Genomic DNA, 72089 nt, shown 5'->3' on the forward strand with positions numbered 1-72089 from the left:
CCCCAGGAACCATGATTACCCAACGTCTGGCAACACACCCAGGTAAACAGGCCAATTAACAAGCTCACACCTTCACCGAGTCATTAACAGACCGCCCTTTGTGGTTATCTACATATAACCCAAGGGATAGTTGATTGGTCCTCAGGGGGGGAACAGTGAAACTAAGACAGTCTGTCATCTCTCCTCGGGGATCAATAGGCAGCATGAGAATTGAATGAAAACAGGGAGGTTGTCAACTACTAATCTGGGGGAAAGAAATTAATTTTTGTTTCAAATGGGTTTTCCTACTGCGATTTCTACTAAACACGACCCACCCATCAAAACCACCTGTCTGTTCACCTCATCTATCCATCCATCCATCCACTCGTCGCCAGTTGGCCAGCTACTTACGTGATGGAGTTGACGACCCGTGGGTGCCTGCTCATGCCCAGGTAGTCATTGGAGCACCACACAGACACATCTCTCCTGTTGCTAAGGGAATCGGTGTAGTCGTCACCCATGGGGAAGTCCGTGGCTCGCCGGTTTACCGTCTTAAAGACACGGTACGTGTGGTCACTCTTCTTCTCCTCAATCTTCCTCTCAAAGAACTCATCGTAGTGGAAGTTAGAGACTGAGAGGAAGGAAACAAGATTACAAGACAAGGTAAAAGATCATTTCCTGTTTCAGTAAAAAAAAGGGAACATTTCAAAACGACTTAAACATCCCATCAACTTCATATCTGCAAGGTGTTGTCGACGACAACGCCTCTACTTTAATTTGCGCCAACCAAACTAGCCATATGATGTGGTCATTTAAAAGTCCTGCCAACCCCTCAGTATAAAACGTCACCTTTTAACTTACCAGCTTTGGCGCTCTAATTAAATGATGAACATATCGTCATTATGAAAAAGTATAAACACAAAAATAGCTTGGTCCAAAATCAAAATGTTTGCACCAAAAATACAATCTGTTTAAAATGTATTTAGGATTTATGTCAATCTAGCAAGGCAGGCAACTAAAAGCAACTTTTCAGAGACAATGTGGTTTGTTAGCTAACTCATAATTACCAGAACTAATCTGACAACATTGTTCAACCATTGCAAACTTTTTTTTTTAAATCACCATAAATGGAAAACACATTAAAAAAAAGGTAATGATTACAATTATGGTGAGCTGCTGACTTTGTGAACGTGAAGAAATTAATGCAATGTCACGTCGCCATGACATCGATCACAACACGTTCAAAGTTTAACGTCACTTGGGACGTCACTTGTCCTAAGTGACGTTAAACTTTGAACGTGTTGCGATCGATGTCATGGCGACGTGACATTGCATTAATTTCTTCACGTTCACAAAAGTCCAGCCAAGACTAATGCTGACAAGAATGGTTAACATAGTTGTTTGAAAAGGAACCATAAACATTATCCAATTCTTTTTTCAGGACACATACTACAAATCCTATAAAAACAGCCTTATATGCTTCAGGCTGCACAATTTACTTCCCTACAGGGACAATAAAGTTTCGATTTGAACAATCTGGTCATGTGACTCACAGCTGGGCATGTTCTCCTGCAGCAGTTGGGACACTCTGATTGGACGTTGCTTCAGCAGCTTCTTCATCAGATTGGAGGTGTTGACCGGACCAGAGGAGCTGGCCAGCACCTGGGCTGGGGTCACATCTGGAGAGACACCGTGATTAGCGACGACTGAATAAGACAAAGTTTATTTTATTATTTCTATGGGCTGTTATCTGACAGACAGGTCATGGCTAGACCATAGATGTACTCTACATGACAAAAAGTATGTGGACAACATCCAAAAGTATATGCTCGTCAGACGTCTGAAAGTCATTGAGCTCTTCAGTACAGGCCATTCTGCTGACAATGTTTCTCTATGGAGATTGCATGGCTGTCTGCTTGATTTTATACATCGGTCACCAACGGGTGTGGCTGAAATAGCCAAATCCACTAATTTGAAGGGATGTCCACATACTTGTGAATATATAGTGTATATAAATTAACTCTGCTATGGGCTGAACAGTAATGTCAGTGTAATAGGCAGAATATCCCCGATGAGAAAGGGCATTCAAAAAGACAGGGAAAACATGTATAGTATTTATTTTGTATGGCTTTAATTTGCCTACATCTGTATTAGTCGAATAATATCAGCCTCCAGGTTATTAGGACTATTGTTATGTACCTCTGAATAATAAAGTAGAAGTTAAATTGTGAACCTGTAACAAAGCCTATGACGCCTCTGTATTAGTAGCAAAAGGAATCTAACTCCAGGTGGTTTAACCCCTTGTTTACCTTTCTGGACGGTGCGGACCTCCTGCACGTCCTCCTGCAGCTGGATGCTGGCCTGGCGCACCACACCACTGTTCTGGCCCATCTCAGCCGCCAGGAAGGGGCACTTTGAGGTCCCCGAGGCCTGGCCAGAGGGGGGCATGGGGTGGCTCTGAGGCAACTTGGTGGTAGTACCCCCATTGGCTCCTAAAAGGAACAGAAGATACTAGGGTTAGGAGATGAAGAGTAACACGCACACAGCTTTGAAACTACACCATACTCTGTCCTGGGGGATCTCCCTGGGTATACATTTTGTTTTTTTGCCCTAGAACTACAGTTGGTTTAAATAATTAGAGCTTGATGAGTTGGTTATTGGAATCAACAGTTTTCCCATGAGACATAGCTGTACTCCCGTTGACTGTTGTAAACGCCATAAACCCATGTCTCAGGGCGAGACTTTTTTCCCTGATCGTGTGATCTGACCACCATGAAAACTCCTGCCTCTACATAACCCAGCAAGGTGCAGTCTAAGATGGATATCCCGCCACTTACCTGGTGTCTGGGCTGAAGTCGCGGTGTCCTCAGTCTTCTGCAAGCTAGCTGAGGAGGAGCAGAGAGAGCGGGCCAGAGGCTTGGAGGCCAGGTTCATCATCACAGGACACTTCTGGGCATAGACCACCAGGGACTTCCGGGCCTGCTGGAGGAAGGACTGGGGCACGTGGGACAGGAACGGGCAGCGGCGAATTAAGGTCTCCATCCTTACGGTGATTGTCAAAGCCTGAGAGGAAACAAAAAGGTGACGATTCGGATAGACAACATGTCTCCTTTAGAGCCCAACCAGGAGAGACAACATGTCTCCTTTAGAGCCCAACCAGGAGAGACAACATGTGTCCTTTAGAGCCCAACCGATATAGCCAGTCACCCATGTTGTAGGCCGATATTGACCTTTTAACGCTATACAATGTACCGGTCGATAACGGATAATCAATAGGATGAAAGGGGAATGTCATGTGATCTGAAAACTAGCGACCATTCTCATAATGTCCTTCTTCTTGGTCACAATGTATGAAATCAACAATTGAAGACTACTTATTGGAGAGAGAAATTAACATACCTTTGGGGCTTTACATTTACATTTTACATTTTAGTCATTTAGCAGACGCTCTTATCCAGAGCGACTTACAGTAGACTTTAATCTCCTTTGAAATCAGACTTTTACAAGTGTAAGTAAAAAACGTAAATAAATGAGAAATTGTGCTACTAATGCATAAAGTAATGTTTGGTTAGCTTTTGGAAAATTTTTAATAAAACATTTTCCTTCTTTAGAAGTTTCAGCCAGGCTGGTTAACATTAGCTAATTAATTTGTTAGCTATCATACAGTAGGCGAATATTCATAATGATATATTTAATGTAAGTAGACATGCAATCATAATAGACTTTAGCGCATATAAAGCACCCACAATCTAGTGGCTGAAAACACAACCATCGCGGAACGAACGACTGACGAATTTCCAGACAAGGGCGGTCCATTTAAAAAGCATTCCTTCCTCCCTCGCCTTGCAAGTGTATACTCGTCAAATGTCATCAGAAGTGTCCATTTAATTTGAGGGTGTGTCTTTTAGGTGTTTGGAATGCAGCCCAGGTTTTCCTAGACAGCCTTGGAAACCTCCAAAAAGTCTCGTCTCGGACCGTATTGTTCCAGTAGGGACGGGAAACATTCAGGCAGCTCTAAGACACTAATGAAGCTCTGTATACAACCTCCAGTTAAATTGTGTTTGAGATATTTTAACCAGTTAATTACATCTTTACTCGTTTTTAAAATTGTGAGTGGGCAACATACCAGCATCCAAAATTGACATGTTGAATTATTTTGCGCTAATTTCTATAATGTAATCGGGACAGTTTGCGTTACTACTTTAGGACCAGTTCTCATTTTCGCATCATACAAGCGACTGAAATTACACAATTTGTACCCCCGATTGTCAATATCAAAGTAAGCTTAACATCTGTGATTTGGTACGTTTGATTTTATTTATACACGCCTGTCCGTCACAGGACTTAGTCTGAAATGGACAGCTGCGTTCTAAGGAAATTTATGGCGCCCTCTTTAAAAAAAATAGCCATTACCCTCAAACGAATACACGTATTTGACAGTCAAGCCAGCACTCAAATGAGATCCAATTCCTGTCTATGTAGAACGACCTGTGGAGATGAAGTTATCCAGTCAAGAATAAAATAAGTTTCATTGTTCGTTTTGTCCGTCTACCGTAAACACTGTCCAACAGGTAGCCTGAAGGTTCAGAGCGTTGAACCAGTACTAGTGACCGAAAAGTCGCTGGTTTTTGAATTCCTGAACTTGATTAGGTGTGGGGGGGAAATGATTGGTCATTGTGCCCTTGAGCAAGGCTCTTATCCAGAGCCACATACAGGTGCAATTGGGGTTTAGAGTCTGCTAGATGACTCACTACTGTGGTGGCTCTGGATCGGAGAGTCTGTTAAATATTTAGTATTTTACAAACTAATTAAATTACATTGCTGTGTAATCTGACAGGCCAAATTAAGTCAAGTGAGCCTAAAATACCAGCAGTTAGTTGTAAATCAATTCCAAACAAAAGTTCCATATCTACCTGTTTAAGTAACTACATTTACATTTTCGATGTCATAACTCGCATGCTGACCACACCGTTTTATTTTGCGTTGCAAAACACAGTTACATGTTATTCAATCATTTCACGCACGTCAAAGAGCGTCTGCGTAGCTAGCTAATTTACCATACATGTTAGATACTTTTCCACCTGTCCCCAAATGAATACAGATGGTTCAGAGTTGGTTTTGATACACCTGCGTGTCTTGATCGCGTCTGGTGTGGATGGACAAAATGAACATGAGCACGATGGTGGACGCACACGCCCAGACGTCAGCATGTTACCCAATGAATCACGTTAGTAATATTATTTTCATTTTAAGAGAAATTAAGATTTTCACGTTAGCTAAATGAACTAACAAGCTAAGTATGGTCCGTGCTAAACGGGTATCCTTAGGACGCCCATTGCTAGGGAAGGGTTATGGTCGTCCGCAGGATCTCGGATAGCACTGACAACCGAATCATTGGCCCCGGTTAGCCCTTACATGACGACTGGAACTGAATTCCTCCGCTGCTCTATACATTAATTCGCTACATACTTCATTGCGGATAAGAAACGAACATCCGTGGGCGTGATGTAACGTTAACATTTGACCGGAGCAAAGATTCTGTGTAGCCATGCAAGGTTAGCCCCACTAACTAGCATACCGGGCACGCTAGCTTACGAAACCGGATAAATTAAGGACGAATGGCTATATCTGGTTTGCTTACCTCGCTCGGTGTGTTTCGGGTCACCCTCTCACGAATGAATAAAGAAATTGAAAGATTGCTTGGCAAGATCTTAACGCTGTTTCAGTATAAATATAACTCTACTGCTTCGTTATCCTGCACTGAGGACGAACGAAAGGACAGAGATATGCAACCGGCTTATAAGAGCGACTGCGACTATTAAGTATCGCGAGAAGGTGAGTGTGTACGTCATAGCACCCGTCCCAGACAGTCCAGGCTACTGCCACTAGTTACCACAGCCACAAAGTCATAACCCCCCCGCCTGTTTCTTCAATGTCGCTTCTTACAATGTTTTTAAATGTAACCTTCATTTAACTAGGCAAGTCAGTTAAGAACAACTTCTTATTTACAATGACAGCCCACCGGGGAACAGTGGGTTAACTAACTGCCTTGTTCAGGGGCAGAACGACAGAGTTTTACCTTGTCAACACGGGGATTCGATCTGACAACCTTTCGGTTACTGGCCCAACGCTCTAACCTGCCCCAATGCTACCTGCCGTCCCAAATGTAATTGTAAACCAACCCTTAAGTTAAACCACATTGCTAACCTTAAATGATGACCAAAAAGCTCATTTTTAGTTTTCATTATTTTTTTTTAACAATATACCCAATTTAGATGTTGTGGCTGTGGTACTAGTGGAAACCGCAGTAACCCCTTGCCCCCAGATAATGTTCCATTATTTAAAATCAACATGTATGACTCACTCATATCATCTTTTTTTATAAACAATTAGCCTACGTGTAGCTAAACATACATTTAGGAAGTCTGCATTTAGAGTTTGTGGTCGATTACATGTTTTTGTAATTGTTGTCTTGGGAAATAAAATAACTTTATTGAAAGACAATGGTCCTATGTTGTATTTGGTAATACAGTTTAAATTGAATTGACTACACACAATTTTGACCTTCCGTTGTTGGTAAAAATTCAGAGACCGTCAAACGTGTTACTGAAGATGAGGAAGTGCTGAAACAAAAAGTTGACTATAATTTGTTGTGTGAGTGCTCCCTTTAGTGTCAGAGCTGCAATGTAGCAACACTGCATCGTGTCCTTATTTTGACTTGATCAAATCAATTAGCGGAATGATATTCTGGATATGTGAAACATCTTTCAACATTCAACAATTTTTCTGTAAATGATGTCTGTAAATTGAAGCTTGTAGAGAACTTGTGTGTTGAATGTTAAAAATGTTTAAATGCCTATCAAAACAATGGACAACCCTGCAGTCAGCAGAACTGTCTTTGTTTCCAGCCATTACATTTGTGTGTAATATTCAAAAGCAATACGCTCAGATCAACTACTTACAGATGGAATTAATGACAAGACCATCCACTTCTTCTGTGGAATTTTTTAATGGAAGTTGGCAACCAACTTTAAGGTGCATTACCGCCACCAACTGGCCTGGAGTGTGGACCAGAGACAGGGAAGGTATAAATCCTATCCAATAATCTCGTAACATCCCCTGAAGATTTCCCCAGCAGTTCACTTAATCCTGGCTCTTCAACCCCATTACTCCTCAAATCTAATAACAATCGCTCCTATTCTCTCACATATTTCTGGCACTGAAATAGAACATGTTCCACTGTCTTCATCTTCTCCTGACAATGATCACACCTCTCGGTCGGATGTTTTCCCCACCAATTTCAATGCACTGTTGAGTCTTGTGTGTCTCAGTCTCAGCCTTGTGATTACACTTTCCTCCATTCCCTCTCAGCCTGAGGACCTTCCTGCCTCCACATTTTCCTGGATCTTATACAGGTGTCTTCCTTTTCCCTTCCCTGTTTCACAACTCTTGCCGTTTGATTTTAACCACAGTTTTTTTTCAACAACTCCTTGGCTTCTGCTTAACTGATTGACAATTCTTTCTGAACATTAGGATCAAGATTGAATGGCGGGAACCCATTTACTGAGATAAATAACTGAGAGAAACCGGTAAATTATAATAAATTATTTATATGAACAGCATGGTGTGAAATGGAACTGTTACATTTTATGTGATGAATCACTAATGCTCAGGATGGAGGGACAGACAGCCCATCTCAGGATGGAGGGACAGACAGCCCATCTCAGGATGGAGGGACAGACAGCCCATCTCAGGATGGAGGGCCAGACAGCCCATCTCAGGATGGAGGGACAGACAGCCCATCTCAGGATGGAGGGACAGACAGCCCATCTCAGGATGGAGGGACAGACAGCCCATCTCAGGATGGAGGGCCAGACAGCCCATCTCAGGATGGAGGGACAGACAGCCCATCTCAGGATGGAGGGACAGACAGCCCATCTCAGGATGGAGGGACAGACAGCCCATCTCAGGATGGAGGGATAGACAGCCCATCTCAGGATGGAGGGACAGACAGCCCATCTTAGGATGGAGGGATAGACAGCCCATCTCAGGATGGAGGGACAGACAGCCCATCTCAGGATGGAGGGATAGACAGCCCATCTCAAGATGGAGGGACAGTCGGCCAATCTCAGAAAGGAGGGACAGACAGCCCATCTCAGGATGGAGGGACAGACAGCCCATCTCAGGATGGAGGGACAGACAGCCCATCTCAGGATGGAGGGACAGACAGCCCATCTCACGATGGAGGGACAGACAGCCTATCTGGGGATGGAGGGATAGACAGCCCATCTCAGGATGGAGGGACAGACAGCCCATCTCAGGATGGAGGGACAGACAGCCCATCTCAGGATGGAGGGATAGACAGCCCATCTCAGGATGGAGGGACAGACAGCCCATCTCAGGATTGAGGGACAGACAGCCCATCTCAGGATGGAGGGATAGACAGCCCATCTCAGGATAGAGGGACAGACAGCCCATCTCAGGATAGAGGGACAGACAGCCCATCTGGGGATGGAGGGACAGACAGCCCATCTCAGGATGGAGGGACAGACAGCCCATCTCAGGATGGAGGGATAGACAGCCCATCTCAGGATGGAGGGACAGACATCCCATCTCAGGATGGAGGGACAGTATGAGCCACGGTTTGAAAAACTACGTGGTCAAACGAAGCATCGGACGTCATTGATCACGTGATAATGTTACTTTGAAACAGAGGCTGCGTTTCAAACTCATAAAAGACACTCCCTCCTCCACTTACTCTTGCTTTACGCCCTTATCGTCGCCTTATGCCCTTGGGGGAATCCCCGCGGCCATATTTGTTGTTGGTCCAAATGATTAGCCAAGCAAGGGAAGTTAGCAAGGGAAGCCCCTCATCCCTCGTTTTTTAATGGAGTTTGCGAGTGTACAATTATGTTCACTTCAATTATGTTCACGCCTGAAATGCCCCATAATTCAATTCGCGATAATTGTACATCCGCTAACAAAAGTCCGCCAAAACGTCAATATGGAGTCAACATACAAGTGTAAGTAAAAACGAATGTAAATAAGTCATAAATTGTGCTACTAATGACGGCACAAACACGTCTCGTAAAAGTAAATATGTTTTTGTTTGGTGAGCTTTTGGAAACTGTAGAAATAAAAATGTTTCCTTCTTCATAAGTTCCAGCTAGGCAGGCTAACGTTAGTTAGCTAATTCATTTGCTAGCTATCATACAGTAGGCGTATATAAATAATTATATAGTTCATATAAGTAGACATGTAATCATCATTGACTTGTAAGGCGGTCAATGAGTGTCGAATTTGGTCAACAACGGAAATGTATGGCTTATTTGCTGGGTGAGGTTTATTTGATTGAATAGATGTTACGTAATGCTTAGGTTGTTATGAGCGTACTGTTATAAATATAAATAGGACACGTGACATCACCGACATCAACTTTTAGAAAAAAAAACATTATATCTGTCATGCGGGACTAGGTGGGTGAAAGAATCAGACGCAGAGAGAGAGCCGCTTGGAAAAAATATTCCTTTTTACTCTTTCACAAAAATGATAAGCCCGAACATCCAGGGCGCAGAACCCAAAACACACGTAACGAAAAACAATCCCGCACAAAACAAGGGCGGGTCAAACTCCTAAATATAGGGAAGCTCATTACGAAACCAAACACCACAGGTGCAACTAATAAGACAAAACAAACAGACAAACGAAAAAGGGATCGGTGGCGGCTAGTAGGACGGTGACGACGACCGCCGAGCACCGCCCGAACAGGCAGGGGAGTCAACTTCGGCGGAAGTCGTGACAATATCTGAGTTTTCTCGAGATGGTTATTCATGGTATCATGCTTGAACACAGGCGGTTGATGTCAACAACCCTCATCGAATATTCAAAAAAATAAAATAATAATAATTAGATGTATCTACCAATCCAAAGAGAGGATAGGTGGGGTCTCTATCTCAAACGGGCCCTTTGCTGCTGTTTGATGGCTGTAGGAAGAGTTTGACATACTGGTGTGAAGAAGAAGTGAGTAGGGGGATGTGACGATCCACGGCGAACGATCCACGGCATGCGCACGTAAATACATGAATGATTTCTTACTCCGAACGGGCGGTGGTTCATGTGCAAAGTATATGATTACTGTGAGAGTAGTTCCTAAAATGTATCAACGATAAGTGTCTCTTTTTCTCACTCCCTCCATGTCATTGTATAACAAGCCGCCTGTAACGGCTTTCTTCCTGGGGTGAAGGAGAGGACCAAAATGCAGCGCGGCTAGTGTTCAACATGATTTAATAAAGAAGAGACAATAACGTGAACACTAACAAAATACAAAATAACAAATGTGAAAACCGAGACAGTTCTATCTGGTGCAGAACACAAAGACAGAAGACAGGAAACAATCACCCACAAAATCCCAACACAAAACAAGCCTCCTATATATGATTCTCAATCAGGGACAACGATTGACAGCTGCCTCTGATTGAGAACCATATTAGGCTGGACACAGAAACAGACAAACTAGACACACAACATAGAATTCCCACCCAGCTCACGTCCTGACCAACACTAAACAAGCAAAACACATAAGAACTCTGGTCAGGACGTTACAGTACCCCCCTCCTGAGGTGGGGACTCCGAACGCACCCCTAAAACTCAAGAGGAGGGTCTGGGTGGGCATCTGTCCGCGGTGGCGGCTCCGGTGCAGGACGAGGACACCACTCTACCACTGTCTTTGTCCCCCTCCTTAGCGTCCTTTGAGTGGCGACCCTCGCCCCCGACCTTGGTCTAGGAACCTTCACCAAGGCCCCCCCCTAGATAGAGGAGATAGCTCAGGACAGAGAGGTACCTCAGGACAGAGAGGTAGCTCAGGACAGAGAGGTAGCTCAGGACAGAGAGGTAGCTCAAGACAGAGAGGTAGCTCAAGACAGAGAGGTAGCTCACGACAGAGAGGTAGCTCACGACAGAGGGGCAACTCCGGACTGAAAAGCAGCTCCGGACAGAGAGGCAGCTCCGGACTGAAGGGCAGCTCCGGACTAATGGCAGCTCCGGACTGAGTGGCAGCTCCGGACTGAGTGGCAGCTGCGGACTGAGTGGCAGCTCCGGACTGAGTGGCAGCTCCGGACTGAGTGGCAGCTCATGACTGGAGGGCAGCTCATGACTGGAGGGCAGCTCATGACTGGAGGGCAGCTCATGACTGGAGGGCAGCTCATGACTGGCAGGCGGCTCTGGCGGCTCATGACTGGCTGGCGGCTCTGGCGGCTCATGACTGGCTGGCGGCTCTGGCGGCTCCTGACTGGCTGGCGGCTCTGGAGGCTCCTGACTGGCTGGCGGCTCTGGCGGCTCCTGACTGGCTGGTGGCTCTGGCGGCTCCTGACTGGCTGGCGGCTCTGGCGGCTCCTGACTGACGGACGGCTCTAGCGGCTCCTGACTGACGGACGGCTCTGATGGCTCGGGACAGACGGATGGCTCAGATGGCGCTGGGCAGACGGATGGCTCAGATGGCGCTGGGCAGACGGATGGCTCAGATGGCGCTGGGCAGACGGATGGCTCAGATGGCGCTGGGCAGACGGATGGCTCAGATGGCGCTGGGCAGACGACCGACTCTGACCTGCTGAGGCGCACAGTAGGCCTGGTGCGTGGTGCCGGAACTGGTGGTACCGGACTGGAGACACGCACCTCAAAGCTAGTGCGGGGAGCAGGAACAGGGCACATTGGAATCTCAAGGCGCACTATAGGCCTGGTGCGTGGTACCGGAACTGGTGGTACCGGGCTGAGGGCACGCACCTCAGGGCGAGTGCGGGGAGAAGGAACAGTGCGTACAGGACTCCGGAGACGCACAGGAGGCTTGATGCGTGGTGCCGGAACTGGAGGTACTGGGCTGGAGACACGCACCACAGGGAGAGTGCATGGAGGAGGAACAGGGCTCTGGAAACGCACTGGAGGCTTGGTGCGTGGTGCCGGAACTGGAGGTACTGGGCTGGGGCGGGAAGGTGGCGCCGGATATACCGGACAGTGCAGGCGTACTGGCTCCCTTGAGCACCGAGCCTGTCCAACCTTACCTGGTTGTATGCTCCCCGTAGCCCGACCAGTGCGGGGAGGTGGAATAACCCGCACTGGGCTGTGTTGGCGAACCGGGGACAACATGCGTAAGGCTGGTGCCATGTATGCCGGCCCGAGGAGACGCACTGGAGACCAGACACGTTGAGCCGGCTTCATGGCACCTGGCTCAATGCCCAATCTAGCCCTACCAGTGCGGGGAGGTGGAATAACCCGCACCGGGCTAAGCACACGTACAGGAGACACCGTGCGCTCTTCCGCATAACACGGTGTCTGCCCGTACTCCCGCTCTCCACGGTAATCACACACCTCAGGGCGAGTACCGTGTATACTACGCCAAACCAACATCTCTCTCTCTTCGCTCTCCTCCAATATCACCAACAACTCATCAAATGTCTCATAATCTCCCATCCTTTCACTTTCCTCCAATCTGTCCAATAACTCCTCCACATTCTCCGACTCGTACCTCAATTTAGCCAACTCCTCCTTATGGTAAGCACGGGGAACTGGCTCAAGTCTCCCACTTGACCCAGCCACACTCCCCGTGTGCCTCCCCCCAATAAATTTTTGGGGGAGCCTCTCGGGCTTCCAGCCACTCTGCCTTGCTAGCTCCTGCTGCTGCTGCTGCTGCCGCTGCTTCCCGTAGCCACGCTGCTTGGTCCGGGTTTGGTGGGTGGTTCTGTAACGGCTTTCTTCCTGGGGTGAAGGAGAGGACCAAAATGCAGCGCGGCTAGTGTTCAACATGATTTAATAAAGAAGAGACAATAACTTGAACACTATACAGAATAACAAATGTGAAAACCGAGACAGTCCTATCTGGTGCAGAACACAAAGACAGAAGACAGGAAACAATCACCCACAAAATCCCAACACAAAACAAGCCTCCTATATATGATTCTCAATCAGGGACAACGATTGACAGCTGCCTCTGATTGAGAACCATATTAGGCTGGACACAGAAACAGACAAACTAGACACACAACATAGAATTCCCACCCAGCTCACGTCCTGACCAACACTAAACAAGCAAAACACATAAGAACTCTGGCCAGGACGTTACACCGCCCTATTGTACCAGTTTGCTAGGGACCTTTTTCTTATGTATTAAGTGTGTATGTTTATTCTGTGTTATTATTTAGTTAGCTATTAAATAAATAATTAAACCAATTTGGGTAGTACTGAATCATAAGTAAGGCTGGGGTGTCTGCAGATCCAAGAAGGTTACAACCATTCAGAATGATGTTTTGATAAGACGTTATGATTTAATACGTTGACTGTTTTATGGATGTGATAGGTAAAGACCTTTAGAGTTTAATTCAGGAGATGGTAACTCTCTAAAACAACCACTCTCGTGGTGCCCCAAATTCCTAATGAGTTCATTGTTACATGATTAATTTTTAAAAAATCAGTTAACAATTTAACATAGTTAGTTTCTTATTTAAATAACAGCCATCAGATTAATGAAAGTAAAGTCACGACAGATGTTATACCAGGTCTCCTACATGGAGGGTCAGGGCTATACCAGGTCTCCTACATGGAGGGTCAGGGCTATACCAGGTCTCCTACATGGAGGGTCAGGGCTATACCAGGTCTCCTACATGGAGGGTCAGGGCTATACCAGGTCTCCTACATGGAGGGTCAGGGCTATACCAGGTGTCCTACATGGAGGGTCAGGGCTATACCAGGTGTCCTACATGGAGGGTCAGGGCTATACCAGGTGTCCTACATGGAGGGTCAGGGCTATACCAGGTGTCCTACATGGAGGGTCAGGGCTATACCAGGTCTCCTACATGGAGGGTCAGGGCTATACCAGGTGTCCTACATGGAGGGTCAGGGCTATACCAGGTGTCCTACATGGAGGGTCAGGGTTATACCAGGTCTCCTACATGGAGGGTCAGGGCTATACCAGGTGTCCTACATGGAGGGTCAGGGCTATACCAGGTCTCCTACATGGAGGGTCAGGGCTATACCAGGTCTCCTACATGGAGGGTCAGGGCTATACCAGGTGTCCTACATGGAGGGTCAGGGCTATACCAGGTCTCCTACATGGAGGGTCAGGGCTATACCAGGTGTCCTACATGGAGGGTCAGGGCTATACCAGGTGTCCTACATGGAGGGTCAGGGCTATACCAGGTGTCCTACATGGAGGGTCAGGGCTATACCAGGTCTCCTACATGGAGGGTCAGGGCTATACCAGGTGTCCTACACAGAGGGTCAGGGCTATACCAGGTGTCCTACATGGAGGGTCAGGGCTATACCAGGTGTCCTACATGGAGGGTCAGGGCTATACCAGGTGTCCTACATGGAGGGTCAGGGCTATACCAGGTGTCCTACATGGAGGGTCAGGGCTATACCAGGTGTCCTACATGGAGGGTCAGGGCTATACCAGGTGTCCTACATGGAGGGTCAGGGCTATACCAGGTGTCCTACATGGAGGGTCAGGGCTATACCAGGTGTCCTACATGGAGGGTCAGGGCTATACCAGGTGTCCTACATGGAGGGTCAGGGCTATACCAGGTGTCCTACATGGAGGGTCAGGGCTATACCAGGTGTCCTACATGGAGGGTCAGGGCTATACCAGGTGTCCTACATGGAGGGTCAGGGCTATACCAGGTCTCCTACATGGAGGGTCAGGGTTATACCAGGTGTCCTACATGGAGGGTCAGGGCTATACCAGGTGTCCTACACAGAGGGTCAGGGCTATACCAGGTGTCCTACATGGAGGGTCAGGGCTATACCAGGTGTCCTACACAGAGGGTCAGGGCTATACCAGGTGTCCTACATGGAGGGTCAGGGCTATACCAGGTGTCCTACACAGAGGGTCAGGGCTATACCAGGTCTCCTACATGGAGGGTCAGGGTTATACCAGGTGTCCTACATGGAGGGTCAGGGCTATACCAGGTGTCCTACACAGAGGGTCAGGGCTATACCAGGTCTCCTACATGGAGGGTCAGGGTTATACCAGGTCTCCTACATGGAGGGTCAGGGCTATACCAGGTCTCCTACATGGAGGGTCAGGGCTATACCAGGTCTCCTACATGGAGGGTCAGGGCTATACCAGGTCTCCTACATGGAGGGTCAGGGCTATACCAGGTGTCCTACATGGAGGGTCAGGGCTATACCAGGTGTCCTAGATGGAGGGTCAGGGCTATACCAGGTCTCCTACATGGAGGGTCAGGGCTATACCAGGTGTCCTACACAGAGGGTCAGGGCTATACCAGGTCTCCTACATGGAGGGTCAGGGTTATACCAGGTGTCCTACATGGAGGGTCAGGGCTATACCAGGTGTCCTACACAGAGGGTCAGGGCTATACCAGGTCTCCTACATGGAGGGTCAGGGTTATACCAGGTGTCCTACATGGAGGGTCAGGGCTATACAGCAGGTGTCCTACACAGAGGGTCAGGGCTATACCAGGTGTCCTACATGGAGGGTCAGGGCTATACCAGGTGTCCTAGATGGAGGGTCAGGGCTATACCAGGTGTCCTACATGGAGGGTCATGGTTATACCAGGTGTCCTACATGGAGGGTCAGGGCTATACCAGGTCTCCTACATGGAGGGTCAGGGCTATACCAGGTCTCCTACATGGAGGGTCAGGGTTATACCAGGTGTCCTACATGGAGGGTCAGGGCTATACAGCAGGTGTCCTACACAGAGGGTCAGGGCTATACCAGGTGTCCTACATGGAGGGTCAGGGCTATACCAGGTGTCCTAGATGGAGGGTCAGGGCTATACCAGGTGTCCTACATGGAGGGTCATGGTTATACCAGGTGTCCTACATGGAGGGTCAGGGCTATACAGCAGGTGTCCTACACAGAGGGTCAGGGCTATACCAGGTGTCCTACATGGAGGGTCAGGGCTATACCAGGTGTCCTACATGGAGGGTCAGGGCTATACCAGGTGTCCTACACAGAGGGTCAGGGCTATACCAGGTGTCCTACATGGAGGGTCAGGGCTATACCAGGTGTCCTACATGGAGGGTCAGGGCTATACCAGGTCTCCTACATGGAGGGTCAGGGATATACCAGGTGTCCTACATGGAGGGTCAGGGCTATACCAGGTCTCCTACATGGAGGGTCAGGGATATACAGCAGGTCTCCTACATGGAGGGTCATGGTTATACCAGGTGTCCTACATGGAGGGTCAGGGCTATACAGCAGGTGTCCTACACAGAGGGTCAGGGCTATACCAGGTGTCCTACATGGAGGGTCAGGGCTATACCAGGTCTCCTACATGGAGGGTCAGGGTTATACAGCAGGTCTCCTACATGGAGGGTCAGGGATATACAGCAGGTCTCCTACATGGAGGGTCATGGTTATACCAGGTGTCCTACATGGAGGGTCAGGGCTCTACAGCAGGTGTCCTACACAGAGGGTCAGGGCTATACAGAAGGTCTCCTACATGGAGGGTCATGGTTATACCAGGTGTCCTACATGGAGGGTCAGGGTTATACCAGGTGTCCTACACGGAGGGTCAGGGTTATACCAGGTGTCCTACACGGAGGGTCAGGGTTATACCAGATGTCCTACATGGAGGGTCAGGGCTCTACAGCAGGTCTCCTACATGGAGGGTCATGGTTATACCAGGTGTTCTACATGGAGGGTCAGGGTTATACCAGGTGTCCTACATGGAGGGTCAGGGCTATACAGCAGGTGTCCTACATGGAGGGTCAGGGCTCTACAGCAGGTCTCCTACACGGAGGCACGTGAAAGAGTTAAAGGAGCGATGGGAGCAGAAGATATGGTTGTAGATGCTCTGTAGACTGTTGAGATGCAGTGTTGTTCAACAGTTGAGGGAAACTGAGATGTTGATGAATGAATGAAAGAAAGAAATGTTATTTTCGTGTCAAATCACCAATTAGCAGCCCATCCCTTATGGGATTAAACGACACATAAACAAACATGACAATAATTCACTGTGGTAATTCAATGATCATTCTTCTTCTGGTTTTCTCTGTATTGCGCATTACATTAAGAGTGAGACAAATGTAAGGTAAAAATCAATACATAATAGTAAATAAGGTTATCCAAACAATAATTATATCCCTAGAGCAGTAAAATAATATACAGTTGAAGCACGGAAGTTTACATCCACTTAGGTTGGAGTCATTAAAACTTGTTTTTCAACCACTCCACAAATGTCTTGTTAACAAACTATAGTTTTGGCAAGTCGGTTAGGACATCTACTTTGTGCATGACACAAGTCATTTTTCCAACAATTATTTACAGACAGATTATTTCACTTATAATTGTCACGCCCTGACCATAGATGTCAGTGATTGGGTGCAGAGATGTAGCGGAGTCAGGCGCAGGACACAGTTTAGAGTAAAACAACTGAGTTTACTCACATAAAACAAACAAGCAATATTCCAATAAGGAAAATACAAACTAACACCTACAACAATCACTACGACACCAACAATCACGGACAGAACAGAAAGGTATGCCAGACGGTTAAATAAGGAACATGATATGGGAATTGAAACCAGGTGTGTGTAATACAGACAATACAAAACGAAAATGAAACATGGATCGGTGGTGACTAGAAAGCCGGTGACGTCGACCGCCGAACACCACCCGAACAAGGAGAGGGGCCGACTTCGGCGGAAGTCGTGACAATAGAGAGCCTTTGTTTTTCTATGGTATAGTAGGTCAGGGTGTGACTGGGGGGTATTCTAGTTTTTTATTTCTATGTGGGGTTCTAGGTTATTATTTCTATGTTGGTGATTGGTATGATTCCCAATTAGAGGCAGCTGGTAATCGTTGTCTCTAATTGGGGATAATATTTAGGTAGCCTTTTTCCACCTGTGTTTTATGGGGTATTGTTTTAAGTTAGTGCACGTAGCATCTCTGTAGTCACTGTTCGTTTATTATTATTTATTTGTTTTTGTCTTTGCTTAGTTTCACTTTCTAATAAATAATGTGGAACTCAACATCCGCTGCGCCTTGGTCAGACATTTATTCCAGAGAACGTAACAATAATTCACTGTATCACAATTCCAGTGGGTCAGAAGTTTACATACACTAAGTTGGCTGTGTCTTTAAACAACTTGGCTTTAGAAGCTTCTGATAGGCTAATTGACATAATTTGAGTCAATTGGAGGTGTACCTGTGGATGTATTTCAAGGTGTACCTTCAAACTCAATGCCTCTTTGCTTGACATCATGGGAAAATCAAAATAAATCAGCCAAGACTTCAGAAAAAAAATTGTAGAACTCCACAAGTCTGGATCTTCCTTGGGAGCAATTTTCAAATGCCTGAAGGTACCACGTTCATCTGTACAAACCATAGTGCGCAAGTATAAACATCATGGGACCACGCAGCCATCATACTGCTCAGGAGGGAGATGCATTCTGTCGACTAGAGATGAACGTACTTTGGTGCGAAAAGTGCAAATCAATCCCAGAACAACAGCAAAGGACCTTGTGAAGATGCTGGAGGAAACAGGTACAAAAGTGTCTAGATCCACAGTAAAACAAGTCCTATATCAACATAACCTGAAAGGCCGCTCAGAAAGGAAGAAGCCACTGCTCCTAAACCACCATAAAAAAGCCAGACTATGGTTTGCAACTGCACATTGGGACAAAGATTATACTTTTTGTAGAAATGTCCTCTGGTCTGATGAAACAAAAATAGAACTGTTTGGCCGCAATGACAATCGTAATGGTTGGAGGAAAAAGGGGGAGGCTTGCAAGCCGAAGAACACCATCCCAACAGTGAAGCACGGGGGTGGCAGCATCATGTTGTGGGGGTGCTTTGCTGCAGGAGGGACTGGTGCACTTCACAAAATAGATGGCATCATGAGGTAGGAAGATTATGTGGATATATTGTACCAACATCTCAGATATCAGTCAGGAAGTTAAAGTTTGGTCACAATTGGGTCTTCCAAATGGACAATGACCCCAAGCATACTTCCAAAGTTGTGGAAAAATGGCTTAAGGACAACAAAGTCAAGGTATTGGAGTGGCCATCACAAAGCCATGACCTCAATCCTATAGAACATTTTTGGGCAAAACTGAAAAAGTGTGTGCGAGCAAGGAGGCCTACAAACCCGACTCAGTTACACCAGCTCTGTCAGGAGGAATGGGCCAAAATTCACTCAACTTATTGTGGGAAGCTTGTGGAAGGCTACCCAAAACGTTTGAACCAAGTTATACAATTGAAAGGCAATGTTACCAAATACTAATTGAGTGTATGTAAACTTCTGACCTACTGGGAATGTGATGAAAGAAATGAAAGCTGAAATAAATCATTCTCTCTGCTATTATTCTGACATTTCACATTCTTAAAATAAAGTGGTGATCCTAACTGACCTAAAACAGGGCATTTTTACTAGGATTAAATGTCAGGAATTGTCAGACAAACTGAGTTTAAATGTATTTGGCTAAGGTGTATGTAAACTTCCGACTTCAACTGTACACACGTACCATTAACCACATAGAATATACATATTTTTACAATTTAATTATAGGTTGCCCTTTTTCTTGTGTTCCTTGATCTAAATATTCAGAAATACCCAATGGACAAAACATTTCAGTTTCTCCTCATCGCTCAGCCACATAATGCCAGGGTCTGTCTCGTGTGCTTTCTGCAATAAGAGCAAGTGTATATTGTGGTAGAAAAGGCAGTAGAGGATAAAATTAGTTTCATTCTCTATTTATTCGAGGTCACAATAGTTACATAGTCTTTCCGCTTCCATTTCACCACAATACCGACCTGTTTCAATACACAGAGGAAATATCTCTGATCTGACTTGTTTCAATACGCAGAGGAAATATCCCTGATCTTACCTGTTTCAATATGCAGAGGCAATATCCCTGATCTTACCTGTTTCAATACGCAGAGGCAATATCCCTGATCTTACCTGTTTCAATATGCAGAGGCAATATCCCTGATCTTACCTGTTTCAATACGCAGAGGCAATATCTCTGATCTGACCTGTTTCAATACAGAGGCAATATCTCTGATCTGACCTGTTTCAATATGCAGAGACAATATCCCTGATCTGACCTGTTTCAATGTGCAGAAGCAATATCCCCGATCTAAAATGTTTCAATATGCAGAGGCAATATCTCTGATCTGACCTGTTTCAATATACCGAGGCAATATCCCTGATCTGACCTGTTTCAATACACAGAGGCAATATCTCTGATCTTCCCTGTGCACATAGCGATCTCTTGCTTTTAGTTAGGTTATACATAATATATCTCTCACACACGAATTCACCCTTAAACAAACAAAAGGTTCTCAATTTGGGTTTATGATTAATCTCCTCCACCCATTTCCCCCCCCCATTTTGCATCAACAGTTGTTTTAAATCATATGTATGTCTCCCTTCATTTTGGTTTTCGTACAGATGTTCACAGTCAGGCTGTTGAAAAAGGTCAGACATTTTAGTTGCCCAGACTCCCCTTATGGATAGATCCCATTGAAAAACTGTACTAGCTATTCTGGCAGTTGGCATATCCAACAGTCTGAGTGTGAAGAAGGTGGATTTTATGGTATTTATCACACATGTAATTCATTGTACTGCACAAACAAACAACAAGTCCAAGAAACTGGACATTATAGTATCTGTGGCTGAAATGTTTTGGGGTTTCCAGGAATTCACTATCAAAACATTGCAAAGAATACTGTCTGAAGATGCTCTTCATTCTCAGGCCCCGGAGCCTGTAGGGATGGGCGTTGGCAGTTGAATCTGAATAATGAGTACATTGAGTTTGGTTTTTGTTTATTGTGTTAAATGTTTGGGCTGATATACAGCCAAAACAGTAAATGGCGGCATGGACATATAGAATTAGTTTGCGGACCACAATAATATCAAAGAAGACCCTGTACACTAGGTGGCGGCAAAACACCAATAGCTGTAGTCTGACATAAAACTTTAAGGAAGAAGAAGGAAAGGGGGGGAGCTAGACAGCCTGCGGTGCCGCTTTGTGGACAACAACTCCCATTGTTGGGCGGAGAGACGAGTCTCTTGTTGGTATATCCATTATCTTCGTTTGAAAAACACCGTGTCGGATTGGTATGCGTTGAATACTGCATCAATCTCCCATCACTAGTTGGTTTAGCATTTTGGTAGGGACATAGAAAGTAGCTATCGTACCGGGGGTCGTGTTAGCATCGGAATTAACGGAGCCATGGCGAAAAGTCTGTCCCTTGTTACTGTCATTTTGTGTGGGTCTCTGATCCCTTTCGTGACAGGTGAGTTTGGCAATCTACAACAAACAAACATTTTTGTTTAACTTTATATCAGTCTGATATTTGTTCGTTTTTTTCTTCTCCAGAGCTAGCCTAGCTAAGTGAAATGACATCATCTGCCGTTTGCATTGCTCAATGTCTGAGGTGGGGCGAGTCTGTCTAACTAACATGCTCATGTCTGTTGCTAGCTACATACATTATGACTAGTTATGGCATGACTTTGCCTTTGTATTAAAGCGGGTTTCAGACGTCCAGTGGGATATCGCCGAGTACCCCGACAAGTGCAGCACTTGTCTCTAGTCAAAGCGGTTGGTGCCTTCACACACGACTCAAAGGCGCTGGTCAGTCTGAGGTCTGCTTTGGCCGTGCCGTATTTACGGTGATATGGCCTCTGCAGAAGTCAGGACATTCATACTTCCTGTGCTGCCCTGGGCATGGCAGAGTTGTTGCCTTGGAAGTGAGTTTGTTTTTATACAGGACCTCCAGCGTTCACCTACCGTCAACCAATCATGTGAATGCTCAGTCTTCCGCATTGTTAAAGAGGTGGAGAGGCGCAAAGCGTTGCGGTATAATTCATAGAGTCTGCGAGCGTACGGAGGCTCCGCGTTTCGCGTCACATTGTTTTTATTTATTTATTTCATATTTTTATTTAACCAGGTAGGCCAGTTGAGAACAAGTTCTCATTTACAACTGCCACCTGGCCAAGATAAAGCAAAGCAGTGCGACACAAACACAGAGTTACACATGGGATAAACAAACATAGTCAATAACACAATAGAAAAGTCTATATACAGAGTGCAAATGGAGTAAGGAGGTAAGGCAATAAATAGGCCATAGTTGCGAAGTAATTACAATTTAGCAATTTACACTGGAGTGATATATGTGCAGATGAGGATGTGCAAGTAGAAATACTGGTGTGCAGAAAAACACATTTTGTGATGAGGTAGGTAGAGTGTTGGAGTCTATTTTGTAAATGAAATCGTCAAAGTCAAGGATCGGTAGGGTAGTCAGTTTTACGAGGGTATGTTTGACAGCATGAGTGAAGGAGGCTTTGTTGCGAAATAGGAAGCCGATTCTAGATTTCATTTAGGATTGGAGATGCTTACTGTCATGCTTAACATGTTTCAATATTTATTTGAGACTAAATTGATTTTATTGATGTATTATATATATATATATATATTTGTAAACACTTATTTTAACTTAATATAATACATCAATAAAATCAATTTAGTCTCAAATAAATAATGAAACATGTTCAATTTGGTTTAAATAATGCAAAAACAAAGTGTTGGAGAAGAACGTAAAAGTGCAATATGTGCCATGTAAGAAAGCTAACGTTTAAGTTCCTTGCTCAGAACATGAGAACATATGAAAGCTGGTGGTTCCTTTTTAACATGAGTCTTCAATATTCCCAGATAAGAAGTTTTAGGTTGTAGTTATTATGGGACTATTTCTCTCTATACCATTTGTATTTCGTATACCTTTGTCTATTGGATGTTCTAATAGGTACTTTAGTATTGCCAGCCTAATCTCAGGAGTTGATAGGCTTGAAGTCATAAACCGCGCAATGCTTGAAGAATTGCGAAGAGCTGCTGGCAAACGCAGTAAAGTGCTGTTTGAATGAATGATTACGAGCCTGCTGCTGCCTACCACCGCTCAGTCAGACTGCTCTATCAAATCATAGACTTAATTATAATATAATAACACACAGAAATATGAGCCTTAGGTCATTAAAACTAACATTTGGAAAACAAAACGTTTATTCTTTCAGTGAAATACGGAACCGTTCCGTATTTTATCTAACGGGTGGCATCCATAAGTCTAAATATTGCTGTTACGTTGCACAACCTTCAATGTTATGGCATAATTACGTAACATTCTGGCAAATTAGTTTGCAACGAGCCAGGCGGCCCAAACTGTTGCATATACCCTGACTCTGCGTGCAATGAACGCAAGAAAAGTGACACAATTTCCCTAGTTTAATATTGCCTGCTAACATGAATTTATTTTAACAAAATATGCAGGTTTAAAAAAAATATACTTCTGTGTATTGATTTTAAGAAAGGCATATATGTTTATGGTTAGTTACATTCGTGCAACGATTGTGCATTTTTTCCGCAAATGCGCTTTTGTTAAATCATCCCCAGTTTGGCGAAGTTGGCCGTCTTTGTTAGGAAGAAAAAGTCTTCCAGGGGGCCCAAACTGCTGCATATACCCTGACACTGTTGCACAGAACAATAAGTGACACAATTTCCCAAGTTAACAGAAATTCATGTTAGCAGGCAATATTAACTAAATATGCAGGTTTAAAAATGTATACTTGTGTATTGATTTTAAGAAAGTCGTTGATGTTTATGGTTAGGTACATTGGTGCAACGACAGTGCTTTTTTCACGAATGCGCTTGTTAAATCACCCGTTTGGCGAAGTAGGCTATGATTCAATGATAAATTAACAGGCACCGCATCGATTATATGCAACGCAGGACAAGCTAGATAAACTAGTAATATCATCAACCATGTGTAGTTGACTAGTGATTATGTTAAGATTGATTGTTTTTTATAAGATACGTTTAATGCTAGCTAGCACCTTACCTTGGCTCCTTGCTGCACTCGCATAACAGGTAGTCAGCCTGCCACGCAGTCTCCTCATGCAGTGCAATGTAATCGGCCATGATCGGTGTCCAAAAGTGCCGATTACCGATTATGAAAACTTGAAATCGGCCCTAATTAATCGGCCATTCCGATTAATCGGTCATTGTCTAGTTTACAGTCTAGCCAGACACCTAGGTATTTATAGTTGTCCACATATTCTAAGTCCGAACCGTCCAGAGTAGTGATCAAATAATCACCTGCAGCAAGAGCGACATCATTGATGTATACAGAGAAAAGAGTCGGCCTGAGAATTGAACCCTGTGGCACCCCCATAGACTGCCAGAGGTCCGGACAGCAGGCACTCCGATTTGACACACTGAACTTTATCTGAGAACTAGTTAGTGAACCAGGCGAGGCAGTCATTTGAGAAACCAAGGCTGTTGAGTCTGTCAATCACCGTATAGTCGAAAGCCTTGGTCAGGTCGATGAATACGGCTGCACAGTACTGTCTTTTATCGATGGCGGTTATGATATCGTTTAGTACCTTGAGCGTGGCTGAGGTGCACCCGTGACCAGCTCGAAAACCGGATTGCACAGTGGAGAAGGTACGGTGGGATTCGAAATGGTCGGTGATCTGTTTATTAACTTGGCTTTCGAAGACTTTAGAGAGGCAGGGCAGGATGGATATAGGTCTATAACAGTTTGGGTCTAGAGTGTCACCCCCTTTGAAGAGGGGGATGACCGCGGCAGCTTTCCAATCTTTAGGGATCTCATACGATACGAGAGGTTGAACAGACTGGTAATAGGGGTTGCAACAATGGCGGCGGATAGTTTTAGAAAGAGAGGGTCCAGATTGTCTAGCCCAGCTGATTTGTACGGGTCCAGTTTATGCAGCTCTTTCAGAACATCTGCAATCTGGATTTGGGTGAAGGAGAAGCTGGGGAGGCTCGGGCAAGTTGCTCCGGTGGGGCGGAACTGTTGGCCAGGGTAGGGGTAGCCAGGAGGAAAGCATGGCCAGCCGTAGAGAAATGCTTATTGAAATTTTCGATTATCATGGATTTATCGGTGGTGACCGTGTTTCCTAGCCTCAGTGCAGTGGGGAGCTGGGAGGAGGTGCTCTTGTTCTCCATGGACTTTATAGTGTCCGTAAACTTTTTGGAGTTAGAGCTACAGGATGCAAATTTCTGTTGGAAAAAGCGAGCCTTTGCTTTCCTGACTGACTGTGTGTATTGGTTCCTGACTTCCCTGAACAGTTGCATATCGCGGGGACTATTCGATGCTATTGCAGTCCGCCACAGGATGTTTTTGTGCTTGTCAAGGGCAGTCAGGTCTGGAGTGAACCAAGGGCTGTATCTGTTCTTAGTTCTACATTTTTTGAAAGGGGCATGCTTATTTAAGATGGTGAGGAAATTACTTTTAAAGAACGACCAGGCATCTTCGACTGATGGGATGAGGTCAATATCCTTCCAGGATACCCGGGCCAGGTCGATTAGAAAGGCCTGCTCGCTGAAGTGTTTTAGGGAGCGTTTGACAGTGATGAAAGGTGGTCGTTTGACAGCGGACCCATTACAGAAGTAGGCAATGAGGCAGTGATCGCTGAGATCCTGATTGAAAACAGCAGAGGTGTATTTGGAGTGCAGGTTGGTCAAGATAATATCTATGAGGGTGCCCATGTTTATGGATTTAGGGTTGTACCTGGTGGGTTCCTTGATGATTTGTGTGAGATTGAGGGCATCTAGCTTAGATTGTAGGACTGCTGGGGTGTTAAGCAAATCCCAGTTTAGGTCACCTAACAGAACGAACTCTGAAGATAGATGGGGGGCAATCAATTCACATATGGTGTCCAGGGCACAGCTGGGGGCTGATGGGGTCTATAACAGGCAGCAACAGTGAGAGACTTATTTCTGGAGAGATTTGGGCATAGACCTGCCTGGGTTAACCTCCACATCACCCGAGGAACAGAGGAGGAGTAGGATGAGGGTACGGCTAAAGGCTATCAAAACTGGTCGCCTAGAGCGTTGGGGACAGAGAATAAAAGGAGCAGATTTCTGGGCGTGGTAGAATAGAATCATGGCATAATGTGCAGACAGGGGTATGGTGGGGTGCGGGTACAGCGGAGGCAAGCCCAGGCACTGGGTGATGATAAGAGAGGTTGCATCTCTGGACACGCTGGTTATACTGGGTGAGGTCACCGCATGTGTGGGAGGTGGGACAAAGGAGGAATCTAAGGCATGTACAGTGGGACTAGGGGCTCCACTGTAAACTAAAACAATGATAACTATCCTTAACAACAGTATACAAGGCATTGACATTTGAGAGAGACATAAAGCGAGGCATAAAGCAATCCCAGGTGTTGATTGATTGGGAGAGCTAGCTAAGACAACAACGGGTAAGACAACAACCGCTAATCAGCTAAGACAACAACAACAGGTAAAATGGCGATGAATGGGTAGAGAGGGTCGGTTAACTACACACAGGGCCTGATTGACAGAGTCGAAAGCCTTGATCAAGATCAAGCATAAGTTAGCTCTCACAAGGGGACAGCCCAGTCTATGCGATGGCCTGCCGGTGACCATAGCAACAAAATAAACAACGCGTAACGACATAAGCATGGGTAAATATTTATTAACATGCAACAGAAATTATTAATAAAAAAATGGATTAGAGTACAATTTTTCTGTTAAGCGTGACTGCTAGTGTTAGCCAGCTAGCTAGCTACGTAGAGTGGTCATGTTAGCTGGTCCTGTTGGAGGTATGTCTTGAGGTATCACCACACAGGCAACGTTTTCTACTGTGATTGTCAACAAAGACATCGCTGCTTGCTTCCATGGGCAGAGCACATTGGCCGAGCATCGGTGACCGCTCTGCCTGGATATAATTTAGTCCCCAACCCCCCCCCCCCCCCTCCCGCCTAGGCTTCATTGACCGCTGATGAGGCTGTGCCCTCTGTGTCAGGCAGTGCAGAAGCGGGAGGGGTTCACCAACACAGCTGATATAACCAGTGGTTCCCAAACTTGTTATAGTCCTGTACCCCTTCAAACATTCAACCTCCAGCTGTACACTAGCTAGCACCAGGGTCAGCTGTACCCCCTCTAGCACCAGGGTCAGCTGTACCCCCTCTAACACCAGGGTCAGCTGTACCCCCTCTAACACCAGGGTCAGCTGTACCCCCTCTAACACCAGGGTCAGCTGTACCCCCTCTAACACCAGGGTCAGCGTACTCTCAAATGTTGTTTTTTTCCATCATTGTAAGCCTGCCACACACACACACTATACGATACATTTATTAAAACATAAGAATGAGTGAGTTTGTCACAACCTGGCTCGTGAGAAGTGATAAAGAGCTCTTATAGGACCAGGGCACAAATAATAATATAATCAATCATTTCGCTCTTACATACAAAACCGTATTTGTTTCTTGAAAATTGTAAATAACTCACCACAGGTTAATGAGAAGGGTGTGCTTTAAATTGATGCACATAACTCTGCAATGTTGGGTTGTATTGGAGAGAGTCTCAGTCTTAAATCATTTTCCACACACAGTCTGTGCCTGTATTTAGTTTTCATGCTAGTGAGGGCCGAGAATCCACTCTCACATAGGTACGTGGTTGCAAAGGGCATCAGTGTCTTAACAGCGTGATTTGCCAATGCAGGATACTCTGAGCGCAGCCCTATCAGAAACCTGGCAGTGGCTTCTGATTTAAATTCATTTTTGTTATGAGAATTATGTTCTCCTGTTCATTAACCAATTCAATTTAATTACTCAGTCTGCGCTATCAGGATTTGTATGATACTGATAGAAATGAAACAGACAGAGGCCCAGTCTACAATAGTTAAATGTTTATTCACGGAACGTTCTGACGTGCACAGTACACAGACTTTCAATTTATAGTGACACACATACTTCCACACAAACCATCAAGTATCCGCCCGCCAATAGAGTTTAGGGGTGAGAATAGCGTCTTCCTGCCCTCCCCTAAGATAGGGAGAGACCTGGGACTGGGAAGTTCTCAGTGTCCCAGCCAAGGTCGGCCCTGAATCTGGCTCAGACAGACAGTCTGTTATCAAAATACTAGACACATTGTCCCCAAAACGTTGATTCTGACTAAGAACTATACTCCAGGATATATTATTATTCCCCTGACTAAAACCACACACAGTATTATAATAATCGAATGATTCTAATCAATTTCATACAATCACATGGTTTCAGACTTATGGTTTCAGGAGTGTAATATTCTAATCATTTATTAAGACACAATTAAAACATATTTCCTTATCAATTTTTCACAGAACCACTTGTTGCAATTTCAATTAGAATCTCTTGTGCAGTTATCAGTAAGTGGACTGGAGGCAGGGCATGAAAGAGATAACGAATCCAGTTGTTTGTGTCGTCCGTTTCGAACAAGTACCTGCGTAATTGCGCACCCAGCTCACTCAGGTGCTTCGCTATAAAATGTTAAATGGTCGCTGCCCTTATCATTGCGTAGTGCAGAAAATACACGATAGTTCAGGGGCCTTGCTTTAACAAAGTTAACCATTTTCACTGTAGTGTCCAAAACGTCTTTCAAGCTGTCAGGCATTCCCTTGGCAGCAAGAGCCTCTCAGTGGATGCTCCAGTGTGCCACGTAACCACTCCACTATGTCTCCCTGTCATGGCTTTTGCTCCATCAGTACAGATACCAACACATCTTGACTACCAAAGTCCATTTGATGTCACAAAGCTGTCCAGTACTTTAAAAATATCCTCTCCTGGTTTCCAGTAGTTTGCAGAAGAGGATGACTTCCTTAATTGACCCCCCCCCCCATAAACGTAAAGGACAAATACCAGGAGCTGTGCCAGGCCCGCCACGTGTGTTGACTCATCCAGCTGTAACTCATATAATTCACTGGCTTGTATGTGAAGCAGTAATTGTTTCAAAACATCTCCTGCCATGTCACTGAAGCGTCGTGAAACAGTGTTGTTTGATATCATTGTCTGTAAGTCATTGTCTGTATAGTTTTTTTGGCTTTTTCCCCAAGCATTGTCCCAGCCATATCTGCGGCAGCAGGAAGAATTAAGTCCTCCACAATAGTATGGGGTTTGCCTGTCCTAGCTACTAAATCAGACCAGAGTATCTTGGTTCTTATGGTCTGGAAGTCTTTAGGTGCCTTTTGGCAAACTCCAAGTGGGCTGTCATCTGGCTTTTACTGAGGAGTGGTTTCTGTCTGGCCACTCTACCATAAAGGCCTGATTGGTAGAGTGCTGCAGAGATGGTTGTCCTTCTTGAAGGTTCTCCCATCTCCACAGAGGAACTCTGGGGCTCTATCAGTAACCATTGGGTTCTTGGCCACCTCCCTGACCAAGGCCCTTCTCCCCCCCGATAGCTCAGTTTGGCCGGGCGGCCAGCTCTAGGAAGAGTCTTGGTGGTTCCAAACTTCTTCCATTTAAGAATAATGGAGGCCACTGTGTGTTCTTGGGGACCTTCAATGCTTCAGAATTTTTTCGGGGTCCCTTCTCCAGATCTGTGCCTCGACACAATCCTGTCTCGGAGCTTTACGGACAATTCCTTTGACCTCATGGCTTGGTTTTTGCTCTGACGTGCACTGTCAACTGTGGGACCTTATATAGACAGGTGTGTGCCTTTCCAAACCATGTCCAATCAATTGAATTTACCACAGGTGGATTCCAATCGAGTTGTAGAAACATCAAGGATGATCAATGGAAACAGGAAGCACCTGAGCTCAATTTTGAGTCTCATAGCAAAGGGTCTGAATACTTATATAAATAAGGTATTTTTTTATTTATGCATTTGCAAAAATGTCAACCTGTTTTTGATTTGTCATTATGGGGTTGTGTGTGGATGAGGAAATGTTTTTATTTATTCCATTTTAGAGTAAGGCTGTAACGTAACAACATTTTGAAAAAGTCGAGGGGTCTGAATACTTTCCGAATGCACTAATTTAGCTAAGTAAATGGAAGAATGCTTATTGCAATGTGGGTGGCTCGTTTTAAAAATAGTATTTTGGTTGTGCATAGTGTAGTCTATGACACAAGGTGTTGCCAGGTAACAGCATCCTCCTCGAAGAAGTAGGAGGTGCTGCCTTGTTGACCCCATCCTGGCAACATCCTGCAGAGCAGCAAACCTCTCCTCTAGCGCACGGCGGACAACTGCAGGTCCCATCCTGGTAACATCCTGCAGAGCAGCAAACCTCTCCTCTGGCGCACGGCGGACAACTGCAGGTCCCATCCTGGTAACATCCTGCAGAGCAGCAAACCTCTCCTCTGGCGCACGGCGGACAACTGCAGGTCCCCTCCTGATCCTCCTTTCCATCCTCATGAAGTTATGCAGGACACACGCCTGAATTCCCCTACGAGGCAGTCCCAAATGGCCCTGGTAACACTCGCAGCAATGCACCCAACCGTGCATTGCCCTACACGGTAACTGTAGGCAATCGTTTTGTCGGAATCTCCAGTTGCAAGGTATCTGTAGGAATATGTAAGATAATGTCATTATTTGACTTTTACATCACCAGGTCATTGTTGATTACTAAAGTATAGTATCCCTGATAACAAATCAGGATATAACGTTGGATAGATACATGCATGTGACAACAGAAAGATCATATCAAGGATAGCATCACAAATGAATACATAAATACCACTTGAAGCTTGATGATAAATTGATAATTTAAGTCAGCTGTGCAGTGCTAAGGCAGAAACAGAAATGTATACCCCAGGACTGAGAACCGCTGTTCTTCATTGGGACCTCATCTGCAGACATGCTTTCATAACTCTCTGTATCTGAGGACAGAAAACATCACATGTTACTCGTATCTTTTTCATTTCTTTCTAGGGACTAGAACTACACAAAAGTACCAGCCCTATCCAGAATAACCTGCTCTCCCTTATTTGACAGCTGGAGTTGCTATCTGTGGCTGTTTAGCTAGCAAATACATTTGGAGTTTTTGTTTTTGATTTACAATAATACATGCATCAAGTTAGGTGATATTTAATTCCCCTAGCTAGCTGTAAAGTTGCCTTTTTTTTAAAACATTTTCGAAATGTATTTACGAACTTGAATAGGTTATCCCAGCCATGTAAAGTTGCCTTTTTTTACATTTTCGAAATCTATTTACTTACTTGAATAGGTTCTCCCAGTGTACGATTGGAGACAGGGCAACAACTTTTTTCACCAGAGTGGTTTAGAGCACATTACTATTTACCTGTGAATCAATTCATGAATAGGCATTCCCCAGGGCAGCTGTCTAGGCCCCTTACTTTTTACAATCTTTACTAACGACATGCCTCTGGCTGTGTATCTATGTATGCGGATGACTCAGCACTATACACGTCAGCGACTAAAATGACTGCAACACTTAACAAAGAGCTGCAGTTTGTTTCAGAATGGGTGGCAAGGAATAAGTTAGTCCTAAATATTTCGAAAATGAAAAACATTGTATTTGGGACAAAACACCCACTGAACCCTAAACCTCAACTACATCTCATAATGAATAATGTGGAAATTGAGCAAGTTGAGGTGACTGAACTGCTTGGAGTAACCCTGGGTTCTAAGCTGTTATGGTCAAAATGTTGATACAACAGTAGATAAGATGGGGAGAAGTCTGTCCATAATAAAGCACAGCTCTGCCTTGACAACACTATCAACAAGGCAGGTCCTACAGGCCCCAGTTCTGTCGCACCTGGACTATTTCTCAGTCGTGTTGTCAGGTGCTACAAAGAGGGACTTAGGAAAGTTGCAATTGTCTCAGAACAGGGCAGCACGGCTGGCCATTAAATGTACACGGAGAGCAAACATTTAATAATATGCATGTCAATCTCTCCTGGCTCAAAGTGGTGGAGAGATTGACTTCATCACTACTTTTATTTATGAGAGGTATTATGTTGAATGTACCGAGCTGTCTGTCTAAACTACTGGCACACAGCTCAGACACCCATACATACCCCACAAGACATGCCACCAGAGGTCTCTTCACAGCCTCCAAGTCCAGAACAGACTATGGGAGGCACACAGTACTACATAGAGCCATGACTACATGGAACTCTATTCCACATCAAGTAACTGATGCAAGCAGTAAAATTAGATTTAAAAAACATTTAAAAAAACATCTTTATGGAACAGCGGGGACTGTGAAGCAACACAAACATAGGCACAGACACATGCATACACACACACACGATAACATACACACATACACATGGATCTAGTACTGTAGATATGTGGTAGGGGCCAGAGGGAACACAGTGTGTTGTGAAATCTGTGAATGCATTGTAATGTTTTTAAAATTGTATATTAATTTTGCTTCCCCAGGAAGACTAGCTGCTGCACACTATATTCCTCTGTAAACTGGTCATCTATGTACAGTTGAAGTTGGAAGTTTACATTCACCTTAGCCAAATACATTTTAACTCAGTTTTTCACAATTCCTGACATTTAATCCTAGTAAAAATTCCCTGTCTTAGGTCAGTTAGGATCACCACTTTATTTTAAGAATGTCAAACAATTTGAGCTTCTTCTTTTAAAATCCACCTTTCCAGAAACAAGTCTCTCACCGTTGCTGCTTGTTATAGACCACCCTCTGCCCCCAGCTGTGCCCTGGACACCATATGTGAATTGATTGCCCGCCATCTATCTTCAGAGCTCATGCTGTTAGGTGACCTAAACTGGGATATGCTTAACACCCCGGCCGTCCTACAATCTAAGCTAGATGCCTTCAATCTCACACGAATCATCAAAGAACCCACCAGGTACAACCCTAAATCCGTAAACATGGGCACCCTCATAGATATTATCCTAACCAACCTGCCCTCCAAATACACCTCTGCTGTTTTCAACCAGGATCTCAGCGATCACTGCCTGCATCCGTAATGGGTCTGCGGTCAAACGACCACCCCTCATCACTGTCAAACGCTCCCTAAAACACTTCAGCGAGCAGGTCTTTCTAATCGACCTGGCCCGGGTATCCTGGAAGGATATTGACCTCATACCAACAGTAGAGGATGCCTGGTTATTCTTTAAAAATGCCTTATTCACCATCTTAAATAAGCATGCCCCTTTCAAAAAATGTAGAACCAGGAACAGATATAGCCTTCGGTTCACTCCAGACCTGACTGCCCTTGACCAGCACAAAATATCCTGTGGCGTACTGCATTTGCATCGAACAGCCCCCGCAATATGCAACTTTTCAGGGTAGTTAGGAACCAATATACACAGGCAGTTAGGAAAGCTAAGGCTAGCTTTTTCAAACAGAAATGTGCATCCTGTAGCACTAATTCCAAAAAGGTTTGGTACACCTTAAAGTCCGTGGTGAATAAGAGCACCTCCTCCCCACGATAAATCTACGATAATCGAGAATTTCAATAAGCATTTTTCTACAGCTGGCCATGCTTTCCACCTGGCCACCCCAACCCCGGTCAACAGCCCTGCACCCCACACAGCAACTCGCCCAAGCCTCCCCCATTTCTCCTTCACCCAAATCCAGATAGCTGATGTTCTGAAAGAGCTGCAAAATGTGGACCCCTACAAATCAGCCGGGCTAGACAATCTGGACCCTTTTTTTCTACAATTATCCGCCACAATTGTTACAACCCCTATTACTAGCCTGTTCAACCTCTCTTTCTTATCGTCTGAGATCACCAAAGATTGGAACGCTGCCACGGTCATCCCCCTCTTCAAAGGGGGAGACACTCTAGACCCAAACTGCTACAGACCTATATCTATCCTACCCTGTCTTTCTAAGGTCTTGGAAAGCCAAGTTAACAAACAGATCACCAACCATTTCGAATCCCACCCTACCTTCTCCGCTATGCAATCTGGTTTCTGAGCTGGTCATGGGTGCACCTCAGCCACGCTCAAGGTACTAAACGATATCATAACCGCCATAGATAAAAGACAATACTGTGCAGCCATATTCATCGACCTGGCCAAGGCTTTCGACTCTGTCAATCACCACATTCTTATCGGCAGACTCGACAGCCTTGGTTTCTCAAATGACTGCCTCGCCTGGTTCACCAACTACTTCTCTGATAAAGTTCAGTGTGTCAAATCGGAGGGCCTGATGTCCAGGCCTCTGGCAGTCTCTACGGGGGTGCCACAGGGTCAATTCTCAGGCCGACTCTTTTCTCTGTATACATCAATGATGTGGCTCTTGCTGCTGGTGATTCTCTGATCCACCTCTACGCAGATGACACCATTCTGTATACTTCTGGCCCTTCTTTGGACACTGTGTTAACTAATCTCCAGACGAGCTTCAATGCCATACAACTCTCCTTCCGTGGCCTCCAACTGCTCTTAGATGCAAGTAAAACTAAATGCATGCTCTTCAACCGATCGCTGCCCACACCTGCTCACCCGTCCAGCATCAATACTCTGGACGGTTCTGACTTAGAATATGTGGACAACTACAAATACCTAGGTGTCTGGTTAGATTGTAAACTCTCCTTCCAGACTCACAGTAAGCATCTCCAATCCAAATTTAAATCTAGAATTGGCTTCCTATTTCGCAACAAAGCATCCTTCACTCATGCTGCCAAACATACCCTCGTAAAACTGACTATCCTACCGATCCTTGACTTCGGCGATCGTTGGCTGGCCATCACTTCATATCCGTCGCCAAACCCACTGGCTCCAGGTCATCTACAAGTCTTTGCTAGGTAAAGCCCCGCCTTCTCTCAGCTCACTGGTCACCATAGCAGCACCCACCGTAGCACGCGCTCCAGCAGGTATATCTCACTGGTCACCCTCAAAGCAAATTCCCCAATTGGCCGCCTTTCCTTCCAGTTCTCTGCTGCCAATGACTGGAACGAACTGCAAAAATCACTGAAGTTGGAGACTCATATCTCTCTCACTAACTTTAAGCTGCAGCTGTCAGAACAGTTCACAGATCACTGCACCTGTAAACATCCCATCCTACTACCTCATCCCCCATACTGTTATTTATTTGATTTATTTTGCTCCTTTGCACCCCTTGCACACTCATCTTCTGCCACTATGGCCTATTTATTGCCTTAACGCCCCTTTTCTTACCTCATTTTCACACACTGTATATAGACTTTTAAAAAATGGTATTATTGACTGTATGTTTGTTTACTCCATGTGTAACTCTGTTGTTGTTTGTGTCGCTCTGCTCTGCTTTATCTTGGCCAGGTCGCAATTGTAAATGAGGACTTGTTCTCAACTAGCCTACCTGGTTAAATAAAGGTTAAATAAAAATAATAATAATAGTAGTAGAGAAAATGATTTATTTCAGCTTTTATTTCTTTCATCACATTCCCAGTGGGTCAGAAGTTTACATACACTCAATTAGTATTTGGTAGCATTGCCTTTACATTGTTTAACTTGGGTCAAACGTTTCGGGTAGCCTTCCACATGCTTCCCACAATAAGTTGGGTGAATTTTGGCCCATTCCTCCTGACAGAGCTGGTGTAACTGAGTCAGGTTTTGTAGGCCTCCTTGCTCGCACACACTTTTTCAGTTCTGCCCACAATCTTTCTATAGGATTCAGGTCACTCCAATACCCTGACTTTGTTGTCCTTAAGTAATTTTTCCACAACTTTGGGAGTATGCTTGGGATCATTGTCCATTTGGAAGACCCATTAGCGACCAAGCTTAAACTTGCTGACTGATGTCTTGAGATGTTGCTTCAATGTATCCACATCATTTTCCTCCCTCATGACGCCATCTATTTTGTGAAGTGCACCAGTCCCTCTTGCAGCAAAGCACCCCCACAACATGATTCTGCCACCCCTGTGCTTCACTGTTGGGATGGTGTTCTTCAGCTTGCAAGCATCCCCCTTTTTCCTCCAAACATAACGATGGTCATTATGGCCAAACAGTTCTATTTTTGTTTCATCAGACCAGAGTACATTTCCCCAAAAAGTATGATCTTTGTCCACATGTGCAGTTGCAAACCGTAGTCTGGCTTTTTTTTATGGCGGTTTTGGAGCAGTGACTTCTTCCTTGCTGAGCGGCCTTTCAGGTTATGTCGATATAGGACTCATTTTACTGTGGATATAGATACTTTTTTACCTGTTTCCTCCAGCATCTTCACAAGGTCCTTTGCTGTTGTTCTGGGATTGATTTGCACTTTTTGAACCAAAGTACGTTCATCTCTAGGAGACAGAACGCGTCTCCTTCCTGAGCGGTATGACGGCTGCATGATCCTATGGTGTTTATACTTGCATACTATTGTTTGTACAGATGAACGTGGTACCTTCAGGCGTTTGGAAATTGCTCCCAAGGATGAAGCAAACTTTTGGAGGTCTACAATTTTTTTTCTGAGATCTTGGCTGATTTCTTTTGATTTTCCCATGATGTCAAGCAAAGAGGCACTGAGTTTGAAGGTAGGCCTTGAAATACATCCACAAGTACACCTTCAATTGACTCAAATTATGTCAATTAGCCTATCAGAAGCTTCTAAAGCCATGGCATCATTTTCTGGAATTTTCCAAGCTGTTTAAAGGCACAGTCAACTTAGTGTATGGAAACTTCTGATCCACTGGAATTGTGATAATCTGTCAGTAAACAATTGTTGGAAAAATGACGTGTCATGCACACAGTAGATGCACACAGTAGATGCACACTAACCGACTTGCCAAAACTATAGTGTGTTAACAATACTTTTGGGGAGTGATTGAAAAACAAGTTTTAATGACTCCAACCTAAGTGTATGTTAACTTCCAACTTCAGCTGTATACACGTCGCAAGACCCACTGGTTGATGCTTATTTATAAAACCCTCTTAGGCCTCACTCCCCCATCTGAGATATCTACTGCAGCCCTCATCCTCCAGCCCTCAACACCCTTTCTGCTAGTCACATTCTGTTAAAGGTCCCCAAAGCACACACATCCCTGGGTCGCTCCTCGTTTCAGTTCGCTGCAGCTAGCGACTGGAACGAGCTGCAACAAACACTCAAACTGGACAGTTTTATCTCCATCTCTTTATTCAAAGACTCAATCATGGACACTCTTACTGACAGTTGTGGCTGCTTCGCGTGATGTATTGTTGTCTCTACCTTCTTGCCCTTTGTGCTGTTGTCTGTGCCCAATGTTTGTACCATGTTTTGTGCTGCTACCATGTAGTGCTGCTTCCATGTTGTGTTGTTGACATGTGTTGCTGCCATGCTATGTTGTCATAGGTCTCTCTTTATGTTGTGTTATGGTGTCTCTCTTGTCGTGATGTTTGTTTTGTCCTATTTTATTTTTTATCCCAGCCACTCAACACTGAGTTGTGGTAGTCTTGTTGGGGTTATTTGTGCATATTTGATTACATGCAAATGTCTAGTTCAGCAGTTTACACATTATGACTTAAGCCTCATTAAAAACCTTACTTGGCAAAATATAGCTAGCTTTCCTTGCTTTTTTGGTTAGCTACCTAGCCAACATTAGCTATCATCTGACTGGTGTTATGTTAGCTAGCTAATCAAAAGAAAAACACATTTATTGGCTAGCTACCATTCTTTGCCTGTTCGTTAGCTAGCTAGCTTTCAGTTGACTACTGGTGTTAGCTAACTACAGAGGCTAGCTGCTGGACTTTGGACAAGCAACCTAACATTAGCTAGCTAGCTAATAAAAAATATGTTTGCATTTGATTAATCTCAGCTTGAATACCACCTTACAGCCAGCTGTCTACTGTAGCCTAGGTTTGTTCACATTCTTATGACTGGCAGCCTGGTGCAAGCAGCTGTTTTGTTGTTGAGCAACAGACCTGGTGTTTAGAAATCTGTGCTTCGGCTATAAAATATGTTGGCATTGTCAGAAATGCTACAAAAAGTTAGCACATCTTTGGTTCTTAATGGACTGAAGTTTAGCACGTGAGAGAGATGTTTAAATTCTACATTTTACCAAAACTTTTACCCCTACAAACGTATTCAGTCCGAAAGGTGGCAGGTGTAACTTTAAGGACGCTGTGGTCTCATTCCTATCCGACTTCTAGATATTGAGCTAGATCGAAGCAAGAATTATTTAGATTTTTTTCTTCCTAAAGCTAACCACCCTGTTAAAAATCCGGTATGTTGTTCTCTATAACGGCCGAGCGGCTCATGACGAGAGTTGGGGAGTGTGCTGTGTACCTCCAAATTAAGTTGATTTTGTGAAATTTTCATCGATTTGTGTCATGTTGGCTTAGATATGATAGTAGGGAGATTTGAATTTAACATTGAACTTCAACCAATCCTTACTATAGTGACACCGACCGGCACGACTATAAATAATATAGTTGGTTCACAGTTGATATTTTAACCTGCGTTTCATGATCGCGTCTGGTGTGTATGGGCACAATCAACATGATGGCGCATGCCCGGTGTAGTCAGCACGAACACCCGATATAAAAAAATAATCAATTGATAGAACCTCAATGTAGTCTGTAGATAATGAATCGCGCAAGAATTACACATTTATAATTCCCTAAACCTGCCCGACCCGTTATAGGGGACTGTGGGTTATGAGTCATCCTGCGCTTCACAATTTTTAAATGTTTTATTTAACCTTTTTTATTTATGTAGGCAAGAAACAATTCTTATTTACAATGACGGCCTACTTGGGAACATTAGGGCAGAACGACAGATTTTTACCTTATCAGCTCGGGGATTCAATCCAGCAACCTTTCGTTTTTTTTTTTAAATATATATTTATTTTGAAGACATTTTGTTGAGGTGATTCATGTAGTAGTTTCCAGGGTATTTCTGCAACTGTAAGTAGGTTACTTAGTAAATATAACGGCATATTGTCGAATACTGGTCCACTTCTCACAAATACTTAAGATTTGTATTATAAACTAAAACAATTCAACAGTAATATCACCTTTCCATAATGTGATTAATTATTGGCGGCCATATTGGATTATGTACCGAAAAATTATAATAGGGGTGCCATGCCCCAATTTTTGCGGCACCCTTTCTAATATCAATTAAAGCATCCCAAAACTGATGCTTTATTCCGCTCTGTAACGGTTTCAGCACTTTTTGATGCTAAGGGCCCTGGACTATATGTTCTGTCACTGTCAAAACACGATTGAATGTAGAATTTGCTGAAGTATGATCTAGCTAGCTAGTTAACTATCATTATTTTTTTTGCAATATCCACTGCCTGTCACCTGTTATTGGGTGACGAACAATAACTTGACTTGTGTAGTTAAGCTGGTTGGAATGCATGCTACGTTAGCTTGTCACTAACTAGCTAAAAATAAGGAAAATAAATTCTGCTTCCATGTCGTATTTACATATACAGTCATTGCTTTCACCTCATTCCTGTGTAATGTTAAATGATGAAATATGCGTATTGTGAGGGCATTTGGTCAAGAGAGTTACTCGTTTTATAACTGTCTTTGCGCCCGATTTTGTGTGAAGGCCAGCTATTCTTCTACCCGCCACGTCATGAACGTCACAGTGCCCTCTGGTGGCTGTATGAGTATCAACCTCCATTTTTTTTTTAGGCTTCAGATCATTTCCAACTTTCTAAAAGTTAACTAATATCGAACTTGTAGAGCCATCATCATCAGCCTGGGCTCCAGTCTGTTTGTGCCACTTTGCTACTCTTTGGCAAGGAGTGGCATGATGGCACAAACGTATCTGGCATCAGGCTACCTTCACCAATAACTCTGTTGTTCTATATCTGTCAACGTTGTTGTTGCTGTGTGTCTTTCGAACACAACTCCCAACCTATAATGTATTTTCTACCCAGCTGTGTCCAACTCCCAACCTATAATGTATTTTCTACCCAGCTGTGTCCAATTTCCAACCTATAATGTATTTTCTACCCAGCTGTGTCCAATTCCAACCTATAATGTATTTTCTACCCAGCTGTGTCCAATTTCCAACCTATAATGTATTTTCTACCCAGCTGTGTCCAATTCCAACCTATAATGTATTTTCTACCCAGCTGTGTCCAATTTCCAACCTATAATGTATTTTCTACCCAGCTGTGTCCAATTCCAACCTATAATGTATTTTCTACCCAGCTGTGTCCAATTTCCAACCTATAATGTATTTTCTACCCACCTGTGTCCAACTCCCAACCTATAATGTATTTTCTACCCACCTGTGTCCAACTCCCAACCTATAATGTATTTATCTTTTCTACCCAGCTGGAGAGGACTGTGAAGCCTACCTAAATGCCTTCGGCCATTACCAGACCAAACGGGACTGCAGTACATACCAGTGGTGCTGTGGAACGTGTGACAATAGATACTGCTGCAGTATCCCGTCCCTCAGTCTGAGTGAGTCAGAACAGGACCACTGCATATTCAGGTAGGAGGACAAAAAACGATGTCCCAAATCAAATGGCACCCTATGCCCCATAGGGCTCTGGTTAAAAGTAGTGTACTATATAGGGAATTGGGTACCATTTTGGGACTGACTCGAGATATAACCACTGACCAGGTAGTTCAGTGTACTGGGATTATGTACTAAGCTTGTCTGAGACCTGAAGAACATGGGCAGTCTCTGTATTGTACTACAGCTGAACCCCCCGAGCCACCAACACATTAGCCTGGTTGTTGTTTGACATTCTGTTATGGTGTCAACCTCAACAACACCCCCGCCTTCCTTTCCTCTTTCCGACCAAGCTGAGGTCAGATCAGTAATGAATCGCCCCTTTCAGTAGATGTGGGCTCTGTCACAACCTCAGTCGAAAAAGAAATGCACAAAGACTAGACCACCCTCATCAACCCCACAGATGAGTTAGGACCCTGGGACTGAACACCTCCCTCCGCAACTGGATCCGGGACTTCCTGACGGGCCGACCCAAGGTGGTGAGGGTAGGCAACAACACCTCTGCCACGCTGACCCTTAACACGGGGGGCCCCACAGGTGTGTGTGCTTAGTCCCTTGCTGTACTTCCTGTTCACTCACGACTTCATCCACGGGGCTGCAGTGGTGAGGGTTTCGAGCTTCAAGTGCCTCGGTGTCCAAATCGCTAAGTAATTAAAATGGTCCACATACGCACACAGTCGTGAGGAGGTTGAAGAAAAGGTTTGGGCCCTCAAATCCTCAAAGTTCTACAGCTGCACCATTTGAGAGGATCTTGACTGGCTACATCACCGCCTGGTATGGCAACAGCACCGTCCTCGATCGCATGGACGCTACAGAGGGTGGTATGGACTCTATGGCTTGTGTGGCTGGAGTCTTAACTATTTTCCCGGCCCTTAATTTCGCGCTGCCTGATAGAGATCCTGGATGGCAGGGAGCTCGGCTCCAGTGGTGTACTGGGCTGAGGACTGTTCTCTCTGCTTCCACACGGCAAGCGGTACCAGAGCATCAAGTCTGACACCAGCAGGCTCCTGAACAGCTTCTATCCCCAAGCCGTAAGACTGTTTAATAGATAACAAAATGGCTACCTGGACTGTCTGAGTTGACCGTTGTATTTTATTTTTGCACTGTCTCTATGCACACTCACAGAACACTACACACTGACTCTCTCTCTCACACACACACACACACACACACACACACACACACACACACACACACACACACACACACACACACACCATCATATACTCTGCTGCTACTCATTTGATCATATATCCTGCTGTTATTTACATTTCTGGTGTGTTTTTTGTTCTACATTGCATGTTATCTTTAGTGCCACGTTGATATTGATTACTGCATTGTTGTGTTTAGAGGCAATAAAGACATTTTACTGGACATTAAAACTTCCAACCATGTTGCAGAAATCTGCTCTAAAGCAGTGTCCACACCTATCGAATGTAGCGATCATAATATAACAGCCGTATCTAGGAGATCCAAAGACGAGACCTAAAATAGTGTATGAGCGATCATACGAGAGGTTTTTGCAAAATTATTCCTATGTTGAAGACGTGAAAAATATTTTGTTGGTCTGATGAGCGTAATGTGGAACGTCCTAACGCTGCACTTGAAGTTGCTTCTTCTGATTAGTGGACAGGTAAGAGCCTGGACAGGTAAGAGCCTGGACAGGTAAGAGCCTATCAAGAAACTGACTGTTACAACTGCCAAATCCCCATGTATAGAGGATGAATTGAAAAAAATGTTTGCTAAGAGGGATGAGGAAAAAGGGAATAGCAAATAAGTCATTGACAACACAGCAGACTGGCAAACATTACAGTACATTGAGAAATCACGTAACTAAACAAAAAGGAGAAACTATGGAATGATAGAAGAAAGAATGGAGCTTTTTGATAGTAAAAAGTACTTTAAATGAAAAGCTAACTCAACTCCATCCTTCACTGAGGCAGATGGCTCATTCAGAACAAAACTCTTTGATATTTGCCAACTACCTTTTTTAACTTTTTTGTTGTTGACAAGATTAGCAAACTTAAGCATGCCATGCAAACAACAAACGCTGAGCCTTCATAGTTATGCATATTCCTAGGCCGTCATTGTAAATTTGAATTTGTTCTTAACTGAGTTGCCTAGTTTAAATAAAGTGAAAATAAATTAAGAAATGCATAACGGACCAAATTATGAAAGAAGAACACTGTAGATATGAATTCCGCAGTTAGTGTGGAATAGCAACCATTTGTTCACCTATCTATAAATAAGGACAAACCACCTGGAACCGACTACCTGGATGGTAAATTACTGAGGTTGGCAGCAGAATACATTGACTCCTATTTGCCACATCTTCAATCTAAGCCTAGAAGATAGTGTGTCCTCAGGCCTGGAGGGAGTCAAAGGTCATTCCGCTGAAAAGCACATTTTTAATGGTTCAATCAGCCTGGAGGTTAGCAAACTTCTGTTTTTAAAATCGTGTTCGACCAAGTACGTCATTTTACAGAAAACAAATTTAAAAACAGACTTTCAGCATGCTCATAGGGAAGGGCAATCGACATTCTCAGCACCGACACAAATGACTGATGATTCGCTGAAAGAAAGTGATAAGACTGTGGGAGCTGTTTTGTTAGACTTCAGTGCAGCCTTGGACAGTTGCCTATCCAATTGGACCATTTTGTTTGTTTGTTTTTACTAATGACCTTCCGCTGACCTTGAATAAAACCTGTGTGTCCATGAACGCTGATAACTCAACAGTGTACACGTTGGCTGTAACAGTTCAGTACAATAAAACAACTGACACCCTTAATATAGAGCTCCGGTCAGATTCAGAATGTGCTAAATATGTCAAACTAAAAGCATCATTTTTGTGGACAAATCACTTGCTCAACACTAAACCTCATCTGGATCTATTATTGAATAATGTGGCTTTTGAGCATGTTGAAGAGGCTAACTGCTGGGTGTCACCCTACATAGCAAGCTAAAATTAATGACCTTTTTTTTTCTTCTCCTCAATCTACACACAATACCCCATAATGACAAAGCAAAAACGTTTTTTTTTTAGAAATGTTTGCAAATTTATAAAAAATAATCATCTGAAATATCACATTTACATAAGTATTCAGACCCTTTACTCAGTACTTTGTTGAAGTACCTTTGGCAGAGATTACAGCCTCGAGTCTTCTTGGGTATGACGCTACAAGCTTGGCACACCTGTATTTGGGTAGTTTCTCCATTCTTCACTGCAGATCCTCTCAAACTCTGTCAGATTGGATGGATTTATTAATGAAATCAGTAACCGTCTCAGTGTACACGTCAATATTATTCTCAGAAGGTACCCGGAACATATCCCAGTCTGCATGATCAAAACTATCTTGAAGCGTGGATTCCGATTGGTCAGACCAGCGTTGAATAGTCTTTAGAATGGGTGCTTCCTGTTTTGAGTTTCTGCCTATAGGAAGGGAGGAGCAAAATGGAGTTGTGGTCAGATTTGCCGAAAGGAGGGCGGTGGAGGGCCTTGTATGCATTGTGGAAGTTAGAGTAGCAGTGGCTGAGTGTTTTAGCAGCGCAAGTGCTACAGTCAATATGCTGATAGAATTTAGTTATCCTTTTCCTCAAATTCTTAAAATCAGCAGCTACAATAAATGCAGCCTCAGGATATGTGGTTTCCAGTTTGCATGAAGTCCAGTGAAGATCCTTGAGGGCCGTCGTGGTATTGGCTTGAGGGGGGATATACACGGCTGTGACAACCAAAGAGAGTTCTCTTGGGAGACAATGCGGTCGGCATTAGGTTGTGAGGAATTCTAGGTCAGGTGAACAAAAGGACTTGAGTTCCTGTATGTTGTTACAATTGTGAAACATATACCCTCACCTTTCTTCCTGATGAGATGAGAGATGTTTATCCCTGTCGGTGCGATGTACTGAGAATCCGGGTGGCTGTACCGACTCCGACAGAGTATCCCGATTGAGCCATGTTTCCTTGAAACAGAGTATGTTACAATCTCTGATGTCTCTTTGGAAAGCAACCCTTTGCCCTGATCTCTTCAACTTTGTTATCTAGAGACTGGACATTAGTGAGAAATATACTCGGAAGCGGTGGGTGGTGCGCGTGCCTCTGACTAGAAGACCGCTCCGACTCCCTTTTCTCCGGCGACGTTGTTTTGGGTCTCTGGAATCAGTTCAAATGGCCTGGGTGGTGCGGACAACGGATCCGCTTCGGGAAGGTCGTATTCCTGGTCGTAGTGCTGGTAAGTTGATGCCGCTCTGATATTACATACAGCCGGGTAGAACTATTGGATAACACATACGATTTTCTGGGCTAACAATGTAAGAAATAATTAATTTAAAAAAACAAATACTATAAAGTTTCCTAAGGGCTAGAAGCGAGGCATCCCTCTGTCGGCGCCATTTTCCACCTCCCTTACCAAGGCCCTTCTTCCCCGATTGCTCAGTTTGGCCGGGCGGCCAGCTCTGGGAAGAGTCTTGGTGGTACCGAACTTCTTCCATTTCAGAATGATGGAGGCCACTGTGTTCTTGGGGACCTTCAATGCTGCAGACATTTTTTGGGACCTTTCCCCAGATCTGTGTCTCGGCGCTCTACGGATAATTCCTTCGACCTCATGGCTTGGTTGTTGCTCTGACATGCACTGTCAACTGTGGGACCTTATATAGACAGGTGTGTGCCTTTCCAAATCATGTCCAATCAAGTTGTAGAAACATCTCAAGGATGATCAATGGAAACAGGATGCACTTGAGCTCAATTTTGAGTCTCATAGTAAAAGGTCTGAATACTTATCTAAATAAGTTAATTTCCAAAAACCTGTTGTTACTTTGTCATTATGGGGTATTGTGTTCAGACTGATTTTTTATTTAATCCATTTTAGAATAAGGCTGTAATGTAACAAAATGTGGAAAGGGGGGAAGGGGTCTGAATACTTTCCAAATACACTGTATGTTTCACTGACTGATGGTATGTCTCTCTCTCTATTCCAGTGGCAATATGAGCACTTTGACCATCTCGTCATTCGTAGTGACAGCTGTCATCTTCATGATCAGTTTAATCTGTTGCTGTGTGTGTCCCTGCTGCTGCTTGTACAAAATGTGCCGGAAGCCCAGACGTAAGTCTCCTTGCACCATCACAACATGAATACTAACATGTTAATAACTCCAAGACTGGTTTAGATGTAAAAAGTATATGCTTTTAATTGTTTTTCTCAAGTGTGTGCACTACTCTCCACGCCTCCTGTAGTAGTCTGGGGGTCAGTTCAGACTGTAGTATCTCTGTAGTCTGGGGGTCAGTTCAGACTGTAGTATCTCTGTAGTCTGGGGGTCAGTTCAGACTGTAGTATCTCTGTAGTCTGGGGGTCAGTTCAGACTGTAGTATCTCTGTAGTCTGGGGGTCAGTTCAGACTGTAGTATCTCTGTAGTCTGGGGGTCAGTTCAGACTGTAGTATCTCTCTGTAGTCTGGGGGTCAGTTCAGACTGTAGTATCTCTGTAGTCTGGGGGTCAGTTCAGACTGTAGTATCTCTGTAGTCTGGGGGTCAGTTCAGACTGTAGTATCTCTGTAGTCTGGGGGTCAGTTCAGACTGTAGTATCTCTGTAGTCTGGGGGTCAGTTCAGACTGTAGTATCTCTGTAGTCTGGGGGTCAGTTCAGACTGTAGTATCTCTGTAGTCTGGGGGTCAGTTCAGACTGTAGTATCTCTGTAGTCTGGGGGTCAGTTCAGACTGTAGTATCTCTGTAGTCTGGGGGTCAGTTCAGACTGTAGTATCTCTGTAGTCTGGGGGTCAGTTCAGACTGTAGTATCTCTGTAGTCTGGGGGTCAGTTCAGACTGTAGTATCTCTGTAGTCTGGGGGTCAGTTCAGACTGTAGTATCTCTGTAGTCTGGGGGTCAGTTCAGACTGTAGTATCTCTGTAGTCTGGGGGTCAGTTCAGACTGTAGTATCTCTGTAGTCTGGGGGTCAGTTCAGACTGTAGTATCTCTGTAGTCTGGGGGTCAGTTCAGACTGTAGTATCTCTGTAGTCTGGGGGTCAGTTCAGACTGTAGTATCTCTGTAGTCTGGGGGTCAGTTCAGACTGTAGTATCTCTGTAGTCTGGGGGTCAGTTCAGACTGTAGTATCTCTGTAGTCTGGGGGTCAGTTCAGACTGTAGTATCTCTGTAGTCTGGGGGTCAGTTCAGACTGTAGTATCTCTGTAGTCTGGGGGTCAGTTCAGACTGTAGTATCTCTGTAGTCTGGGGGTCAGTTCAGACTGTAGTATCTCTGTAGTCTGGGGGTCAGTTCAGACTGTAGTATCTCTGTAGTCTGGGGGTCAGTTCAGACTGTAGTATCTCTGTAGTCTGGGGGTCAGTTCAGACTGTAGTATCTCTCTGTAGTCTGGGGGGTCAGTTCAGACTGTAGTATCTCTGTAGTCTGGGGGTCAGTTCAGACTGTAGTATCTCTGTAGTCTGGGGGTCAGTTCAGACTGTAGTATCTCTGTAGTCTGGGGGTCAGTTCAGACTGTAGTATCTCTGTAGTCTGGGGGTCAGTTCAGACTGTAGTATCTCTGTAGTCTGGGGGTCAGTTCAGACTGTAGTATCTCTGTAGTCTGGGGGTCAGTTCAGACTGTAGTATCTCTGTAGTCTGGGGGTCAGTTTAGACTGTAGTATCTCTGTAGTATCTTTGTAGTCTGGGGGTCAGTTCAGACTGTAGTATCTCTGTAGTCTGGCGGTCAGTTCAGACTGTAGTATCTCTGTAGTCTGGTGGTCAGTTCAGACGGTAGTATCTCTGTAGTATCTCTGTAGTCTGGTGGTCAGTTCAGACTGTAGTATCTCTGTAGTCTGGGGGTCAGTTCAGACTGTAGTATCTCTGTAGTATCTCTGTAGTCTGGGGGTCAGTTCAGACCGTAGTATCTCTGTAGTCTGGGGGTCAGTTCTGTAGTATCTCTGTAGTCTGGGGGTCAGTTCAGACCGTAGTATCTCTGTAGTCTGGGGGTCAGTTCAGACCGTAGTATCTCTGTAGTCTGGGGGTCAGTTCAGACCGTAGTATCTCTGTAGTCTGGGGGTCAGTTCAGACCGTAATATCTCTGTAGTCTGGGGGTCAGGTCAGACCCTAGTATCTCTGTAGTCTGGGGGTCAGTTCAGACCCTAGTATCTCTGTAGTCTGGGGGTCAGTTCAGACCCTAGTATCTCTGTAGTCTGGGGGTCAGTTCAGACTGTAGTATCTCTGTAGTCTGGGGGTCAGTTCAGACTGTAGTATCTCTGTAGTCTGGGGGTCAGTTTAGACTGTAGTATCTCTGTAGTATCTCTGTAGTCTGGGGGTCAGTTCAGACTGTAGTATCTCTGTAGTCTGGCGGTCAGTTCAGACTGTAGGTTCTCTGTAGTCTGGGGGTCAGTTCAGACTGTAGTATCTCTGTAGTCTGGTGGTCAGTTCAGACGGTAGTATCTCTGTAGTATCTCTGTATTCTGGGGGTCAGTTCAGACTGTAGTATCTCTGTAGTATCTCTGTAGTCTGGGGGTCAGTTCAGACTGTAGTATCTCTGTAGTATCTCTGTAGTCTGGGGGTCAGTTCTGACTGTAGTATCTCTGTAGTCTGGTGGTCAGTTCAGACTGTAGTATCTCTGTAGTCTGGTGGTCAGTTCAGACTGTAGTATCTCTCTGTAGTCTGGTGGTCAGTTCAGACTGTAGTATCTCTCTGTAGTCTGGTGGTCAGTTCAGACTGTAGTATCTCTCTGTAGTCTGGTGGTCAGTTCAGACTGTAGTATCTCTCTGTAGTCTGGTGGTCAGTTCAGACTGTAGTATCTCTGTAGTCTGTGGGTCATTTCAGACTGTAGTATCTCTGTAGTCTGTGGGTCAGTTCAGACTGTAGTATCTCTGTGTAGTATCTCTGTAGTCTGGGGGTCAGTTCTGACTGTAGTATCTCTGTGTAGTATCTCTGTAGTCTGGGGGTCAGTTCTGACTGTAGTATCTCTCTGTAGTCTGGTGGTAAGTTCAGACTGTAGTATCTCTGTAGTCTGGGGGTCAGTTCAGACTGTAGTATCTCTGTAGTCTGGGGGTCAGTTCAGACTGTAGTATCTCTCTGTAGTCTGGGGGTCAGTTCAGACTGTAGTATCTCTCTGTAGTCTGGGGGTCAGTTCAGACTGTAGTATCTCTCTGTAGTCTGGGGGTCAGTTCAGACTGTAGTATCTCTCTGTAGTCTGGGGGTCAGTTCAGACTGTAGTATCTCTCTGTAGTCTGGGGGTCAGTTCAGACTGTAGTATCTCTCTGTAGTCTGGGGGTCAGTTCAGACTGTAGTATCTCTCTGTAGTCTGGGGGTCAGTTCAGACTGTAGTATCTCTCTGTAGTCTGGGGGTCAGTTCAGACTGTAGTATCTCTCTGTAGTCTGGGGGTCAGTTCAGACTGTAGTATCTCTCTGTAGTCTGGGGGTCAGTTCAGACTGTAGTATCTCTCTGTAGTCTGGGGGTCAGTTCAGACTGTAGTATCTCTGTAGTCTGGGGGTCAGTTCAGACTGTAGTATCTCTGTAGTCTGGGGGTCAGTTCAGACTGTAGTATCTCTGTAGTCTGGGGGTCAGTTCAGACTGTAGTATCTCTGTGTAGTATCTCTGTAGTCTGGGGGTCAGTTCTGACTGTAGTATCTCTCTGTAGTCTGGTGGTAAGTTCAGACTGTAGTATCTCTGTAGTCTGGGGGTCAGTTCAGACTGTAGTATCTCTGTAGTCTGGGGGTCAGTTCAGACTGTAGTATCTCTGTAGTCTGGGGGTCAGTTCAGACTGTAGTATCTCTGTAGTCTGGGGGTCAGTTCAGACTGTAGTATCTCTGTAGTATCTCTGTAGTCTGGGGGTCAGTTCAGACTGTAGTATCTCTGTAGTCTGGGGGTCAGCTCAGACTGTAGTATCTCTGTTGTATCTCTGTAGTCTGGGGTCAGTTCAGACTGTAGTATCTCTGTAGTCTGGGGGTCAGTTCAGACTGTAGTATCTCTGTAGTCTGGGGGTCAGTTCAGACTGTAGTATCTCTGTAGTCTGGGGGTCAGTTCAGACTGTAGTATCTCTGTAGTCTGGGGGTCAGTTCAGACTGTAGTATCTCTGTAGTCTGGGGGTCAGTTCAGACTGTAGTATCTCTGTAGTCTGGTGGTCAGTTCAGACTGTAGTATCTCTGTAGTATCTCTGTAGTCTGGCGGTCAGTTCAGACTGTAGTATCTCTGTAGTCTGGGGTTCAGTTCAGACTGTAGTATCTCTGTAGTCTGGTGGTCAGTTCAGACTGTAGTATCTCTGTAGTATCTCTGTAGTATCTCTGTAGTCTGGGGGTCAGTTCAGACTGTAGTATCTCTTTAGTATCTCTGTAGTATCTCTGTAGGCTGGGGGTCAGTTCAGACTGTAGTATCTCTGTAGTCTGGTGGTCAGTTCAGACTGTAGTATCTCTGTAGTCTGGGGGTCAGTTCAGACTGTAGTATCTCTGTAGTCTGGTGGTCAGTTCAGACTGTAGTATCTCTCTGTAGTCTGGTGGTCAGTTCAGACTGTAGTATCTCTGTAGTCTGGGGGTCAGTTCTGACTGTAGTATCTCTGTAGTCTGGTGGTCAGTTCAGACTGTAGTATCTCTGTAGTCTGGTGGTCAGTTCAGACTGTAGTATCTCTGTAGTCTGGGGGTCAGTTCAGACTGTAGTATCTCTGTGTAGTATCTCTGTAGTCTGGGGGTCAGTTCTGACTGTAGTATCTCTCTGTAGTCTGGGGGTCAGTTCAGACTGTAGTATCTCTCTGTAGTCTGGTGGTCAGTTCAGACTGTAGTATCTCTGTATTCTGGGGGTCAGTTCAGACTGTAGTATCTCTGTAGTCTGGGGGTCAGTTCAGACTGTAGTATCTCTATAGTCTGGGGGTCAGTTCTGACTGTAGTATCTCTGTAGTCTGGTGGTCAGTTCAGACTGTAGTATCTCTGTAGTATCTCTGTAGTCTGGGGGTCAGTTCAGACTGTAGTATCTCTGTAGTCTGGTGGTCAGTTCAGACTGTAGTATCTCTGTAGGCTGGGGGTCAGTTCAGACTGTAGTATCTCTGTAGGCTGGGGGTCAGTTCAGACTGTAGTATCTCTGTAGTCTGGGGGTCAGTTCAGACTGTAGTATCTCTGTAGTCTGGGGGTCAGTTCAGACTGTAGTATCTCTGTGTAGTATCTCTGTAGTCTGGGGGTCAGTTCTGACTTTAGTATCTCTCTGTAGTCTGGTGGTAAGTTCAGACTGTAGTATCTCTGTAGTCTGGGGGTCAGTTCAGACTGTAGTATCTCTGTAGTCTGGGGGTCAGTTCAGACTGTAGTATCTCTGTAGTCTGGGGGTCAGTTCAGACTGTAGTATCTCTGTAGTATCTCTGTAGTCTGGGGGTCAGTTCAGACTGTAGTATCTCTGTAGTCTGGGGGTCAGCTCAGACTGTAGTATCTCTGTTGTATCTCTGTAGTCTGGGGTCAGTTCAGACTGTAGTATCTCTGTAGTCTGGGGGTCAGTTCAGACTGTAGTATCTCTGTAGTCTGGGGGTCAGTTCAGACTGTAGTATCTCTGTAGTCTGGGGGTCAGTTCAGACTGTAGTATCTCTGTAGTCTGGGGGTCAGTTCAGACTGTAGTATCTCTGTAGTCTGGGGGTCAGTTCAGACTGTAGTATCTCTGTAGTCTGGGGGTCAGTTCAGACTGTAGTATCTCTGTAGTATCTCTGTAGTCTGGCGGTCAGTTCAGACTGTAGTATCTCTGTAGTCTGGGGTTCAGTTCAGACTGTAGTATCTCTGTAGTCTGGTGGTCAGTTCAGACTGTAGTATCTCTGTAGTATCTCTGTAGTCTGGTGGTCAGTTCAGACTGTAGTATCTCTGTAGTCTGGTGGTCAGTTCAGACTGTAGTATCTCTGTAGTCTGGGGGTCAGTTCAGACTGTAGTATCTCTGTGTAGTATCTCTGTAGTCTGGGGGTCAGTTCTGACTGTAGTATCTCTCTGTAGTCTGGGGGTCAGTTCAGACTGTAGTATCTCTCTGTAGTCTGGTGGTCAGTTCAGACTGTAGTATCTCTGTAGTCTGGGGGTCAGTTCAGACCGTAGTATCTCTTTAGTATCTCTGTAGTATCTCTGTAGGCTGGGGGTCAGTTCAGACTGTAGTATCTCTGTAGTCTGGTGGTCAGTTCAGACTGTAGTATCTCTGTAGTCTGGGGGTCAGTTCAGACTGTAGTATCTCTGTAGTCTGGTGGTCAGTTCAGACTGTAGTATCTCTCTGTAGTCTGGTGGTCAGTTCAGACTGTAGTATCTCTGTAGTCTGGGGGTCAGTTCTGACTGTAGTATCTCTGTAGTCTGGTGGTCAGTTCAGACTGTAGTATCTCTGTAGTCTGGTGGTCAGTTCAGACTGTAGTATCTCTGTAGTCTGGGGGTCAGTTCAGACTGTAGTATCTCTGTGTAGTATCTCTGTAGTCTGGGGGTCAGTTCTGACTGTAGTATCTCTCTGTAGTCTGGGGGTCAGTTCAGACTGTAGTATCTCTCTGTAGTCTGGTGGTCAGTTCAGACTGTAGTATCTCTGTAGTCTGGGGGTCAGTTCAGACTGTAGTATCTCTGTAGTCTGGGGGTCAGTTCAGACTGTAGTATCTCTGTAGTCTGGGGGTCAGTTCAGACTGTAGTATCTCTGTAGTCTGGGGGTCAGTTAGTATCTCTGTAGTATCTCTGTAGTCTGGGGGTCAGTTCAGACTGTAGTATCTCTCTGTAGTCTGGGGGTCAGTTCAGACTGTAGTATCTCTCTGTAGTCTGGGGGTCAGTTCAGACTGTAGTATCTCTCTGTAGTCTGGGGGTCAGTTCAGACTGTAGTATCTCTCTGTAGTCTGGGGGTCAGTTCAGACTGTAGTATATCTCTGTAGTCTGGGGGTCAGTTCAGACTAGTATATCTCTGTAGTCTGGGGGTCAGTTCAGACTGTAGTATCTCTCTGTAGTCTGGTGGTCAGTTCAGACTGTAGTATCTCTGGAGTCTGGTGGTCAGTTCAGACTGTAGTATCTCTGTGTAGTATCTCTGTAGTCTGGGGGTCAGTTCAGACTGTAGTATCTCTCTGTAGTCTGGGGGTCAGTTCAGACTGTAGTATCTCTCTGTAGTCTGGTGGTCAGTTCAGACTGTAGTATCTCTGTAGTCTGGTGGTCAGTTCAGACTGTAGTATCTCTGTAGTCTGGTGGTCAGTTCAGACTGTAGTATCTCTGTAGTCTGGGGGTCAGTTCAGACTGTAGTATCTCTGTAGTATCTCTGTAGTCTGGGGGTCAGTTCAGACTGTAGTATCTCTGTAGTCTGGGGGTCAGTTCAGACTGTAGTATCTCTGTAGTCTGGGGGTCAGTTCAGACTGTAGTATCTCTGTAGTCTGGGGGTCAGTTCAGACTGTAGTATCTCTCTGTAGTCTGGGGGTCAGTTCAGACTGTAGTATCTCTCTGTAGTCTGGGGGTCAGTTCAGACTGTAGTATCTCTGTAGTCTGGTGGTCATTTCAGACTGTAGTATCTCTGTGTAGTATCTCTGTAGTCTGGGGTCAGTTCAGACTGTAGTATCTCTCTGTAGTCTGGGGGTCAGTTCAGACTGTAGTATATCTCTGTAGTCTGGTGGTCAGTTCAGACTGTAGTATCTCTGTAGTATCTCTGTAGTCTGGGGGTCAGTTCAGACTGTAGTATCTCTTTAGACTGTAGTATCTCTGTAGTCTGGTGGTCAGTTCAGACTGTAGTATCTCTGTAGTCTGGGGGTCAGTTCAGACTGTAGTATCTCTGTAGTCTGGGGGTCAGTTCAGACTGTAGTATCTCTGTAGTCTGGGGGTCAGTTCAGACTGTAGTATCTCTGTAGTCTGGGGGTCAGTTCAGACTGTAGTATCTCTGTAGTCTGGGGGTCATTTCAGACTGTAGTATCTCTGTAGTCTGGTGGTCAGTTCAGACTGTAGTATCTCTGTAGTCTGGTGGTCATTTCAGACTGTAGTATCTCTGTGTAGTATCTCTGTAGTCTGGGGGTCAGTTCAGACTGTAGTATCTCTCTGTAGTCTGGGGGTCAGTTCAGACTGTAGTATCTCTCTGTAGTCTGGGGGTCAGTTCAGACTGTAGTATCTCTCTGTAGTCTGGGGGTCAGTTCAGACTGTAGTATCTCTCTGTAGTCTGGTGGTCAGTTCAGACTGTAGTATCTCTGTAGTCTGTGGGTCAGTTCAGACTGTAGTATCTCTGTGTAGTATCTCTGTAGTCTGGGGGTCAGTTCAGACTGTAGTATCTTTGTAGTCTGGGGGTCAGTTCAGACTAGTATCTCTGTAGTCTGGGGGTCAGTTCAGACTGTAGTATCTCTGTAGTCTGGGGGTCAGTTCAGACTGTAGTATCTCTGTAGTCTGGGGGTCAGTTCAGACTGTAGTATCTCTGACCCTGTGTTATAAGTACTTTGTGACCCTATATAAGCACATCTGCTGATGTAAAAAGGGCTTTATGATTAGATGTGATGATACAGGAAGTGGTTTGACCACTCCCACTTTGATCCCGGCCAGCAGGATGTGCGTCCCGAATGGCAACCTATTCCGTTTTGTAGTGCACTACCCTGATCAAAACTAGTGCACTACCCTGATCAAAACTAGGGCACTACCCTGATCAAAACTAGGGCACTACCCTGATCAAAACTAGGGCAGTACCCTGATCAAAACTAGGGCAGTACCCTGATCAAAACTAGGGCACTATATAGTGACATTTGGGACAGCACAGGCCCAGCTCTCCCTGGAGTGGGCTGGGACGTGAGGGTTGTTTTCAAACAACACCCAATTGTGTAAAAGCCACTTCCTCCTTGCAGTGGAACAGAAATCCACTGTTAGTAACCGAACCTTTAGTGGAACTAAACATCTCTTCCTCTTTTTTGAGTTCTGGGAAAGATACAACTCAAAGTGACGTCTTTTTTTTTTTCCATTCCAAACTCTGTATTTATACACTTCCTGAACATTTCTGATTCATCCAATGATTCAACAAGACATCACCAGAATGTATTCATTTAACCTTTTTATTTTGAAATGAAACACAAAGATGGGCGGAGGTATATTTGGAACCTGGCAGCATTGCGTAAGAGTGGAATGTTACCAGGTTGTTTGGCAACATTTTTTAAATAAATGAACCTCCTCTAGAAATGTGTGTGAGCCTGTTGCATTATGGGACAGATATCTTCCTGATGCTGTTCTGACTGGTTTCTCACCGCTCGTTCTGATCGTCAGGCTGTGTTGCTGCTGCCTACATATTGCCCCCTGTACACACACACAGACACACACACACATACCCTCTCTCTACTGCTAGCTCCTGTCTTTGAGTATAACATGTATCTGTCAGACAACCCCTCTGCTTCCCACCTACACTCTATGGTTAACACTGAGGTATTCCATACACACTGGGTCTCTTCTCATCCCACCTACACTCTATGGTTAACACTGAGGTATTCCATACACACTGGGTCTCTTCTCATCCCACCTACACTCTATGGTTAACACTGAGGTATTCCATACACACTGGGTCTCTTCTCATCCCACCTACACTCTATGGTTAACACTGAGGTATTCCATACACACTGGGTCTCTTCTCATCCCACCTACACTCTATGGTTAACACTGAGGTATTCCATACACACTGGGTCTCTTCTCATCCCACCTACACTCTATGGTTAACACTGAGGTATTCCATACACACTGGGTCTCTTCTCATCCCACCTACACTCTATGGTTAACACTGAGGTATTCCATACACACTGGGTCTCTTCTCATCCCACCTACACTCTATGGTTAACACTGAGGTATTCCATACACACTGGGTCTCTTCTCATCCCACCTACACTCTATGGTTAACACTGAGGTATTCCATACACACTGGGTCTCTTCTCATCCCACCTACACTCTATGGTTAACACTGAGGTATTCCATACACACTGGGTCTCTTCTCATCCCACCTACACTCTATGGTTAACACTGAGGTATTCCATACACACTGGGTCTCTTCTCATCCCATCTACACTCTATGGTTAACACTGAGGTATTCCATACACACTGGGTCTCTTCTCATCCCATCTACACTCTATGGTTAACACTGAGGTATTCCATACACACTGGGTCTCTTCTCATCCCATATACACTCTATGGTTAACACTGAGGTATTCCATACACACTGGATCTCTTCTCATCCCACCTAAACTCGTCTTGACTAGTGAACCATAAACAAAGGAGACGTAAACTGTCTGAGGGTGAAGGTCTGTGTAGTGGCTTCAAACTAATGTCTCTAATAGCCTGCTTGGCTGAAACGTATTCCTAAATGTTTAGTTGTAATTTTTTCCCTTTGCTCTCAACTACCCTGAGAGAGACCCAGGTGTACCTTTTACAGGGTACTTTCTATTTACCCCTGGTGCATCTCTCCTCCCCAGCGGTGATCGCCACGACCGCCCACACAACGGTGGTGAATACCCACTACCCCCAGCAGCCCGTCCAGCCCTACCAGGGGGCCCCCCAGTACCCTGCCTACCAGACCGTGCCGGTCCAGCCTGGGTATGGGGTTCAGCCTCAACCCGGCTATGGAGGTGGCCAGCCCATGCCCACAGCACCAGGCTACCAGGGACAGCCTTTCCAGCCAGGACCACCCCCTCCTTACCAAGAGACTGGTAAGTGTCAGGAGAGTCTGTTGTGAGGCGAGTCTGTCATCAGGATCGTGTTTAGTGGGGCACACCGAAGCAGAACGGTTTACAACAGAAAATGGCATGTTATGATCATGATAGTATTAGATGTATTACTTAGGTGTGTGGTAATGTATTACTTAGTTGTGTGGTAATGTATTACTTAGTTGTGTGGTAATGTATTACTTAGTTGTGTGGTAATGTATTACTTAGTTGTGTGGTAATGTATTACTTAGGTATGTGGTAATGTATTACTTAGGTGTGTGGTAATGTATTACTTAGGTGTGTGGTAATGTATTACTTAGTTGTGTGGTAATGTATTACTTAGTTGTGTGGTAATGTATTACTTAGTTGTGTGGTAATGTATTACTTAGGTGTGTGGTAATGTATTACTTAGTTGTGTGGTATTAGTTGTAGTTGAAAACAAACAGAGGTGGTGGGAAGTCAAGCTTATTTGTAAGTGAAAAGAGGAGGAACCGTCTGGTGTGTTCTCCGTGTCTCTGGTGTGATGTGTTTAATGTCCTCTCTCTCTCTCTCTACCAGGTCCAGCCTATCCTCCTGCTATCCCAGTGTCTTATAGTCAGGCTGGGTTCAGTCCAGGACAGCTGTCTTACCCCCTCCAGGCTCCAGCCCAGCCTCAGCCAGCCTATCCCTGTGCACCTCCCGCCCAGCCCGACTTCCTCTCTGCACAGCCTGCCTACAACCCTGCCTTCATGGAGCCCCAGACTCCCAAGACTGGCAACTGAAGAAGCTCCTCCCATTCTCCATCCACCCGCTCTCGACAGACAGACAGACAGACAGACAGACAGACAGACAGACAGACAGACAGAAACTAACTGACTGACTGACTGACTGACTGGTGGGATAGAAACTGACTGACTGACTGACTGACTGGTGGGATAGAAACTGACTGACTGACTGACTGGTGGGATAGAAACTGACTGACTGACTGACTGGTGGGATAGAAACTGACTGACTGACTGACTGGTGGGATAGAAACTGACTGACTGACTGACTGGTGGGATAGAAACTGACTGACTGGTGGGATAGAAACTGACTGACTGACTGACTGGTGGGATAGAAACTGACTGACTGACTGACTGGTGGGATAGAAACTGACTGACTGACTGACTGACGGGATAGAAACTGACTGACTGACTGACTGGTGGGATAGAAACTGACTGACTGACTGACTGGTGGGACAGAAACTGACTGACTGGTGGGACAGAAACTGACTGACTGGTGGGACAGAAACTGACTGACTGGTGGGACAGAAACTGACTGACTGGTGGGACAGAAACTGACTGACTGGTGGGACAGAAACTGACTGACTGGTGGGACAGAAACTGACTGACTGGTGGGACAGAAACTGACTGACTGGTGGGACAGAAACTGACTGACTGGTGGGACAGAAACTGACTGACTGGTGGGACAGAAACTGACTGACTGGTGGGACAGAAACTGACTGACTGGTGGGACAGAAACTGACTGACTGGTGGGACAGAAACTGACAGACAGGTGGGATAGAAACTGACTGACTGACTGACTGGTGGGATAGAAACTGACTGACTGACTGGTGGGATAGAAACTGACTGACTGACTGGTGGGATAGAAACTGACTGACTGACTGACGGGATAGAAACTGACTGACTGACTGACTGACGGGATAGAAACTGACTGACTGACTGACTGGCGGGATAGAAACTGACTGACTGACTGACTGGCGGGATAGAAACTGACTGACTGGTGGGACAGAAACTGACTGACTGGTGGGACAGAAACTGACTGACTGGTGGGACAGAAACTGACTGACTGGTGGGACAGAAACTGACTGACTGGTGGGACAGAAACTGACTGACTGGTGGGATAGAAACTGACTGACTGGTGGGATAGAAACTAACTGACTGACTGACTGGTGGGATAGAAACTGACTGACTGGAGCCATACATAGTCATGATCCGGTCAATTCACTAAGCTGTTCTCTCCTTATCAATATGACTCCGACCTGTTCTCACCATATCAATATGACTCCGACCTGTTCTCACACGTGGGATTGAACTGAACTATGTGTGTATCCCAAATTGCACCCTATACGGTGCACTACCCTGGTCAAAAGTAGTGCACTACATAGGGAATAGGGTGCCATTTAGGACCAATCCTGTGTGTTCACTTTGTTTTAGGGCCAGGAGTTTTCCTGGTTGCCTCGTAACCTGGCCAGGAGACTTTGGTTCAGGGTATATTTAGGGCCTGGTCAAGCCTTGGGTTTCATCTCAAATGGTATCTTATTCCCTATATAGTGCACTACTTTTAACCAGGACCAATGGTCATGGCTGTGGTCTAAAGTGGTGCACTATATAGGGAATATGGTGCCATTTGGGAATAACTCCGGGCCCCTATGTTAAGGGTAATGTCTCATGCTATTCTTGTTAGAGGATGTTCATTACAAACCACACGGAGGAAAACTACCTTGGTTTCTGTTGCAAAGCGTTTTTCTCTGATGTTCTGACAACCCAGGATAAAATTAAACATCTGTCATTTCCATCAAGTTACTTATTTTTTTTTACCAGAGCCTTATTTACCAGAGTAATCATGTTAAAAACTCTGTTTCATAGGCCGTTAGTGCTTATTTTGGTAACCTGGCGGTGAAAGCACAGCGATACATGAAGGTTCCCTCTCTGCTACCAGTCTTTAGTGTGCAATGCAAAACACCGGTGTTGTCAGATAAACAAAAAGTCATATTCTGATTATTATTATTTTTTTTTTTTTAAACAACAGATTTTGCGCTGTAGATGACAGCCAAGAATGAAATGTCTGAATACTGCGTAAATGTAGTTTAGTGGTAAAACGTTCTATTAAAACGTATCCTATCAAGTTCACAAAGCGGGTACAGAAACTGAAAGCAAGAAACCTTTTGCCTTTTTTTTTTTTTTTACTACAAATTCTTCACCCAACCAAATATGAGATTTAGTTATTTTTTTAAATTAAACGATCAGTCTTTTTTGTTGTTGTCTCTCTCTCGTTTCCTTGTAGGTTGTATTTAGACGTTAAATCAGTGTTGACCGCTATTGGCTGTGTCCCTAACGGGCATCTTAATTCCCACAAAGGGCACGGTGTTCGGAATGGCATTCTTAACCGAACCAGGAAGTCCCATTTCAGGCAGTCTCTTTTTCCAAGAAGGCAGCAGTAGTCAGGATGAAGGCATCAAACAAACTTGGTTAAATCTTCACAACAACTGAAATGGTTCAGTATAGGGTGTAGTGTTAGGGTATCGTTTGACATAGCCCGTTTTTAGGAATGTCAAAACGTCCACTATAATATGCCTTTGTGGCTAACACTTGACACCCAGCGTCATAACACGTTATGACATTTGTCATAACCATTGACATAACTTGTCATAATATGGCCATAACACTGTCAAGACATATTTAGACCTGTTGTGACATAGTGTGTTATTTTATGGCTGGTTATAACACCTACATAAGAGTCCAAACCTACAACACAAGGCAAAGCATTCCATTACACCATAGCCTACATGCCAACATTGTTTGTTATATATATTTTTTTAAATGACCATATTAAATTGTAATTGCGTACACATTGATGTCAGACATGCACCTACCCCCCCCCCCCCCCCCCCCCCAATGCTCTGTTTCTGATGACTGGGATGAATGCAGGAGCAGGACCAGACACCCTCTGTGTGACTGATGACTGACATAAGGACTTGTACGTGATAGTCCTGTCTGGCTTATATGATTATGATGGTCGTAATGCTTCATGACAATGTTATAAAGTATATTTTCTACAAGTTATTTAAAATATGAAAAATCATGACATTAAGGAATTCATTACTACAACAACAACAAAAGATTTAAGAAACAAACTTTTAAATTAAAGAACTTCTTGTCAAGACAAAAACGAATTTGAATAAATGTGGGTTTTGACACTACTATGTAGGTGTTATAACCAGCCATAAAATAACACAACAGGTCTAAAATATGTCATGACAGTGTTATGACAGCTGTTAGGACATATGACATGGTTATGACGTATTATGACACCGGGTGTTAAGTGAAGTGCCAGCGCCTTGTGTTTCCACACATGCTGTGAGATCAGTTAAAAGCTTTCTGCACCAAGCCTTTACAGGTGAACCTAGCTGAATTAAATGCCTTCCAATCTCTTCCTATAAGTGACCTCTTTTGCTTCTTTCTCTGTAAAGCCTCTGTCAATTTTCATGTCCCAAATGGCAACCAATTCCCTATATAGGTGCACTACTTTTGACCCGGGTCCTAGTAGTGCTCTAAATGGGGAATAGGGTGCCAGTGAAAAGTCAGGGATTCTGTCCAGGAAGGAACAGTCAGATAGTGACACGTCAGGGGTTCTGTCCAGGAAGGAACAGTCAGATAGTGACAAGTCAGGGGTTCTGTCCAGGAAGGAACAGTCAGATAGTGACAAGTCAGGGGTTCTGTCCAGGAAGGAACAGTCAGATAGTGACAAGTCAGGGATTCTGTCCAGGAAGGAACAGTCAGATAGTGACAAGTCAGGGGTTCTGTCCAGGAAGGAACAGTCAGATAGTGACAAGTCAGGGATTCTGTCCAGGAAGGAACAGTCAGATAGTGACAAGTCTGGGATTCTGTCCAGGAAGGAACAGTCAGATAGTGACAAGTCAGGGACTCTGTCCAGGAAGGAACAGTCAGATAGTGACAAGTCAGGGACTCTGTCCAGGAAGGAACAATCAGATAGTGACAAGTCAGGGACTCTGTCCAGGAAGGAACAGTCAGATAGTGACAAGTCAGGGGTTCTGTCCAGGAAGGAACAGTCAGATAGTGACAAGTCAGGGGTTCTGTCCAGGAAGGAACAGTCAGATAGTGACAAGTCAGGGGTTCTGTCCAGGAAGGAACAGTCAGATAGTGACAAGTCAGGGGTTCTGTCCAGGAAGGAACAGTCAGATAGTGACAAGTCAGGGGTTCTGTCCAGGAAGGAACAGTCAGATAGTGACAAGTCAGGGGTTCTGTCCAGGAAGGAACAGTCAGATAGTGACAAGTCAGGGATTCTGTCCAGGAAGGAACAGTCAGATAGTGACAAGTCAGGGGTTCTGTCCAGGAAGGAACAGTCAGATAGTGACAAGTCAGGGATTCTGTCCAGGAAGGAACAGTCAGATAGTGACAAGTCTGGGATTCTGTCCAGGAAGGAACAGTCAGATAGTGACAAGTCAGGGACTCTGTCCAGGAAGGAACAGTCAGATAGTGACAAGTCAGGGACTCTGTCCAGGAAGGAACAATCAGATAGTGACAAGTCAGGGACTCTGTCCAGGAAGGAACAGTCAGATAGTGACAAGTCAGGGGTTCTGTCCAGGAAGGAACAGTCAGATAGTGACAAGTCAGGGGTTCTGTCCAGGAAGGAACAGTCAGATAGTGACAAGTCAGGGGTTCTGTCCAGGAAGGAACAGTCAGATAGTGACAAGTCAGGGGTTCTGTCCAGGAAGGAACAGTCAGATAGTGACAAGTCAGGGGTTCTGTCCAGGAAGGAACAGTCAGATAGTGACAAGTCAGGGGTTCTGTCCAGGAAGGAACAGTCAGATAGTGACAAGTCAGGGGTTCTGTCCAGGAAGGAACAGTCAGATAGTGACAAGTCAGGGGTTCTGTCCAGGAAGGAACAGTCAGATAGTGACAAGTCAGGGGTTCTGTCCAGGAAGGAACAGTCAGATAGTGACAAGTCAGGGGTTCTGTCCAGGAAGGAACAGTCAGATAGTGACAAGTCAGGGGTTCTGTCCAGGAAGGAACAGTCAGATAGTGACAAGTCAGGGGTTCTGTCCAGGAAGGAACAGTCAGATAGTGACAAGTCAGGGATTCTGTCCAGGAAGGAACAGTCAGATAGTGACAAGTCAGGGGTTCTGTCCAGGAAGGAACAGTCAGATAGTGACAAGTCAGGGATTCTGTCCAGGAAGGAACAGTCAGATAGTGACAAGTCTGGGATTCTGTCCAGGAAGGAACAGTCAGATAGTGACAAGTCAGGGACTCTGTCCAGGAAGGAACAGTCAGATAGTGACAAGTCAGGGACTCTGTCCAGGAAGGAACAATCAGATAGTGACAAGTCAGGGACTCTGTCCAGGAAGGAACAGTCAGATAGTGACAAGTCAGGGGTTCTGTCCAGGAAGGAACAGTCAGATAGTGACAAGTCAGGGGTTCTGTCCAGGAAGGAACAGTCAGATAGTGACAAGTCAGGGGTTCTGTCCAGGAAGGAACAGTCAGATAGTGACAAGTCAGGGGTTCTGTCCAGGAAGGAACAGTCAGATAGTGACAAGTCAGGGGTTCTGTCCAGGAAGGAACAGTCAGATAGTGACAAGTCAGGGGTTCTGTCCAGGAAGGAACAGTCAGATAGTGACAAGTCAGGGGTTCTGTCCAGGAAGGAACAGTCAGATAGTGACAAGTCAGGGATTCTGTCCAGGAAGGAACAGTCAGATAGTGACAAGTCAGGGGTTCTGTCCAGGAAGGAACAGTCAGATAGTGACAAGTCAGGGATTCTGTCCAGGAAGGAACAGTCAGATAGTGACAAGTCTGGGATTCTGTCCAGGAAGGAACAGTCAGATAGTGACAAGTCAGGGACTCTGTCCAGGAAGGAACAGTCAGATAGTGACAAGTCAGGGACTCTGTCCAGGAAGGAACAATCAGATAGTGACAAGTCAGGGGCTCTGTCCAGGAAGGAACAGTCAGATAGTGACAAGTCAGGGGTTCTGTCCAGGAAGGAACAGTCAGATAGTGACAAGTCAGGGACTCTGTCCAGGAAGGAACAGTCAGATAGTGACAAGTCAGGGGTTCTGTCCAGGAAGGAACAGTCAGATAGTGACAAGTCAGGGGTTCTGTCCAGGAAGGAACAGTCAGATAGTGACAAGTCAGGGGTTCTGTCCAGGAAGGAACAGTCAGATAGTGACAAGTCAGGGGTTCTGTCCAGGAAGGAACAGTCAGATAGTGACAAGTCAGGGGTTCTGTCCAGGAAGGAACAGTCAGATAGTGACAAGTCAGGGGTTCTGTCCAGGAAGGAACAGTCAGATAGTGACAAGTCAGGGGTTCTGTCCAGGAAGGAACAGTCAGATAGTGACAAGTCAGGGGTTCTGTCCAGGAAGGAACAGTCAGATAGTGACAAGTCAGGGGTTCTGTCCAGGAAGGAACAGTCAGATAGTGACAAGTCAGGGACTCTGTCCAGGAAGGAACAGTCAGATAGTGACAAGTCAGGGACTCTGTCCAGGAAGGAACAATCAGATAGTGACAAGTCAGGGACTCTGTCCAGGAAGGAACAGTCAGATAGTGACAAGTCAGGGGTTCTGTCCAGGAAGGAACAGTCAGATAGTGACAAGTCAGGGACTCTGTCCAGGAAGGAACAGTCAGATAGTGACAAGTCAGGGGTTCTGTCCAGGAAGGAACAGTCAGATAGTGACAAGTCAGGGGTTCTGTCCAGGAAGGAACAGTCAGATAGTGACAAGTCAGGGGTTCTGTCCAGGAAGGAACAGTCAGATAGTGACAAGTCAGGGGTTCTGTCCAGGAAGGAACAGTCAGATAGTGACAAGTCAGGGGTTCTGTCCAGGAAGGAACAGTCAGATAGTGACAAGTCAGGGGTTCTGTCCAGGAAGGAACAGTCAGATAGTGACAAGTCAGGGGTTCTGTCCAGGAAGGAACAGTCAGATAGTGACAAGTCAGGGGTTCTGTCCAGGAAGGAACAGTCAGATAGTGACAAGTCAGGGGTTCTGTCCAGGAAGGAACAGTCAGATAGTGACAAGTCAGGGGTTCTGTCCAGGAAGGAACAGTCAGATAGTGACAAGTCAGGGACTCTGTCCAGGAAGGAACAATCAGATAGTGACAAGTCAGGGACTCTGTCCAGGAAGGAACAGTCAGATAGTGACAAGTCAGGGGTTCTGTCCAGGAAGGAACAGTCAGATAGTGACAAGTCAGGGACTCTGTCCAGGAAGGAACAGTCAGATAGTGACAAGTCAGGGGTTCTGTCCAGGAAGGAACAGTCAGATAGTGACAAGTCAGGGGTTCTGTCCAGGAAGGAACAGTCAGATAGTGACAAGTCAGGGGTTCTGTCCAGGAAGGAACAGTCAGATAGTGACAAGTCAGGGGTTCTGTCCAGGAAGGAACAGTCAGATAGTGACAAGTCAGGGGTTCTGTCCAGGAAGGAACAGTCAGATAGTGACAAGTCAGGGGTTCTGTCCAGGAAGGAACAGTCAGATAGTGACAAGTCAGGGGTTCTGTCCAGGAAGGAACAGTCAGATAGTGACAAGTCAGGGGTTCTGTCCAGGAAGGAACAGTCAGATAGTGACAAGTCAGGGGTTCTGTCCAGGAAGGAACAGTCAGATAGTGACAAGTCAGGGACTCTGTCCAGGAAGGAACAGTCAGATAGTGACAAGTCAGGGACTCTGTCCAGGAAGGAACAATCAGATAGTGACAAGTCAGGGACTCTGTCCAGGAAGGAACAGTCAGATAGTGACAAGTCAGGGGTTCTGTCCAGGAAGGAACAGTCAGATAGTGACAAGTCAGGGACTCTGTCCAGGAAGGAACAGTCAGATAGTGACAAGTCAGGGGTTCTGTCCAGGAAGGAACAGTCAGATAGTGACAAGTCAGGGGTTCTGTCCAGGAAGGAACAGTCAGATAGTGACAAGTCAGGGGTTCTGTCCAGGAAGGAACAGTCAGATAGTGACAAGTCAGGGGTTCTGTCCAGGAAGGAACAGTCAGATAGTGACAAGTCAGGGGTTCTGTCCAGGAAGGAACAGTCAGATAGTGACAAGTCAGGGGTTCTGTCCAGGAAGGAACAGTCAGATAGTGACAAGTCAGGGGTTCTGTCCAGGAAGGAACAGTCAGATAGTGACAAGTCAGGGGTTCTGTCCAGGAAGGAACAGTCAGATAGTGACAAGTCAGGGGTTCTGTCCAGGAAGGAACAGTCAGATAGTGACAAGTCAGGGGTTCTGTCCAGGAAGGAACAGTCAGATAGTGACAAGTCAGGGGTTCTGTCCAGGAAGGAACAGTCAGATAGTGACAAGTCAGGGGTTCTGTCCAGGAAGGAACAGTCAGATAGTGACAAGTCAGGGGTTCTGTCCAGGAAGGAACAGTCAGATAGTGACAAGTCAGGGGTTCTGTCCAGGAAGGAACAGTCAGATAGTGACAAGTCAGGGGTTCTGTCCAGGAAGGAACAGTCAGATAGTGACAAGTCAGGGGTTCTGTCCAGGAAGGAACAGTCAGATAGTGACAAGTCAGGGGTTCTGTCCAGGAAGGAACAGTCAGATAGTGACAAGTCAGGGGTTCTGTCCAGGAAGGAACAGTCAGATAGTGACAAGTCAGGGGTTCTGTCCAGGAAGGAACAGTCAGATAGTGACAAGTCAGGGGTTCTGTCCAGGAAGGAACAGTCAGATAGTGACAAGTCAGGGGTTCTGGCCAGGAAGGAACAGTCAGATAGTGACAAGTCAGGGGTTCTGTCCAGGAAGGAACAGTCAGATAGTGACAAGTCAGGGGTTCTGTCCAGGAAGGAACAGTCAGATAGTGACAAGTCAGGGGTTCTGTCCAGGAAGGAACAGTCAGATAGTGACACGTCAGGGGTTCTGTCCAGGAAGGAACAATCAGATAGTGACAAGTCAGGGACTCTGTCCAGGAAGGAACAGTCAGATAGTGACACGTCAGGGGTTCTGTCCAGGAAGGAACAGTCAGATAGAAATATGTTGTATAGAACACACATTTTGAGGAAATAATCATGTCATCTCCAATTGATTGCATTTCTATCTGCGTTCAATATGCTGTTGCACTTTTTTAACACGACCCTCTTGTTGTTGGAACTTGTTGACCAGGGCTGTTTTCTGGCTGCATGCCAAATGGACCCTATTCCTATCTAGTGGTAATAGTCCACTACTTTGCTCTGGTTAAAAGTGGTACCATTCTGCAGTGAATGGTTTCCCTATCTCGGTCCTCGTCCTGAAACTACACAGCGGATTTCAAAGCTTGATGATTTAGTTGATTCTTTGAATCAGCTGTGTAGTGCTTTGGCAAAACCCAAAAGGTGCACACCCTTGGGTTCTCCAGGACCACGTCTGGCAAAACCCTGCTGTAGGGATTAAGGTGCCATTTGGTATGTAGCCTTTGTCTGTTCACGTGACTTCAGGGTGTGAGCACCTTGTCAGCCATATTACATTTGTGTCTGCTTGTTTGACTATGAAATGAGTACATGCCATACTGTATGTAGTTTACAAGTTATTTTAATAAATACCAGTCTGTTATAATGGCAAATATATACTTCCCCCCCAACTCTGTCATGATGGTTCTTAATTTAGCCTGGTCCTAGATCTGTTTGTGCTCTTGTCAACTCGATCTCATTGTCAAGCCAATGGCAAGACAAGGAGTTGGCATGATGGCACGAACAGACTGGCATTCAGGCTCGTATAATGAGAACTGTTGTTTGCTCTGAGAGTTTTTTTCTAGTCTGAATATATTGATGTTAATGTGAGAATGTAATTTAATGGGTTGGACACATTCAAGTAAAAACTCACAGAGAGAAACATAAATCATAGGAAAACAACTGTTGAAAAAAAATCTCTTTTTTTTTTTAACAGAATATTCCAACATCAAGAATAGTTTTCCTTCGTCAACATTCACAGAAAGTATAAAAAGATATGATTCCCAAACGGGACCCTATTCGGGATCCTATTCACTATTTAGGGCATCTTTGACCGGGGCTCTGTAGTGCCCTAAATAGTGAATATGGTGACATTTGGAACGCAAACATTAGCTGTACATATAGTACACGACCCCTGACCCCAACTCTCCTACCATACGACCCCTGACCCCAACTCTCCTAACATTCAGTAAATTCTGAAAGTATTCAGACCCCATGACTTTTTCCACATTTTGTTACGTTACAGCCTTATTCTAAAATTGAATAAATTGTTAATTTTCCTCATCAATACTCCATAATGACAAAGCAAAAACGGATGTATTTATTTTTTTGCAAATGTATTAAATTTAAAAAACTGATATTACATTTACATAAGTATTCAGACCCTTTACTCAGTACTTTGTTGAAGCACCTTTGACAGCGATTACAGCCTTGAGTCTTCTTGGGTATGACGCTACAAGCTTGGCACACCTGTATTTGGAGAGTTTCTCCCATTCTTCTCTGAAGATCCTCTCAAGCTCTGTCAGGTTGGATGGGAGCGTTGCTGCACAGCTATTTTCAGGTCTCTCCAGAGATGTTCGATCGTTTTCAATACTAGGCTCTGGGTGGGCCGCTCAAGAACATTCAGAGACTTTTCCCGAAGCCACTCATACATTGTTTTGGCTACTTTCCCAGTCCCTGCTGCTGAAAAACATCCCCAAAGCATGATGCTGCCACCACCATGCTTCACCGTAGGGATGGTGCCAGGTTTCCTCTAGATGTGACGCTTGGCATTCAGGCCAAAGAGTTGGTTTCATCAGACCAGAGAATCTTGTTTCTCATGGTCTGAGAGTCCTTTCGGTGCCTTTTGGCAAACTCCAAGTGGGCTGTCATGTGCCTTTTTACTGAGGAGTGGCTTCCGTCTGGCCACTCTACCATAAAGGCCTGAGTGGTGGAGTGCTGCAGAGATGGTTGTCCTTCTGGAAGGTTCTCCCATCTCCACAGAGGAACTCTGCAGCTCTGTCAGAGTGACCATCAGATTCTTGGTCATCTCCCTGACCAAGGCCCTTCTCCGCCGATTTCTCAGTTTGGCCGAGTCTTGAACCATGGCTGGTAACCAGTATGCCCTAACCATGACTGACCTCTTCAGCAAATGGGTGATTGCTGAACCATTTGGAGTGCAAATCGGGAAACCGAGATCGCTTCAATAGTGACCAACAAACTTCTTGATTTTGGACATCATCATGAACAACATCACTGACCGGGTGAGATGAATTTGCAAACGATGTACGTAGTCTTACTGTCACTGATGTCAAACATTGGTCATGAAATCATAACCATGCAAGAGCCATGTCCGCCGCTTCTTCTTCAGCTCAACAGATCCATATATACACAAGGTTTGCCCAGCTAGAAGCAGAAACTGAGCTAGTAGCAGAAATGGAGACCTATGTGAGTATACAAATATATTAGAAGTGTAGTAATTCATGTAATGTCTGTAATGAAATCTCCCCTCGTACACCACTGTAAAATGTTCTCTCGATAAGTGAAAACACTTCCCGTGTATGCATTTGTATCCTGGTTACCCAGTTGGACTAACAGAAGACATAAACATTTTTACCCCCAAGACTCTTGAATAGGTAATCAAATGGCTACCCGGACTATTTGCATTGTGTGCCCCCCCCCCCCCCCCCATTTTTACGCTGCTGCTACTCTCCGTTTATCATATATGCATAGTCACTTTAACTATATCTACATGTACATACTACCTCAATTGGGCCGACCAACCAGTGCTCCCGGACATTGGCTAACCGGGCTATCAGCATTGTGTCCCGCCACCCTCCAACCCCTCTTTTACGCTACTGCTACTCTCTGTTTATCATATATGCATAGTCACTTTAACCATATCTACATACTACCTCAATCAGCCTGACTAACCGGTGTCTGTATGTAGCCTCGCTACTGTATATAGCCTCGCTACTGTACATAGCCTGTCTTTTTACTGTTGTTTTATTTCTTTACCTACCTATTGTTCACCTAACACCTTTTTTTGCACTGTTGGTTAGAGCCTATAAGTAAGCATTTCACTGTGAGGTCTACTACACCTGTTGTATTCAGCGCACGTGACAAATAAACTTTGATTTGATCTGATCTAGTTATAGACATGCTGATATACCCCATCTAGTTCTAGACATGCTGATATACCCCATCTAGTTCTAGACATGCTGATATACCCCATCTAGTTATAGACATGCTGATATACCCCATCTAGTTCTAGACATGCTGATATACCCCATCTAGTTATAGACATGCTGATATACCCCATCTAGTTCATGTTATAGACATGCTGATATACCCCATCTAGTTCATGTTATAGACATGCTGATATACCCCATCTAGTTCTAGACATGCTGATATACCCCATCTAGTTCTAGACATGCTGATATACCCCATCTAGTTCTAGACATGCTGATATACCCCATCTAGTTCTAGACATGCTGATATACCCCATCTAGTTCTAGACATGCTGATATACCCCATCTAGTACTAGACATGCTGATATACCCCATCTAGTTCTAGACATGCTGATATACCCCATCTAGTTATAGACATGCTGATATACCCCATCTAGTTCATGTTATAGACATGCTGATATACCCCATCTAGTTCATGTTATAGACATGCTGATATACCCCATCTAGTTCTAGACATGCTGATATACCCCATCTAGTTATAGACATGCTGATATACCCCATCTAGTTCTAGACATGCTGATATACCCCATCTAGTTCTAGACATGCTGATATACCCCATCTAGTTGTAGACATGCTGATACACCCCATCTAGTTCTAGACATGCTGATATACCCCATCTAGTTATAGACATGCTGATATACCCCATCTAGTTCTAGACATGCTGATACACCCCATCTAGTTCTAGACATGCTGATACACCCCATCTAGTTCTAGACATGCTGATACACCCCATCTAGTTCTAGACATGCTGATATACCCCATCTAGTTATAGACATGCTGATATACCCCATCTAGTTCTAGACATGCTGATACACCCCATCTAGTTCTAGACATGCTGATACACCCCATCTAGTTCTAGACATGCTGATACACCCCATCTAGTTCTAGACATGCTGATATACCCCATCTAGTTCTAGACATGCTGATATACCCCATCTAGTTCTAGACATGCTGATATACCCCATCTAGTACTAGACATGCTGATATACCCCATCTAGTTCTAGACATGCTGATATACCCCATCTAGTTCTAGACATGCTGATATACCCCATCTAGTTATAGACATGCTGATACACCCCATCTAGTTCTAGACATGCTGATATACCCCATCTAGTTCTAGACATGCTGATATACCCCATCTAGTTCTAGACATGCTGATACACCCCATCTAGTTGTAGACATGCTGATACACCCCATCTAGTTGTAGACATGCTGATATACCCCATCTAGTTATAGACATGCTGATATACCCCATCTAGTTCTAGACATGCTGATACACCCCATCTAGTTCTAGACATGCTGATACACCCCATCTAGTTCTAGACATGCTGATACACCCCATCTAGTTCTAGACATGCTGATATACCCCATCTAGTTCTAGACATGCTGATATACCCCATCTAGTTCTAGACATGCTGATATACCCCATCTAGTTATAGACATGCTGATATACCCCATCTAGTTCTAGATATGCTGATACACCCCATCTAGTTCTAGACATGCTGATACACCCCATCTAGTTCTAGACATGCTGATATACCCCATCTAGTACTAGACATGCTGATATACCCCATCTAGTTCTAGACATGCTGATACACCCCATCTAGTACTAGACATGCTGATATACCCCATCTAGTACTAGACATGCTGATATACCCCTTCTAGTTCTAGACATGCTGATATACCCCATCTAGTTCTAGACATGCTGATATACCCCATCTAGTACTAGACATGCTGATATACCCCATCTAGTTATAGACATGCTGATATACCCCATCTAGTTCTAGACATGCTGATATACCCCTTCTAGTTCTAGACATGCTGATATACCCCATCTAGTTCTAGACATGCTGATATACCCCATCTAGTTAATGTTATTGACATGCTGAGATGTTGTATTCAGCACACGTGACAAATAAACTTTGATTTGACATCCTGGTTACCCAGTTGGACTAACAGCAGACGTATCCATGGACGTGTTCTGTCTTGTTACCTGGAGGACATGCAGATTGACTGAACTGAATTACCTTACTGCCCTCTCCTGATTTTTATATTTAGTCATTTATTTGGGACGGTATTTAAATCCTTATCAACTCTAAACCCAAACAGGATGTTCAGAGAAACAGTTCTTCTTCCTTGGTGTGTGTGTTGGTTCTGAGAAAGGGAACCGTCCTTTAGGTGCGTGTCCACGTAATGATATATGTGACATGTTGAAGACCTCAGACTAATTTCCATGTCATGTCATATGGTCTCATGAGATACGACATGCATGTAATATATTTATGTATATTTGACTGGCCTTTGATGGTGCGTCCAAGCAGATCAGAGTGTATGACTGAAAGGCTCCCGCCAAGGCTTCGGGTCAGAGGCTTGCTGAGGTACCTCAACCCTCTCCGTACTTCAAATTCCAAAACACATGGGAAATCTTGGTTGTGATATATTTAAGCAATAAGGCCCGAGGCGGTGTGGTGTATATGGCCAATATACCACGGCTAAGGGCTGTTCTTATGCACAACGCAACACGGAGTGCCTGGATACTTGGCCATATACCACAAATCCCAGAGGTGCCTTATTGCTATTATAAACTGGTTACCAACGTAATTAGAACAGTACAATTTTATTTTTTATCATACCCATGGTATACGGTCTGATATAACACGGCTTCCAGCCAATCGAATGAAATTGTATTTCACATGTGCCGAATACAACAGACCTTACCGTGAAATGCCCTTAACCAACAATGCGGTTCAAGAAATTTTTCAAATATTTACTAAATAAACTAAAGATGAAAAAACATAAAAATGTACAAGTAACACAATAAAATAACGAGGCTTTATACAGGGGGTACCGGTACAGAGTCAATGTGGAGGCTATATACAGGGGGTACCGGTACAGAGTCAATGTGGAGGCTATATACAGGGGGTACCGGTACAGAGTCAATGTGGAGGCTATATACAGGGGGTACCGGTACAGAGTCAATGTGGAGGCTTTATACAGGGGGAACCGGTACAGAGTCAATGTGGAGGCTATATACAGGGGGTACCGGTACAGAGTCAATGTGGAGGCTTTATACAGGGGGAACCGGTACAGAGTCAATGTGGAGGCTATATACAGGGGGTACCGGTACAGAGTCAATGTGGAGACTATATACAGGGGGTACCGGTACAGAGTCAATGTGGAGGCTTTATACAGGGGGCACCGGTACAGAGTCAATGTGGAGGCTTTATACAGGGGGTACCGGTACAGAGTCAATGTGGAGGCTTTATACAGGGGGCACCGGTACAGAGTCAATGTGGAGGCTTTATACAGGGGGTACCGGTACAGAGTCAATGTGGAGGCTATATACAGGGGGTACCGGTACAGAGTCAATGTGGAGGCTATATACAGGGGGTACCGGTACAGAGTCAATGTGGAGGCTATATACAGGGGGTACCGGTACAGAGTCAATGTGGAGGCTTTATACAGGGGGTACCGGTACAGAGTCAATGTGGAGGCTTTATACAGGGGGCACCGGTACAGAGTCAATGTGG

At 45.0% G+C, this 72089-nt stretch overlaps 2 protein-coding genes and 1 long non-coding RNA gene across 3 annotated transcripts in view; 1 reads left to right on the forward strand and 2 right to left on the reverse strand.

The window, feature by feature from the left end:
- The window catches only part of LOC139552579 (5-aminolevulinate synthase, non-specific, mitochondrial-like), a 10184-nt gene extending 4388 nt beyond the window's left edge, over positions 1-5796 (reverse strand). The window contains exons 1-5 of the mRNA XM_071364452.1: positions 5621-5796; positions 2817-3042; positions 2289-2471; positions 1533-1658; positions 391-610 (exon numbers count right to left, since the gene is read on the reverse strand). Of these exons, the coding sequence (XP_071220553.1) occupies positions 391-610; positions 1533-1658; positions 2289-2471; positions 2817-3021 (734 nt within the window). The 5' untranslated portion in view covers positions 3022-3042; positions 5621-5796. The remainder of the gene's footprint in view (positions 1-390; positions 611-1532; positions 1659-2288; positions 2472-2816; positions 3043-5620) is intronic.
- A 15138-nt stretch (positions 5797-20934) lies between these two features.
- On the forward strand, positions 20935-58219 carry LOC139552593 (protein shisa-4-like). The gene is made up of 5 exons (XM_071364466.1): positions 20935-21232; positions 39907-40069; positions 45065-45189; positions 55433-55666; positions 56222-58219. The coding sequence occupies exons 1-5, from the start codon at positions 21169-21171 to the stop codon at positions 56422-56424; spliced, it is 789 nt and encodes a 262-aa protein (XP_071220567.1). The 5' UTR covers positions 20935-21168; the 3' UTR covers positions 56425-58219.
- LOC139552587 (uncharacterized) lies at positions 27650-33608 on the reverse strand. The gene is made up of 2 exons (XR_011670454.1): positions 30540-33608; positions 27650-30291 (listed from the first exon to the last, which is right to left on the reverse strand). It is a non-coding gene; the product is annotated as an uncharacterized lncRNA (long non-coding RNA).
- Positions 58220-72089: the final 13870 nt, after the last annotated feature.

This window comes from Salvelinus alpinus, chromosome 2 (assembly GCF_045679555.1).
Source record: "Salvelinus alpinus chromosome 2, SLU_Salpinus.1, whole genome shotgun sequence".
Taxonomy (NCBI): Eukaryota; Metazoa; Chordata; class Actinopteri; order Salmoniformes; family Salmonidae; genus Salvelinus; species Salvelinus alpinus.

Coding starts and splice junctions, on each gene's coding strand:
- LOC139552593 (XM_071364466.1), top strand. CDS start 21,169: ATGGCGAAAAGTCTGTCCCTTGTTACTGTCATTTTGTGTGGGTCTCTG. Junction 21,233..39,906: donor TCTGATCCCTTTCGTGACAG/GTGAGTTTGGCA, acceptor TTTTCTACCCAG/CTGGAGAGGACTGTGAAGCC. Junction 40,070..45,064: donor CAGGACCACTGCATATTCAG/GTAGGAGGACAA, acceptor TCTCTATTCCAG/TGGCAATATGAGCACTTTGA.